Source organism: Macrosteles quadrilineatus, unplaced genomic scaffold (genome assembly GCF_028750875.1).
Source record: "Macrosteles quadrilineatus isolate MER2022 unplaced genomic scaffold, UCM_ALF_1.0 Scaffold_7__1_contigs__length_78375512, whole genome shotgun sequence".
NCBI lineage: Eukaryota > Metazoa > Arthropoda > Insecta > Hemiptera > Cicadellidae > Macrosteles > Macrosteles quadrilineatus.
The window spans coordinates 6754473-6826561 of NW_026542600.1; the positions used below are offsets into that span (position 1 = coordinate 6754473).

A 72089-nucleotide genomic window follows, 5' to 3' on the forward strand; every position below is an offset into this window, starting at 1 on the left:
TTAATCATAAAAGTTGATAAATGTCATAAATATTGAAAATCGAATATTACAAAGCCTCAGGAGTATATAATCATAACCTCTAGAATGTAATAAAACATCAATAGTTTATTTAGCTCATTGATTATTTTTTAGTGCTTTTGATGTATAAGTTACAATTAAAAACATAATAAAGCTTGTTTTGACACAATGTTTCATGTTTGGTTACTCATAAACTAGTTTATATAGACCAAGCTGTTCTTTTGTCTTTAGTCATTACACATAATAATCAGAAGTTTACAATATTATAAGATTATGTTATTTGACTGAATGAAAGAAATGTAATAATATGTTATTATTAGAGAAAATATGTCCCCGCAATAGGATGTCAAGTCAATGTTAATGGTTTCGACGCTATGGGACCCACCCAGCACACCAAAGCAAAGCGTTGCCGAACTTCAAAAATCTTACAATTAAATTTGTCTTTATCAGTTCCACTAAAATGGTGAATTAGAATGAAAGGAATGTCATATTTATAAATAATTAAAGAAATTTTCATTTACAATGTTATATCAATGCAAGTAACTAATTTCAACTGCAGAATATTTCATTCGTATTTAATCTATGATCAACTTTGCAATTTACCTCGTTACCTTTACAGCTGTGCAAAATATGCAGCTGTTGATTTTTTTAGCTAATGACACTCACACTTGACTTCATAATATTTGAATTTCAAAATAACCTCCAAACAAGATTTAATTTCAATTCAAAAATTGCATCAAAGACTGAAAAAGGACTAACACTATAGTTTTCTTACTCAATTTTACTAATTTTAGTCCCATCTAATTAGTTTGCTTGATAAAGAGAAATTTATAAGGTATATTTATGCAATTAACGATCAAGTAATCATGTCAAAGTGGTGTAATCTGTCGTCAGAAGATCATAATCCAGATGATCTCAAACATGATTCAAATCACACGTTGCATGGGAAGAGATCTTCAATAAGAAAGAATTTATTTCCTGAAAGATGTCCAGCGTTTTATTATAAAGCAAAAAGTGCCATTTCAAGCGGTGTAACTAAAATTAATAAAGCACTAATGGTTTTAAAAAACAAGTGTTCATCAGCAGCTCAGGTAACTTAGGCCTAAGATTATGATGTTTTTGTACTTGGCCTAGGTTAACATTGATTGTTTTCAAAGATTATGCAGGAGCATAATGCATGGGTACAGTGTCTTAACCCCACATAGTACAGTTTATAAGTTCTATGCTTATATCGATTGAAACTATTGAATTGAAAATATTGATTAATAATCGATATTTTAAATATAGCCTATCTATTATTATATTAAACTAACCTAACCTAACCAACCAAACTTACTGATGGTGAAAGAATCGCATGAAGGTTTACTAATCGAATCGATAGTTTCAATCGATATTAGCATAGACAGTTAAGAAACTGTGACTTAAGAAGAGTGTTAGTTAAGAAATAGCCAAACTTGCATTGATCACATGTTCATACGTTACAACGACATGAAAAATGTACAATCAGCAACATTACACACACACGTTACAGACCATTTCAGCACAGGCATGACTATTACTTTTCCAACCAATACACCGTCAGTTACTTTGGATACTTCTACACGCATTATCGATCATACACTACTGTCCTGTAATCTTGCGCAAATAGACTGGAGCAACTTTTTTATCGACCTTGACATTAACTCTTGTGCATCTCGTTTTTTACAAATCATGGATGAAACCATAGATAGTTCTAAAAAATCTGTTAAGAAATCATCGAGGTTCAAAAAATTAAAGCCATGGATCACAAATGATTTGATTAAGCTAATTAGGGAAAGAGATAAAACTAGTAAGAAAATTAAAAAACAGCCGTTTAATGCTACTTTAAATAAAGAATATCGTGATTTAAGACATCAAATTTCCAGTGGTATTAAAAGCTCTAAGCACTCGCTTCCGTAAAATGTAGGATTACATTACATGTACATTACATGTAGGATTACATGTAGGATTGAGTATATTACAGGTCAAAATTAAACCAATATCAAAACAACCCCAAACGCTTTTGGATGGTTGTGAACGAGCTGGCGGGGCGATCAAATAAAAAAGACCCCTTTTCAGTTCAGAAATATCTTCCAAACGTATCCAACATCACTCCTGATGTAAGAAAGATTGTAGCTGATGACTTTAACACATTTTTCGCTTCTGTTGGATATAACCTTGCCAGTTCAATAAATAGCAGCGGTCCGCCGATCATCAACGACGCAGATTACAGGCAGGACACTGTGTTTACACTCCAGACAGTGACTGAACTCGACGTTATCAGACATGTCTACTCGTTACGTGGTGGGTCTGCCCCCGGTTTTGATGGTGTCTCGGCTGATGTTCTCAAAGAAAATGTAAATTCACTCTCTAAACCATTATTGCATATCATAAACTTAAGTTTGGCTAGTGGAATATTTCCGGACAAGTTTAAATTGGCAAAAGTTTTTCCTTTATACAAATCAAACTCCCACAAAGACAAAAATAATTTCAGACCAATATCTTTATAACTTCTTGATCAGCATTGTACGTGTTATTAAATTTACGGAAAGTAAATAAAAGAAACGTCTTATAACACTTAAAACATATATTTACGCTTATACTGTTACTCACAAGACGGTAAATATACATTACCACCTTTTTTGTATATTTACCGTCTTGTGAGTAACAGTATAAGCGTAAATATATGTTTTAAGTGTTATAAGACGTTTCTTTTATTTACTTTCCGTAATATCTTTATTGAGTGCATTCTCTAAGGTGCTTGAAAAAATAGTTAAGGAACAAATGGTGGATTACTTGAACCAGAATCAGATCCTAGCAGACTGTCAATATGGGTTCAGAAAAGATAAAAATGTTACAGATGTTCTTTTTCATATCAACAAAGAAATTTTTAATGCTCTATCTGAAAACTTGCGCTCAGTATTAATTTTTTTAGATCTCAAAAAAGCTTTTGATAGTGTAGACAGAAAGCATCTAATTTCAAAATTATCTGCTATAGGTGTAAGGGGGAACGCTCTCTCATGGTTCGAAAGCTACCTCAGAGATAGGCGACAATTCGTATACATAGATGGAGTCAATAGCGATGAGGTGCCTGTTGACTATGGGGTGATTCAGGGGAGTACCCTTGGGCCTATTTTATTCCTAATATATATAAATAATATTTCTAAATTACCAATTTTTGGAAAAATGTTTCTTTTTGCAGATGACACATTGATTTATGTTAAGGATAAGACATGGGAAGGTGTGAAAAGTAAAGCTCAAACAGATCTCAAATTAGTAAAAAAATGGCTCGACCAAAATGTACTATCTCTTAATGTTTCCAAAACAAAATTCATGCCTATTTCTCTCGCGTCAACAGCTGACTATAACCTAACCAATTTGATCTTGCACAGTTGTCTCAACCAATTCAATAACAGTTGTTCGTGCGATACCTTAGAGAGAGTTAACTCATATAAATATTTAGGAATAATTTTTGACTCACATATGAAATGGATAGAGCATATTAATTTCTTGCAAAATAAAACTAGAAAACTTATATTTGCATTTAGACAGTTAAGTGATGTTCTCAGTTTTAAAGAAATTAAATCAACATATTTTGCATATGTACAGTCGGTTTTGTCTTATGGAATATTAGCTTGGGGAGGGGCGTACAGTTCACATCTCACAGGTCTGATTCTGGTTCAAAAGTCTATCCTAAAAGCTGGTTTCAAAAAGTGTAAAAGATACCCCTCAGATTTACTATTTCATGAAACTGGAATATTCCCCATTGCAAAATTGTTTATCAAAGATCTTCTAATTTTTATATTTAAAAACTTCAATTCAATTTTTACTTCCATAACCCACACTCATAATACAAGATATGCAAATAGAATTGGAATTTCTACTATTCAGCAGCATAAATCCTTTTCAAAAACAAATTGTTTCTACATAGCACATATTTTGTTCCGGAATTATTCCACTATGTATAAAGCAACTCAGTTATTTCATTCACCTACATTAGGTGTATTCAAAAATCTAGTTAATAGATGGTTATTGGATATCAGCGATGAAGAGGCCGAGGCTCTTATCACTACTGATAACAGGAGACCTGCCACTGTCTGACAGCACTGAACGGACAGGGCCTCTGCAAACTCTTGCAACCAACAAAATTCTTTTCCATTTTATTTATTGGCTTCTCCTTAAACAATTCTGTTCATAAAAATTTAAATTAATATTTACTCCAATTTTTTATATAATCTTTAAACTTATCTTTATCTTTACACGTTCCCATAGCACATGGTAAATTTTTATTTAATCTTAAACTTTTTCTTCTATTTCAAATTAGCTCAAAAATATATATAATTTTTAACAACTCGAGTCTACGCACAGACCACTGAGGTCCATGTAGACTCATTTCCTTTATCTATTACATTAGTTATTATTCAAGCCGGAGCAAACATTCAACTAGTATTTAAGTTTTTACTATTATAACTTTATAAATTTAATTTTACTAGAATTAATTTACGTAATCAATTTACTCTATAATGCTTCAAGACTATATATATTTGTATTTTATTTTTTTGAAAAATTGTAAATTTTTTATATATTGTGGAAATAAAATTGATTTGATTTGATTTGACTGTAGGCCTACCCTAATGCATTCTTATGCGAAATAGCTTTTACATATCTGTCATCAAACCATACGATTGATGAATTCTTACAGTGTCTAGGCTAGGCCTACATAGATTGATTATAGGCCTACCTAAGTTGCATTATAGTGGTAGCAGAACGGGAGTGCCGATGGAGACCAGTTCAAGTCCCTTCAAACGCACGCACCCCCACAGGTCTCCAATCGGCACTCCCCTTTTGCTAACACTGTAATAGTGGCTTATTTACCTTGTATTTTCATCCCAGCTCAAAAGAGCTGTATTGAAGCTTCAACCATGGTTTCAACGCCAATTGCGTCATGGTCATGTAGGACTAATATGTCCGTGTCCCAATGTGTTCGTGTTTGTGTTAAATGTGATTTTGACGACGTCCAAGCGACATACTGTGACAACGACAACAATGCTTTGATTCTCGACATGCCCTAAATTACCATGACGCAATCGGCATCGAAACCAAGGTTGTAGCTTCAATACAACTTTTTTGAGCTGGGACGAAAATACAAGGTAATTAAACCACTATTTATATTTGTCGTACCAGCTCAGGGGTAAACCACAATACAATGAATTTAAGTAGCATTAAGTTTACTCACATTTTACCAATACTTAGCCTTCCAACAAAGATTTTCTTACCTACCATATATTCAGTTGTTTCTGCTTTGCAATTAACCAAATAAGGCCGTTCACAAAAAAAAAAAAAAAAAATGAAAAGATATAAATTCTTCTATTATCGAAGCTATGCTGAATTTTGCAATTTAAGAACTGCATAACTTACCCATTAGCCTACATCATCACTCTGCACATTTTTGGAAAACTTTTATATAGGGTATCAGAATAGAATGCATCGTAATTGTCGATTGTTACAATCATCATAGAAGTTTGGTTCTTGGTTAAGATAAGTTAGGCTACCTATCAATAAGATTGAAAGTTTTCTTTTAACCCTTCCCGGACGGATGACGGATATATCCGCCTAAGTCTTTGGCGATAAAGGACGGGTGGCGGATATATCCACTTATGGTTTTTGATGTTCCGGACGGGAAGCGGATACATCCGCCTTCTCTTTAGCCAGACTGGCAGGTGCTTGAGCAGTAACCAGATTTTTTGCGGTATGAAGGCGCCACTTTCCTGCTCTCTCCGTGGCTGCGCTCTCTCCTGCACTCCCTTCTCTCTCTTTCGCGCCTACCCCTCTCCCATGCCTTCCCTTCTTCCACACACCCTTACCTCTCCTACGCTCCCCCCTCGACGTTTCGCGCTCAACACTACGTTATCTTTATTTATTATTTACATATTGTTCTTTATTTATTGCCTAACGTTGTCATGGTCATATCTTTAAAGACGGTGGCAGATATATCCGCTGCTTTTCTACTCATCCGCGGACGGGTAGCGGATATATCCGCATAGGCCTAGTTAAAAACAAGTAAAAAATTATTTTGACAGTATGAAGTGTTCCATTGTGTTTATTTTATGTATACTTGTATAACAAAACACAAATAAAGAAAATAAATTTTTATTTTTTCCTATAATTTTTTCCTGTTCCTGTCCGGTTAACCATGCTGAATTTGGCAAAACTTTGATATAAGCCTCCATTGTAATCAAAATCTGTAGGCCTACAATCAATATAGAAGTTTGGTTCTTGATTAAGATAAGTTAGGTTGAATTAACTATTGATCAAATCGGTATTTTTATATTTGATAATATGATGGAGTCGGATATCGAGTATCAGTATCACATATTTATTTGGACTTCTTTAGTTCCTTTGGACGAGCAGCATACATGACAACAGTTACCGGTAATCTTATAATTAGATTATATAAGTTACCGTATTATCAAATCAAATCAAATCAAACATCATTTATTCCATTAATCAAAATATAGAAACAGTAATTCCAACAAAAATGGATCCTCCCAGCATAGGTGAAGCCTTATTATTATGTTGTAGGCCAGTAGGCCTATGTTTTTTAGTCACTATTTATTACTCAATCCTATATATTATTTTTTCCACTAGCCGCAAACACCATTTACCTTTTTTTTACTAATAGCTAAATAATAAATGTTGAAAAGCTGTTGACTAAGTTACAGAGATAGAAAACTATCATTGAAAATTTTTTTTTCCTAGGACGCTAGGCACGAGCCCGGAATTGTTTTTCATATTACTTTAGGCTAGACATAGGGGTTGCGACATTATCACTTAAATAAAATTGGTAATTTGGTAGGATTTAAACCCGGGACCTCAGGGGCCGAAGCCCCGCCCTCTAACCACTACACCAGCTCGCTTCGCTATACAATCAAAAAGGAAAAACAATAGATATAAATACCTATTATGAGGCCTATTAAAAAAAAATACAATATGAAACAACAACAACAACAATACAAACAAAATAAATACACATAATTTATTTACTACTTTTATTAGAAGATTTATTTATTACTTGTTGATTTCATATATTGGACTTTATATTGTTATCATTATTTTTTGTCTGTCCTATTAGAATTGTTTCGTTAGATTTGGTTCAACATGCCTCTGCTGTTAGAATGTATAAAATGTTATGTTCTGCATAAATCGTTAAATATTATTGCGAAAATACGACGGAATAGTGCACCTAGTGGAGGCACTTTTTTTTTCTAGGACGCTAGGCACGAGCCTGGGATTGTTTTTCACATTACTTCAGGCTAGACCTAGGGGTTGCAGCATTATCACTTAGATAAATCCATTGGTGACTTGGCGGGGATCGAACCCGGGACCACAGGGACTGAAGTCCTGCGCTCTAACCACTACGCCAGCTCGCTCCCCACTAACAACCTAATCTTTTTAAGTAGGCCTACAGAAACTTTAATAAAAAACCAAAATACGACAGTGTGATTTAAAATGTCGTAAGCTTTGTTTAAAACTTCTGGTTTTCTTTACTCAGTGTGTTAATCCATCTATATGGCTTAGGTTACTTATTAGGTTTCCAATATCGATTCCATTTACAATATCCAAAGTGTGTGCATGAAGATTCTACTAAAAACATTGAAACACAGCATACAACTGAAATTGGTGGTTGTGACTGTTTTGATAAGCAGTGATGTTCATTTTTCAATTAGCAATAACAATAAGTATAATATATCAAGTTTAGTAAGAATACCTTTTACAGGCCTAAACAGATATTTGTACAAACGTGATATTATTTGTTGATTAACCCGAGGGCTCCCTTAGGCTAGGGCTGCTCCGTGCAGTAAGAAGAAGCTTGCAAGCTTTATCACTCACACTGAGATTACTCTTCCTAACTCATATAAGTCTGTAAGGGTTGAAATCGAATAATTAGTTTATCAACAAACTCGTTGAACAGAATCTTCATTCTACTTGCCATTTATTCCATGTTATGTTCCCTTCAAATTTCACCTCCCGTAATTTTTTACATGGTACTGTATGATTTTTACCCATTATTTTTGTGCATTGTTTATTTATTTATGCTCAATTAGTAACCAATGCTTGTGTTTAAACTCCATTGTGTTTCCTACTTGACCTTTATTTGCCTTGCCTTTTATGAAATTTATTATTTAAACTATTGCAAGAATTAGGCCTCTCTTAAACACAAAGTTGATATGAATTTGAACAAAATTTAAATGGTTGTAGTTGTGAAATGAGCTCCAGAAGTTTGCTGAATTCCATATTGCTATAGGAATTACCTGGTGGTTTTAAAATAAATCTGTTGAAAAGCTATAACAATTCTATTCAATTAATACTATTGTTTTTTCTACAGACTTTGCATCCAAACATGTACAAAAGGCATTCTCTTCAGGAATGTGGAAGTGTGACGACTGATTTTCAAACACCATCAAGGAAAACTCGAGTTATTCTTGGGCGGACGCCTATCAAACTCTACAGTCCTTTTGGAATTGAAACTCCTATCAGACCATTTTAATACAAGGTGAGACGACTTTCTCAGTTCAGTTATGTTGTATGCTTAGTTTGAGGTAGATTATGCCAAGTGAAAAGCTAACATGAAATACAGGTTCCAACAGAACGGGCTGAACAGTTTCTTTCGTATAGTTCTCCGGCTTTGAAGGCGTATGCGGACTGGTTTTTCGCATCTGTCAAAGTTACCGTTCCAGTTGCTATCATGTTTAGGTTTCACTGTGTGTGTGTATTTCAAAAACTTCAAGTCATTGATGTACGTCCCAAAAGTCTTTTCGACAGTAGATTTTAGCGAATTTCCCTATAGGGAAGTAGCTATTACCGTAGGTGGCACGGTAAGACCTAGACCCGGGACCGATTTACTTTTTCATTTTGATGTCCCCAGAGGCCAAAAACACTATTCGTTCAAATTTTTATATATGTATATATATATATATATATATATATATATATATATAGACTTATATATATATATATATATATATATATATATATATACGTCCGTGAACGCGATAACTTGAGTAATTTTTGTCCGATTTTGATGAAATTTGGTTTAAAGGTGTAAAGCAGGATAAACTTGAATGAGTTCGCGAACCAGCACGATCGGACCATGGGAACGGGGCTTTACGGGGGGTTTTATGGGGTAAAAATTGGTTTTTCTCACTTTTGACCCTTAAAACACAAAATTTCCCAATTTCTCTTTAGACCTTTTTAAAGAGCTTAAAAAAACAAATAATTTAGTATATAAAAGTATTTTTGTTCGATTATTAGTAACGGAGAAAATTTAAAAAATTGTAAATTTAAAATTCCCATGTTATTCTTATGGAGAAAATTGTCTAATGTTGTAGTTTGCTTGTTTATGAATATATTTTGATCAAACTTGGCAAATTTATTTATTTTGTACTAAGCTATCAATATTTTACTTAAAAACACACTTTTTTAGTTTCCTTGTAGCAGCAAACCTAGGTACTCGTTAAACCTAATGTTATTAAAATATATTTAACTGAAAATCAATTCAGACAAATGGAAATTCGCTTAGTCGGCAGGTTTGCTGCGGCGGGGGTATTTATCCTGAGCAATGGCACTGTTCCTGATGAAAACGCAAGATTTTCCTGCGTTCTCACTGAACTGCATCGTCCATGTTTCTGTTTTTAATAGTGATGCTAGTGATGTACTTTCTCTTTATTAACTTATTATTGCATCATGTTTCCTTCGCATAGTTTTTTAAATACACAGTATAAACTTGATATTTACCAGCCCAGACCAAGAGTGTGACTTAAACGGTATGAGTTGCCGGTGACAAAAAGACCAACAGTGTCCGGCTACACCCTTCACAGCCACTACGAAAGTGAAACTGCTTAGTCCGTTCTGTCGCACTCTGTAGAACAAAATCAAAGTCACCTTGCTCATAAAGGCTGATTTAAAGTCTGTGATTTATAAAACATGAAGAAATGTTCTGACATGATGAAGACCTTGAGGTAGGCCTACAAGCACCTGATGATCTAGCACAACTCTATCTCATCAGATACTTAAACTCAGAAGCTATATTGATTGAACTTATGTCAGCTGCATATAATTTAAAGCCTTATAAGTTTAGTAAGAATACGTTTTACAGACCTAAACTGTTATTTGTACAAATTCTCTCAAGATTAGAACGTGATATTATTTTTTGATTAATCCGAGAGCTCCCTTAGGCTAGGGCTGCTCCGTGCTGTAGGGTCCCTGCAAGCTTATCACTCCCACTGAGTATAGCCTATTCTTCTCAACTCACATAAGTCTGAAAAGTCGGGTGTTCAGCCCGTTCTGCTGGACCCTGAATTTCATGTTCGCTTTTCACTAGCTTTATAAGTATTTCTAAATTTTTCTGTAGGTAATCAAACCATAGCTATTGATTGTAAGTGGATATTTTCAGGGGGAAAACGCTCGACTTTTTGATGCAAGCTTAATTTTCATTTTTCTTGTCTATTTTACATTTGTTCTTTGTTGTTAATGGTAAATTTGGTGTGTGTTATTTTTATTTTGTTTCTTCTCACCTATACAGATAACACTTGTTCATAAATGTTCCTGTTGTTTTTTTCTTTTTTTTTAGGTCTATAGCTTTGTGTCCAATGACAATAATGGATTCTTATTCTTATGATTTTAATGGAATTAGGTATTAATTCATATTTACAATTGCTACACTGTAAAGGGTTCTAGAGAGGTTTAGAGTTCTACATGATCCAAAGTAGTGTACAAACTGGAATCTAACAGTTTGTGTTTGCAGTTGTTATAGCTGAGAAATGTTTGGCGATTCTTCATACAATTTATTACCATAGGAAATAATAATGCGAGTAAATTAAATCATTCTTATTCTACATAGGACGTTCCCATTCAACTGCATGGCTTAGACCCTAAGCTTAGGTAATGGGAGTTTGTGTGAGTTGGTGGTGCCACACTTTGGGTTGATGGCAGCGATGTAGTGGGTTCGAATCATAATACTTGCACATTACTATTTATCAACTCTTGCACTCTAACGGCTCACCGCTTGTTTTGCTGGATACGTGCTACGCATAGGGCTGAGGCCTATGCAGATGGGCAAACTCAAGGTTTAAAGAGGCCACCAACCTCTTTACAAAACGTAAGTTATATTACTTAAGAATGTTGGTGATAGATCTGTCTAAAAGTTTGTGAATACGGTAATATGTCTTGGATTAGTTTAGTATTTGTATTTTCCTTCGTCGTTGACCCTCTGGTGGAGGGAATAGACTGTCTAGTTATTACAATAAGTACATAATAAACAAAAACTACACACACACATATATTAAAACTGTACATTTATATGGCGGACAGGCAGCAGACAGTACAAAAAGTTAACTGTCCCGTTCCAGATAATCTTCAAAGAAGTCAGAAACCTTGTAGTATGGTCTTTTCATCATTAAGTCTTTCAGTTCTCTGTCTAACTCAGATTTTTGTGCTTTCAGATGCTGCAAAGCGAGCCTTCTAAAGGACTTCTATTCAGTATTAATATTGAATGAGGAACAAATAATTCTCTTCAAGATAACATTAAGCATTTAACTATGTTAGACTTAAGTATATTTTTGTACTTTTTTACATATTTTCTCATGTTTTTCATTGTGTTTGAAACCAATAAACCTCAAGTATTTTGTATAATGACTTTTTTCTACCAAGTTACAATATTTAGATACTGTAGATTATTGTTGAGGCACTTAAGTATTATGTTATTATCTTGATGGCTTGGGTTCAAACACCATCAGTCATTGAGAGATATTTGCTATCATTGTCAAATAGTCCAGTTAGTGCTAGGATTACTGAGCCTACCGCAAGCATTACTTAAAATGTTTAATTGCATAAGATCTCCTATTGCTAAGCCCCTATTGTGTTAATCTAATAAATTGAACTTGGACTTAAAAGTAATATGCCGGGACAAACTTGAAAGAGATATAGAGTAAACCGGTGGCGCTCATATTAACAACTATTATTGTCAATGGCTATAAGCTTATAGCAACCCATGTATTTCAGATCGTTTGTATGCCGCCTATTTTTGGCGTGTGCATTGATCATGTGAACTTATTGTTTTCTATATAGTTGTCAAACAAAGTGACATGTTGATCACTTTAGTTAGCTAAACAGCTGATTTCCTTGTACTGTTTATAGTACGGAAAGCTGCCAATTGCTGCATATTTATACTTTGTAATACAGTTTATACTTTGGCGCACATCAGTATTCCAACGAAACAAACATTAAACAGTGTGGTTCTATTATGCACGTAATCCGTGTACGCTTGGAAATAGGTTGGCAACACTTAAAGAAAAATAATACTATGAGCAGCTGATTGACTATTATAACTACGATTTAACGTGTCATTTCGTGTTTATAATTTATGTTCTCTTTTCGGTATTTCTGAACTTTTCTTTTTAACGTTTTTAAAACATTCCTACGATCTTAATAAACAAGAAAATAGATTTAAAGCATTTTTTTAGACGCGGAAACCACTGCAAATTACAAAAACATACGGAACTATTTTCTTAAGTCGCGGAGCACATTGCTTGCCGATGAAAAAATAGCGGAGTGATACAGACCGGTGACTACTTTCTCTAGGGCACCTATTTGTGTTGCCAGCTGAACCTTAAAACGTGTTGTACAGTGTTGAAAGACTATAATTATTTATATGCTTTATAGTGACTGAAGGAAAAATATAATGTGCAACACGAGTGCAAAAGGCCTTTGCTGCACTTGCGTAAACATTGCTCTCGTGTGCAGCAAAGTGCCACTTTGCTCACTAGTTACACATGCAACTAATTACGGTACTACAGCAATGCTACTTTCACAACCATTGTTCTTTTGCAAGTAGGCCTAATATTTTGGAAAATTTTGGTTTAAAAATCAAATCATTTATTCCCACAGTCACCCGACCAAGTGGGCTTCCTTGCACAGTTTATAGTACAGAAAGCCTTACTTTGGCGCAGACCAGTATTCCAACCAAACAACACAAACCAGTGTGCTTTTATTATGCACATAATCTGTGTACGCTTGAAAATAAGTGTGCAACACTCAAGGCTTTTTTTGCTTGGAGCGATAATCGCTCCGCGATAGTAGTAGGGCACCGCAAGAGTCGCGGACCACTGCCTGGGTACCAGTCTTGCGATAATCACTCCACGACTGATGCACAGAACCTTAATTCAGTTCACTCAGTAGGCACATTAATAATAGGGGTTAAAATAACCATAATTTACTTTTCGTTCACATTAATTATTCTATTCATGTGCTGTTATGATTGTACTGCTTTGGTTATATTTCCTTACACATTAATTTCATTTTAGCGAATTTTCCCATAGGGAAGTAGCTATATTACCGTAGATGGCACGATAAGCACTAAACCAATCGCTCTAAGCAAAACGGCTGCCACAACAGCGATAGTAGCTGAGCGTTAATCGCTGTGCGGCAATCGGTCCAAGCAAAATAAGCCTTTAAAAGATATTACGACTATGATGGAATGGTGCAGCGACCTAAAAACATGTATAGTGTTTGAAAGACTAATTATTTATATGATTTATAGTAACTGTAGGAAAAATATAATGTGTAACACAAGTGCAAACTGCCTTTGCTGCACTTGAGAAACTTTCCACACTCGCCTAGAGCTGTGCGTAAACATTCCTCAAGTGTGCAGCATAGTGCCACTTCACCCACTAGTTACAATAATAACTATTTATTATTCATTTATTCATTTATTCATGTAAATTGTCACAAATTACACCATATACAGAGGAGTTTCCTCAATGGTAGATGACATGTCAAAAATATGATACAAAAATGTTAAAAACTAAATTAATGTAACTTAAACATAATGAGAAAACAAACTCTCCACATGAACCATTTTACAAACCACTATTACTATATAAAATGAAATCCTCTACTGAATAAAACATATGGCTCTTTAGATAGTTTACAAGTTTTCTTTTAAATGCTTTAGCAGAAGATTCATTGCGAATATGAGAAGGTAGTTTATTAAATAATCGGCTGCCTGTATAGAATGGTGTCTTTTCAAAAGCTGCTGTTCGATGTATCGGCAAAGAAAGATTACAATTACGTGTAGGATAGTTATGTGTAGATTTTAAAAGAGTGAATTTGTGAAAATTTTCTTTAACAAATAGAAGGGTATGTAGAATGAAAATGCAAGGTAAAGGCAGAATATCTAGTTTCCTGAAAATTGGTTTGGATGATGCAGTATAGGGGGAATTTGTCATAGCACGGACAATGCTTTTCTGAATCTTAAATATTGCTGGAGAAGACTGTGAGTTGCCCCAAAATATCACTCCATATGTTAAGTTTGAATAGATATATGCATAGTAAACCATTTTCAAAATGTTTATCTCCAGGATTTTTGATAAGTTTAGAATTAGAAAATGACCTTTATGGAGAATTTTTGATAAAAAATTTACATGCTCATCCCACTTCAAAGAAGGATCAACGTGTAACCCTAAGAATTTATAACTATCTGCTGTCTGCAATAAGGGTTTGACATAAGAGTCATCAGAGTATTTTGAATTGGAGTAGTTGGAATGAAAATTAATAGCAAAAGTTTTATTTTTATTTAAAAGAAGGCCATTAGCTTTAAACCAAGAATTCATAGCAGATAAGTCATTTTCTAGCATTTTAAATAAATTAACCCGGATGGGGTGTTTACATAAAAGAGTAGTATCATCTGCATATGTTATTAATTTGGAGTTATGAACTGCATTTGGTAGGTCATTAGCAAAGACTAAGTAAAGGAATGGTCCCAGAATTGATCCTTGAGGGACACCAGCTTTAACAATGGAATAATTACTTTGAACAATATTATTTATTTTGACTGATTGTTTCCTATTATCCAGATAGGACTGAACCCAGAGAAGTGCATTACCACTCACCCCATAGTGATTCAATTTTTTCATGAGCAAGTCATGGTCAACACAGTCGAAGGCCTTCGACAGATCACAGAACACTCCGACTGTGTACTGCGATCTATCAACAGCCTCCGAAATGCCCGAAACAAACTCATAAATTGCCTTAGTTGTATTTCTACCCTTCCTGAAACCAAACTGGTTTTCACAAAATATGTGATTGCTCTCAAAAAAATAAGATAATCGGTTTAAAGCTACCTTCTCAAATACTTTAGAGAAAGTAGGGAGGATGGAGATAGGCCGATAATTGTCCAAAACTGAAGAATCCCCTTTTTTTAAAACAGGGTTTATAACACTATATTTAAGTAAATCTGGGAATTTATGATGGTCAAAAGATCTGTTAATAAGAATTGATAAAGGATAACAGAGTATATCAGAACAAGCTTTGACTAAAAAAGATGGAATGCCATCCCAGCCAGCCGATTTTGAAGACTTAAGACTTTTTATGACATTAAAAATTTCAGATGAAGTTGTTTCCTTAAAATGAGACATATTTACTAATGGAGTATTCACATTCGCAAGGAAGGCTCTTACGTCATCTACATCTGTACTCAAGTTCAAATTATTACATGTATTTACAAAAAAATTGTTAAAAACTATTGCAATATCATGAGGCTTCTTATATGTAATGTTTCCATGATGAATAGATGTGATTGTTTTGTCTTTACTATTGCCTTGCTCAGCTTTAATTATATCCCATGCAGCCTTTGTTCTGTTATTTGATTTTTCTATAAAACTATTGTTGTAATTAAGTTTTAATGATCTGTTACATTACATTACATTTACAGTTTTATTGTTCTGTTACAAACAATTATTATTTAATGGAATAGACGTTTTATTAAACTTTGTAACTACTTCATAACTGTAAAGTATGAAATTTTTCCTCATCACATAACAACTGTAAACGAAATATGTGTAATTTGTGGGCAAATAAGTTATTTTTTAAACTTGATGGAATTGACGCCCAAGTCTTGTTAAGACATATCTTGTATAAAAAAAGCCACCTTGCTCACTAGATCCACAAATAAATATTTTAATTGTCACTTCAAAATCTGCAGTTTTGTTAAACTAATGAGCTACCAAACCAACCATCCCAGAGACTCTGGGTCTGTTGCCTCAGTCGTACATCTTGTAGTTGGTCTGCAGTAGTGTTAAAATTAACACATTTGAAGAGAATACACTTTTAAAATGCTCCATTTTTATCAACACTAAATGGTAACCATTTGATATTTAGTTTCAGAAATAATGTTAAGTAATGTAAATAAGAAGTTCAAGCAAGGTGAGGACAAACAGATTTTTAAAATCGGTTGAACGATCAAGGGTAGTGATGGGCGATACGGGTCAATGTATCGATACACGTATCGGAACGTGGTGTATCAATACGTGTATCGTATCGTATCCTCATGTATCGATTTTTACCTGTATCGGACAAAATATCGTATCGTATTGTTTACTTATTAGAAAAATAAAAAAAATTAAAATATATCTCAAATATACAAGCTGCATAGACAAATACTATGTTACTTACAAGCTTGTAAAGAGGGTTAGTGCTTGTAATCTTACCTCAGAAAAGCCGTTTCCTTCCTGTGTCTTTTTATTTGTATCAAACTCACATACACATAACCTCCGAATTCCGGTAAACCCTCAAAATTGGAAAACATTTTGTAAAGTTATTGTTTTCCTAGTTTTTACACAGGGATAATTAATTGAACCAAAAAGTACTTATAATGATGGTGGGTATGCCACTTACATATTAAATAGTATAATATGGATAATGAGGGTCGCACTTCCATTAATGGTGGCCCTAGTTTTGAGGTTATTTGCAAAACATAGCTGAAAATACATGTTTTATCAGCGTTTTTGAGGATGGTAGGGTAAAATATAAAATTTCCACTACTACTTTTGAGGGGAGGAAGATGTTAAGACAAATTTCTTACCTTAAAAATAAGATTTATATTAATAAATAAACAATACAATATTGGCTATAGGTGTATCGATACGGGCATATCGATACACACCCACGTATCGATACAAAATATCGATATTTTGCGGTCCTTGTATTGATATCTGTATCGATACGCACATCACTATTCAAGGGTGAAGCAAATAGCAAGATAACTGCTGTAGGCCGTCCTAAAAAATCTATGAATTGTTAGCTAAAGATACGAGCGAGAGTCAATACTTAGTACTTACCAATTACTGCTTGCAATTTTCTCAACTTTTTGAATCCTAACTACAAATTTTGAATCTAGAGTCAAAACTCTGTTGCACCCCAACGCTTGTGTAAAGCAGTGAAGTAAAATAAAACACTACATAAAATGATAGTGTAAACCGGTGATATGTATCTTCAATTGTTGTGTGGAAGAAACACAATTTGCTATGATGTGATACTCTCTAATTTGATTGTAAAAAACAGTATGCAGTCCATGATATTGCTTATAATATTTGTATAGGCAAGTTGGTATTGAACTCATTTATTCTCGAATTCTGCCATTTACTTTGTACTAACAGTGATGGTTAAATAAAAAAATATTTTCTTGAAAAAATACTTCAAAACCTATGAAAAAATGTTACCAGATGAATATGTGATGATAGCTACAAGATGCTTTGCTGACAATGAGGAATCTTAAACTTTTTTTTAACAAACTGCATGGTTAACAGGTGATCTGTATATTATTGATGATAGGCCTACATATATTACAATAATTGATTGTACAAAAACTGAAAACTACAGTCAATTTGGACATACAATTAATCAGCCATGTGAAAAAAACTCACAATGTTTTGTTCTGTCTCTGTGTGAAACAAGGTTTAATTTAATCGATTGATTACCAGATTTTAAGTGTAAATTACTGGAGGAAGTTTTTGAACAATTTATTTGAATTTTTAACCAATTCTCTTTCCAGCTAATAACATTTCGGAGAATTCAGTGTACACAAGAGGGAGAAATAATAACAACTGACTGATATTTGAGACAAATCATTATTTTTAAATAGCAACAAAATAAAACATTCACATATGTTTTACATTAAATACAATATGGCCCAAATTTACATTGTAACTTTACGAGAATAAAGAATCAAATTCCTAAATACACCAACTTGGTTATTTATGCAATACATCGAGTTATGTAATACAACACCTTAAATAAGGTGAAACTATACACCAGATACCATAGTGACTTAAATATATACACTTCATTTTGATTGTTAATTTTCTAAATCTACTTCGCAACAATGAGAATTGATTAAAATCCTCATTATTGATCCTGGAGCGGTGGTAAGAAGGCATACAGCCAAGTTGCAGCAAACCCAAAAAAATATTTCAATCAAATTTTTGCAAATGGTTTTAATGATATATCTTTGCTGCTTTCAAAGAACTAACTGGGGAAAAGGCATTTTTAACTAGTTTGACAATCTAATTCTGTGCAGTTAACTGCTATGCTTGGAGTCAGGTTTGCTGCAACTAAACCTGTCACAAAAAAAAAGAATCCTTGCTTTTAACAACACATAACGAATATGAAAACACAAACCTTATACTTGTAAAGATCACTTATTATATTTAACAAGAATAATATTAAACACCATATTGTATTTCGTGTAATGGTATCATACATCAACCAACTGAGGCAGAGTAAAAGTTCAGGTTTCTTTTTGTTGAATTGGTACAGTATTTTAAGTTTTTAGAAACAAGTCTTGGCACTGGTTTCCCCAGTATGTTTAATATTCTTTTGCGTATCTATCGGCTTCTGGCCTCAAGTAAGCTACCTGAACTCTATTCCTTTCCACAAAAGAATCCTGTCACATGGTGATGTCTCTTTCCAGAGCAGACTGTAAATTTAGCTTATCAATAATAATAATGATTTTGTTCAAAGCTCATGTAATACAGAATTTTGTTAATAGTACTTTACTGATAATACTTTGGTGAGTATAGACATTACGTATTAAATAATTAATATTAGTTTAATGAAAACATGTACACATTTATGGTTAAACTGTAAGAATTAACTCAATGAAAGTCTTTTCGGATATTCATTTCAGGAAAATAAAGATAAATTATTCTAGTCCAAAAGCTTTAACAATACTATGAATGAGTGAGTTTTAAGATGAATATTACTAAGTGATTTAGAACAGAATCTAATTATACTTATACGCAAATATCACTAGGTATAGTTGATGACTGACTACTTCGCAGTTTAAGCTGTGATCTCATGAAATATTTGCAGCTTATTTACTAAATGCCTAAATCACAGAAACTAAAGCCAGAACTAAACAAGGTTTAATTACAAAGTATGTAGGTTATACTCATATTGCTAAGTAGAAATAAAAATCCATAGTAATCACATGAACGCAACTTAAGATCAGTAAGCGATTAAACTTATGAGTTAAACAGGAGATAAATCATAAACATCTTACTTCAACACCGATAATAGAACTTATATTACAACAAAAATAAATAAACTACTTCGAGAGATTTAAAATTATGTACAAATTATGTCCACTGTAATAATAAGCGGAAAGCCCTCACCTCAGGGCATTTTAAAAGGGGTTCAGTGAAACTTTATACTCTGGGTTTGTCAAATTATGTTTATGTTGTACTGAAAATGCCTTTAACAATAAAATACCTAAAAAAAAACACAAGTTCTCACATACCATTTTATTTGTTACACAGTAGAACGATTGAAACAACTTAAGACCTATACAAAAATAGAGGCAAACTCCTTAAAAGCTACAGGTATTGTGATTACAATAGAAACGAACAACAAACATCGGAATCACTAGGAGAATATGATTTGGCCGACTAAAGTGTACGATGAGCAATGTAGTGAACTTTGATAATCCACCCAACAACAGAAGAACCGCTTTGACAATAGTTAGATGGTCCCTTAAAAACATTTCAAATCGTAAGCACTAATTTATAACGTGTCGAATGAGTACTATCTAAAATCTAATTACCAAGAGCTCGAGTGTTTGTGTTAGCAATACAAATTTGGGCATATTTCATAGTAACAGTATAATAGTTATCAATTAGATATCTTCATCGATTCTAAACACAAAACAAATAAACTTATGTAACAGCCTTGTATGCTACCCGGAGGGCGATTTGAAAAAAGATAAACCCTCGATCACATTAAAAATCCATCGCATCATTCTGTATCAAAGATGTTGCACATCTCTTTTAGAAATATTAATGAAACGCTCCTCATTTGCGGCGTGGATTCTGTTACAAAAAAGTTAAAAAATTAAATTAAAAATACGTTCCAATCGATAGCAGATGACAGAGGAAGATAACATTAAACACTTTGCGACATGTTACACTTAACAATGTGACGAGGGTTTCCGTTGAGGCGTTTAACCGCTCTTGAAGAGCAGAATGGCAACTTGACCTAGGTAAAAATATATGAAGTGTCTTGTCTCGTGTGTGACGTAGCTGCCGAAGTTGCGGCCGACGATACAATGCCATGTTGGGTTGTATTTCTTGTCAAACTCCTTCTTTATGTATGCCGCTATGTCCTAGAAAAAATTAAAATAATTACCACTTAGCTGTAAATATTTAAGATTTGAACAAAAGTATGTTCACTGAATAAAATACAAAGATCCATAACCATAAAGCTTTGACCAATTGACAATGTAAACTTTGATGTAAGGCCAATAATTAATATCATTAATAATAATATTAATTATTGTTCATTAATATTTAAAAAATATTTAGTAAAAAAAAATTTCGGAGACTATCCTGGTAATTAAATAATCCAGTCAAAAGAGATACATTAGAACCATGTTGATTTTAAATAGGCATAAACGATTTTCTTTTCTTTTTTTGGATTGGAGACATTAAGGATTCTCTATTTTTATTTATACTTGTTTTATTTTTACACATGACCTTAGAAATAAAAAGCACACAGTATTGTAAACATCATTACAATACCAGATTAAAATATAAATTCCAATACCAGTACCCAAATCATTCTTAGACTTTATTTTGAATGTCCCCCAAATATGAGGACCAAGTTTTACAAGCATCAGTTTAAACCGTTAAAAATGCACGGTTTAAATAAATCAGTAATAAGTTTGCTTATTAACAAAGCATATTACAGTGTACTTGAATTCCTACTAGATAATCTGCGATCGACTCACATGTAGGCTACAGATATTTATAAGAAAATTTTCACTTTTTGGTTAGTTATGATTAAATGTATTTTGTTTTGACATTATTGACGAGCAACCTGTTAACACCTAAAAAAATTCTGTAGGCCCATCATTGATGAGTTTTGGCGCAAAGAATTAGGATAAGGATTTTCTAGGGAATTTGTATATTCTGTGTAGACCTTAAGCATTGTAGGCCTAACTTAATTAAGTAGGCTATTCCTTAATATATGTGATTTTTCAGTCAACGGAAAACCCTCAATTTAAGCATCCCTACTGAGCAGATTGTACACAAGTTAACAGGTAAGTTTATTAGGACCTCCTTAATTTATTCTCTACCACTATATATAGTTTGTATGTTACAATACAAATACAAGTGTTCAAGTTATGTCTTGGTTACATAACATAGAATAGGTAACATATCCTAAACAGGATTGAAGATAATTATGACATTTCAAACTTAAAAAAACATAGTGGTAGTGAATTAGCATATAAGATTTGTTTATTGTAGGCTATTCACAATCACAATTAGTCTCTTTTTTACAAAACATCATAATTTTCAAGATTAGCATAAGTGAGCTTGTTTTGATTTTTTAAACTATATTTAGTTTAAGAAAGTCTGGTTGGGTCAAGTTTTGTTTGAGAAAGTTTGGTTAGGGCAAGTTTTCTTCCATCAAGATACTGTAGATTACCTAGCTGAACTCAACCTTCTATCTTACCATGACGGAGAGACGACTTTTACTTATTGGGGAGAGTGCAAACAATCACTTCTTAAAATGGCTTTAACATTTTGTTAGAGGCCTATTTATCAATTATGATTTGAGATTTTACTGTTTTCCCTCTCCAATTAAATGGTAGCCCATTTCTATAGAAGGCCTACAATTATACCACAATATTATAGGCCTATAAGCTTAATATATACTATTACCAGTTATTTTTAAACGTGTGAGAAAAATGCCAGGGACCTGTGTAGTCGGCTAACTAAGGTAACAGATGACTGAAAAGACTTTATGCAAAATAATAAAATGCAAAGAGAATTGAATTTTGTATGATAAATTATGAGGAAAAGATTTGTACTGGGTACATTCAACGCATTAGGATATGATTCAAGCTTAACAGAATTTACCTTTTCAATGTTGTATTTTTCCAAAGCTTGAGTTGCGCAGTCAACAGAGTCCTGCTGCATTTCTTCTGACATGTCAGCATTCTTAATAACAGCTTTGCGGTCAGACATATTGAACGTGCTGAAAAAAAGGATGAGGTTAGAACAAATACATATATGTTTCCGTAAATAAATAAATATGAGTAAAAACTTTAAAAAATAATATGATAATCAATATGAGTTAAATTTACTTATTTTCAGACAACAACATCACAGAATAAAATATGTGCTTAAAATAATGAATAAAGATTTGCTCTGAAAAGACAAAGAGTATTGTAAGGACTTGGGTTTAAAAAGCTGGCCCAGGGCATGTAAAAAAGGGAAAGCAATGATTCTGCTAGTATAACTGCCAGTTTCTGGGGACCGTAAGAAAATTATCTCTAAGAATTACTAGGCTTACTTCCCCCTTTCATTTTCTCTGGTTGATTTTGTTAGGGGCTGTTTTCATAAACATAAAAATCCAAATTATTCAAACCAGTTTTAAGTGGACACAAGCACACACACATAGGTAAGAAAAAAATTACAGAACACCTGATTTAATAAACCTATTGTATGATCAGACACATCTCTTAACTCCCACCAAGCTCAGCCAACTTTAACCTTCTTCATGAGTGTCACCACAGCCACCTCTAATACAAGGCCGCGGCGAGTGAAAAGCGGCAACGTCGCATCAGTGTCTTGGCGTTCGGTCGTTTTACCATTACAGTGAATGGAGGAGTCGCGTACTCTACGTACATAATCGCGTTTCTACTACCTTTAATCATTAGTAATGACATTAAACTTCTTACTACAGCATGCCAGATAGATGTGATGTTCCTGGATGCAAGAATTATTACGATAGCTCAATTAAAAAATGAATAATACATACAGTGTTCTAAGATTCTACTTGATCCACCGCGTAAGCAACAATTGCTTTCTGCTATTCTTCGATCAAATTAGACATCTTAAAAATATTCTCGTTTTTGTGTGAAACATTTTTCACGAACATGAGCTTAGATTAAATTTGTAAAAAATGTAAGAATAAGACAATGACGCGTATAAATATAGACGCGAGAAGCAAGTTTTAGGTAGTAATACCGTACTATTTCCTTATTTATTTGTCTATCTTATTGATAAATGCTGTTGTTAAGTGATTGAAATAACTTAAATAAATGCAACTTCAAAGAAATAAGCCGGTGTTTCTGTTAAGTAGGCCTACTAGTAAAAAAATATGTAACCTACTGCACCTAACAATAAAAGCATCATAGTCTCCGTATCCAGTCTGAATGTTGATGTGATAAAAAATTCTATTAATATTGTGGAAAGCCATATGGAGGCCTAGCTTCTGAAATCGTTTACAAAATGGCAAACGTTTTTCTTAGTAATTATTCAAAGAAAATAAATTATTTAGTCAGTATGCCTTCAAAATGAAAACTTCAAATTTTGTTGTCGCTAACTTATGTTTTCCTCAGGTAGACTAAAACATAATATTCCTATTAAAAATTTAAAATTAATTTTATCTGAACAAATTGTTAGATGTTAGTCTCTACAAATCCCAAAGTCTCTACAAATATTGAAGTGGCAATAAGTTGGTCCTACTGTATAACCATTCTTGGTATAGTAGCTTTATTTTGTAAAATTTAAGCACAGTCTGTCTAGTAGTTTTTACTATGTTGAATAACACACATATATACAGACACCATGAGATTGTTATATAATAGTGTAGATTATCAAATTAACAAAGGAAATATTTAAAGTTCATCTATTTCCACATTCATACGATAAATGCAACCAAAAACATTATGTTTGTATATTTTTAGTTTTAGACGTATTGCGGTATGTTGAAATTTTTCACTAAATAAACAACCTAGATTACAATTTTGTATATTTTACCATACCTTAAAATCTACTAAAATATGTTATTACGTATTTAAATACTTTCATTCATTGATACAGAGCAGCAATACTCTCATTGATGTTCATAGCCTAGCGCGTGTGAAGACGGACGCAGAGGGGGTGTGATTGCGGCGTTGCCAGTTCGAACGTCGCGGCCTTGTATTAGAGGTGGCTGTGGTGTCACGCAAGACCTGACCTGACGGAGATGGGGTTTGAACACTGGGCATGGAGACAGCGACTTAGACCGCTCGGCCACTGATCAAAGTAAACAATCTACTGCAAGAACCACATGTGGCATAGCTCACAGCTATTTTTGCGAATTTCCTATAGTAAAGAAGCTGATGGTAGTCTTATGGAATACCCTGATCCGAGACCAATTAAATTTTTCATTGAATGAGTTCGCGAACCAGCAAGATCGGGTCATGGGGATGGGGTAATATGGGGTTTTTAAATGTTCAAAGACTTTTACACCAGCCATCATGTAACAATAAAAAAACAAATAATTTTGTAGGCCCTATATTGAAGTGTTGTAAAATTAAACGTTACGGATAAAATATTCAAAAACTGCACATTTAAGACTTTTATGTTATTCATATGGCGAAAAATAAATACTAGTAGTTTGCTTGTTTAAGGATGTATGTTGATCAAAATTGGCTAATTTATTGATTTAATCTTTTAAAAACTGTTTACCTTTCCCTGTAGCAGCCAACCTAGGTAACTACTCGTTAGATCTAATGTTATTTAAATAGGGAATAAAAATATCAATTTTTCTGGAAAATATTAGTAAAAAAACCAACCAGACAAGTTAAAATAAGTCTGCATAATTGCTGCATTGGGGGTATTGTTAAATTATACAAGCCTAGATAATTAATTGTAAGTGGAAGTTTGTTCATGTTAGTCTCGCATTAGAACGCAAACATGTAGTAACTCCCTATTATACGGTGTGTAAATTAATTATTGAAACAAATCTGTATTTTTTAAACCGAAATAGGTAGAAATACAGTAGAACTCCAATTATCCGAACTCTAATTAACCGAATCGCTTATTTTAACAATTTTAATAACGTAAAGCTACAGTAATAATAAGTTTCGCAAAATATCAAAGAATTGTTATTAAACAAATTTAGCCAGTGTGTAATTTTGGACTTTGATGGAACACTATTAACTTAAGAACATGTATAGAACACTTGTGCTATGAGCATTCTAAACTGTAAAAATGTTCAGATTTAATTTATTATTAATTAAAAGTTCATTTAGTACCGAAAATGAGGATTTTCTTGGAAATTCCCAGAATTCCTGTAAAACTCTGATTATCCGAATTTTGGATTATCCGAATGGGGTCTGGTCCCAATTGATTCGGATAGTCGGAGTTCTACTGTATTCTGTTTGTGGCGTTGATTGTTAGCAAAAGTTCCGTAATTTTTTACATCAAAAATATTTTTTTACCCCCCTAACAGGGTAGGGGGTGACTTATTTTTTTTCAAATCGAGGGCACCTGTTGTCTCTATTTTCTTCAAACTGGGGAACACGGTTTTGAATGTTTTGATAATTTTGGGGTGTGTTTTTCAGTCTTTCATTGTACTGAGACCTGTAATTATTATTAGGCATAGCCCTGTAATCATGAGACTGCTGTCTATAATTATCATTAGGATGTCTAAAAACCATCATTTCTGTATTTGTATGGATATCTGTAGTTGTTGTGGGATTCTTGGTCAGATTGGTGTCGTTGTCCACGACCGTACTCCAGAGGCTGTTGGGGGTTCCGGTGTAATCCGCCTCTGTTATTGTTGGGTCTTTCCTGCTTCTAGTGGGCAGTGTTGCTTGCTGATGGATCCTCACCCTCTCTGGTCCAGAGTTGTCAGGGCCTCTTTATTCCACTCTTCCACTCCATCTGGCTTAGCTTTTTCAGCCTGCGTTGCTTCTTTTTCCTGGTCCATTTCGTCACTCCAGTTTTCACTTTTTTGATTGGGCTTATTTTTGTCCAACAATTTTGAATGCTTAGTCTCGGTTTCGGGTACACTTGATGTCTCCTCAAAAATATCCTCTTCCACCTGAGTGTAAGTTTCAACCTTAGTCACTTTGGCTGGAGTTTCAGTATCTTCCACAAAAAACCCCCTACGGCGAGACCGCGGGGACCTCATTTGCTGCCATTGCAGTAGAAGCAGGGTTAAATTCTACTGCGTTGGGGGACAGCTTCTTTGGAGAAGATTTGAAGCCTTCGTCACTCTCAGGTAGCCTACTGATACTTCAGGTGTATTTTCTTTTTCCTCTGTTGGTGGTTGCAGCAATATATTTACATTTTCCTGAGTCTCTGTTGATCTGAGTGTCTGTCAGTTCCACTGTAGCTTCAAGCCGGGATTTCAAGGTGTCAATTTATCCGATTAAATGAGTGGTTTTTAATTTTAGACACTGGTTCTCTTTAGTAAGCATCTGAAATTGGTCGTCAGCACAATAAGGCACATTAATATGCAATATCAAGACTGGTTCAAACGCCCATCAACCATCCCAGGCCAGCGCAACTCACCCCCAGCTATGAGTCCCCAAAATTGGGCCCATATGGCTTCAGAGGATATGAATTAATGAAATGAAATGAAAAAGTGCTTTATTAAACGATAAGGTAATATGTACATCCAAAAAATATAACACTTTGAAACGATGATTGATAACAACCGTCTGTTTGGTTGACACAATCTTTGCCTTCTAAAATGAATACGAGTCTTTAAAAACATTTAGCACAAAAAGAAATTAACATTTTTTATACAATAAATATAATAGTAATAAAACACAATTATAGTACTCAATAGATAACAAAACATGATACAGAATTATTAAGGATATCAGATATAAGTAACCGAGTTTCAAGGTTTTTTGTTTTATTTACCTAAAATTTAGAAGTTAAACTCACTTATAAGTTCCCATCTATACTTCCAAGCTTCTCTAAGGTATTTGGTAAAGACACGCCAATCCTTCCCGTTAAGATACTGATAATATTCTACTTCACTCAAAATATTGCTTCCTAACCAAGACCTTCTAATATTACCCAAAATTGGACAGACGGCAATGAAATGAAATGTAGTTTTGTACTCTTCAAGATTACATAATGATCAAATAAAATTGTGTTTGGTCCAGGGTTTATAATTTAAATTTCTCAGCTCTGCCCTAGCTTTAATCGCCCAGGAAATTAGGATATGAATTAAACCCAGCCAGCTTACACACCTGATGGGACTGTTTACAACAACTATCCTAAGTACATACCGATTACCGTCCCTTCACCTGATGTGATGAGTGTCACCCCTCAACAGACGGGCATATCCCGAATCAGCAGATGTTTATCCCTCGTCCAGTGCCGCAACCTTCCCTGAAATTCCAATATAACGGTAAACTAAGCATTCGGAGTTGTTGGACCAGAATAAGCCTAATCAAAAAAGTAAAAACTGGAGTGATGAAATGGACAGGGAAAAAGAAAAAGGCTGAAGAAGCCAAGTCAGATGTGGTTGAAGAGTGGAATGAAGAGGCCCTGACAACTCCGGATCAGCCTCAAACATGGAGGAATGAGGAACCTTCAGCAATGAACACTGACCACTGAAACAAACAAAGATATAATAAACAAAGGTCAAACAACAACAGAGGCAGATTACACCGCAACCCCCAACAGCCTCTGGGATACGGTCGTGGTCAACGACAACAATCTGACCAAGAAACCCACAATAACTACAGATATCCATACAACTATAGAAATGAAGGTTTTTAGACATCCTAATGATAATTATAGACAGCAGTCTCATGATTACAGGGCTATGCCTAATAATAATTACATGCCTCGGTCAATGAGAGAATGAATAACATGACCCAAAAATATTAAAACATTCAAAACCGTGGTCTCTGGCTTGAAGAAAATAAAGACAACAAGGGTCCTTCATTTGAAGAAAATAAAGACAACAAGGGTCCTTGATTTGAAGAAAATAGAAGCAATAGGTGGGATAACCACAGTAACAGGTTTAGGGAATAAAACTGATTGTCATGAACAAGACAACTGTTCTGAAACTTATCCTCCGAGGCATAACAACGGCCCAAACATATAAAGATCATATCTAAAGGTTGTTGGACGCTGTGCTCATCTTGAAGTGAATGGCCCTGTTTATCTTTTATCTGGTAACCAAGGAATTCAGATTTGGTAAACCACGATATGAAGACCTTGTGTCTCCAATTTAAAGTGAAGAAGTTAGCAATGTCAAAAACACGCTGTGGGCTGGACAGGTTGGACTGGTCTACCAGGTGTTTTACAGTACTGACATTGAAATTCAGATCTACGACTTCAACGTGGGGAGAGTTCCAGAAGGAGAGGGCAACAAAGATGGTAATCCCTTTTTGCGTGTCAAGTACAGATAGTCAATGAATCTTGATGACATAGATAAAGAAACTGCTTTCCTAGTTCTCAGAATTGTTAACATTTTCATGAATGAAGGCTAAAAGCCTCAACGCAAAACATCATTTTTAAATATAATTCAGAAATGCTGAGAAAACTGTTGAAAATGTGTGTTTAAGGAACAAATATCCTAATTATGACTATGTGTACATCCTTATTGTGACCAAAACTGAAAAAGACACAGTCAAATTCTTAAATTTGGCTGTCGAGGATGCTGTTTATACCTTTACAGGTGTTTTTGAAAATTCAGCTGCATTGGGGGACAGCTTCTTTGGAGAGGATTTTAAGCCTTCGTCACTCTCAGGTACTATCTATTCCAGGTACTTTACTATTTCCTCTGTTGGTGGTTGCAGCAATATATTTACATTTTCCTGTGTCTCTGTTGTCTTGAGTTCCTCTGTAGCTTCACACCGGGATTTCAAGGTGTCACTTACTATGATTAAATATCAACTATGATTTTTTTAACTATAATTTTTATTTTCATACATGATTTCATCACATCAGGTGAAGGGACGGTAAGGTGAGGATAGTTGTTGTAAACCTGTTGCTGTGGTTATCTCACCTATTGCTTTTATTTTCATCAAATCGGGGCCCCTTGTTGTCTCTGTTTTCTTCAAATGAAGGACCCTTGTTGTCTTTATTTTCTTCAAGCCAGAGACCACGGTTTTGAATGTTTTAATATTTTTGGGTCATGTTATTCATTCTCTCATTGTACCGAGGCATGTAATTATTATTAGGCATAGCCCTGTAATCATGAGACTGCTGTCTATAATTATCATTAGGATGTCTAAAAACCATCATTTCTATAGTTGTATGGATATCTGTAGTTATTGTGGGTTTCTTGGTCAGATTGTTGTCGTTGACCACGACCGTATCCCAGAGGCTGTTGGGGGTTGCGGTGTAATCTGCCTCTGTTGTTGTTTGGCCTTTGTTTATTATATCTTTGTTTGTTTCAGTGGTCAGTGTTCATTGCTGAAGGTTCCTCATTCCTCCATGTTTGAGGCTGATCCGGAGTTGTCAGGGCATCTTCATTCCACTCTTCAACCACATCTGACTTGGCTTCTTCAGCCTTTTTCTTTTTCCCTGTCAATTTCATCAGTCCAGTTTTTACTTTTTTAATTAGGCTTACTTTGGTCCAACAACTCCGAATGCTTAGTTTACCTTTATATTAGAATTTCAGGGAAGGTTGCGGCACTGGACGAGGGATAAACATCTGCTGATTCGGGACATGCCCGTCTGTTGAGGGGTGACACTCATCACATCAGGTGAAGGGATGGTAATCGGTAGTACTTAGGATAGTTGTTGTAAACAGTCCCATCAGATGTGTAAGCTGACTAAGTTTAATTCATATCCTCTGAAGCCATATGGGCCCAATGTTGGTGACTCATGGCTGGGGGTCCAAACCTCTGCATGGGCTGGGAGGAGTTGCTCTGTCCCGGGATGGTTGATGGGCATTTGAACTGGTCTAAGGCATTCCTTTGATTGCATTCCAAATGCATCTTGTGTCTCGTCTTTTGCATGTTACCTGTATATCCTCTTGACTTCTTCCAGTTAAATAGCTCTTGAACCATTATGCAGTTTTCCCACCAATTCCAATTTTTCTCAACTTATTACACAGTTGCGTATGATCTAAGCAGTCAAATGCTTTGCTGAAATCAAGTAAAATTGTGGTTGGTATGTTTCCTTCTTCTAGATTATCTATTACATATTCAGTTAGCGCTATTATGGCAGATGTGGTTGATTTTCCCTGTACAAATCCATGTTGATGTGGTGTGAGCAGTTCATTGGATGATAGGTGTTGAAGTCTGTTTAGTACTATTTTTTTTCAAATACTTTGGAGAATGTGGAAATTAATGAAATTGGGCGGTAGTTCTTTGAGTCCAGATGGTTTCCTTTCTTGAATTTTGGGAATAACTCTGCAATTTTAAGCCCACTTGGGAAGATTCCTTCTTGGAAAGAACGGTTGATGATGTATGTTAACGGTCCAGCAAGTTCTTCTTTACATTTTTTTTAGTAGACTGGCGGATATATCATCTACTCCAGCAGATGTTTTATTTTTTAGGGTGTTGATCACTTGAGTCAGTTCCTGCTCGTTTGTTAACTGAAGAGACATCTCAGGTGTCTGACAGTGTACCTCTGTGATTTCAGCTGGCTGATTTTGGTTTTTGAAGCCATTTATTTCTACTGTGATTGATTGTTCTGATGTGTCTCGAGTCGGCTTTCTTTCTCTGTTGATGACCCTCCAGAGTGCTTTGGTTTTATCATCAGCTTGATGAATTTGGACTGCTGTGGCCTGTCGTTTTACTGTCTTCAGTTTCAGGTCATAATCTTTTTTCTTGTTTGACATTGTAATTTTGTCCTCTTCTGTTCCACTCAGTAGGTATTTGTTCAGAACCTGTAAAAATTCTTGCTTTAGTACCCACCATGGTTTGCTATAGGACGATTTCTGGTTTTTTTCTTTGACTTTACCATTGGGCAGGTTTGGTTAATAGCTCCTGCAATAATCTTGCTGAAGTTACGATAGGCGTCCTCTGGTTGATGTTCATTGAAGACACTTTCCCAGGTTTCTTGGGCAAGAATAGTTTTTAAGTTCATGACATTCCTTTGGTTGAATTTCCTAGAATAGAAGGTTTGATTCTGAGCTTCTGGGGCAGAGGTATTTATTTTGCAGAGCTGTGCTGTGTGGTCTGAGAGTCTGGCATTGAGAACGTCAACCTGAATATCATCATTGCCTAGGTTTGTGCAGACACAGTCAATTGAGCTTATTGTAGTAGGTGTTATTCTTGTAGGAGGCAGGAGGAGCCGTATCATATTGTGGCTAAGAAGAACTTCGTTAAGTTTTGTCATTTCAAGGTTTGGCTCCAAGCAATCTATATTGATATCAACTATGAGAATAACTTGATTTTTCCATGTTTGTGTTTTTTCTAGGGTTTCTGAGATGATATCCAAGGATGAGTATAGGTTTCCTTGGGTTCTGTAGATGCCAACAACCTTTAAGTTTTACCGGCCCTGTTTTATTTTCACAGATATTAGCTCACACTGTAGTTTGATGCTGAGGTTTGTTATATCTGTAGGTACAATGGTGTAATTAGCATTGTCAGTATTATAAACAACTACACCACCTTTTTGATAGTTGGCTCTGCTATATTCTGCAGTGAGTGTGTATCCTGGAATATGGGTATTCTGAATTTCTGCCTGCTTTAGGCCATGCTCAGTCACTACAAGGAGGTCAGGTTTAAGGTCCTCCAGCAGGTGTGTTAATCTTTCAATTTTATTTGAGAGTCTGTCCATGTTTTGGTGAAGTATTGTGAGTTGTTTTATCTGGTGTGGAGTTTTTATTACTTTATTTGGTTTTTGGCTTAATTTGTTACTATGCGTTGAAATATTCTGGGTTTGTAGCGCTGCTTTGTGTGCTGGGTCTGTTCTAAAAAATAACAACTGCCGGAAAAGGTAGAGGTAGAATGTTGTATTTTTCCCTTGTTGTCAATTTTTTTTAATTTAATTTGGTTTTTGAAGTTTCCTGTAGTGTATGGGACAGGGGGCTTGTAGGAACTTTGTTGTCTTCTGTATTTTTGTTGACATTCTTGAAAAAGTTATTGAAAAATTCTTCAATGGTTTCCCCTTCTTCTAGTCTGTGGGCAGTGGTTGGGGGTTGTTTACTGAAGATTGCCTTTGGCAGCATTGTCACTCCGCTCTTAGCTTCCATTTGTCTCTTCGCACCTGGTCCTGCCATCTTAGCTGAGGTCATCCTAGTGGTCATCTTCCCCAAGGGAGTTTTTCAGACACCATTCTTAGCGTAGAATATTCTTCTCTTATTTGTTTATTTGTACATTACAAATCTGATAATATCAAGAAATGGATTCATGTCGAAACTGCATTTTTTCATTGTAGTAGGTCCAGGAACTCATCTAAGGTGTATCCTGTAGATAATTTTGAAGTTCTTTCTTGAGGATTTTTCCAGTCAGAGTTTGGAAATTATTTGGTAACAGATTTTTCAGTTTGTGTCTGATGTATGAAGGAGTTTTCTCGAAGAGAGCTGTTCAATGTCGGAGAAGGATGCATCTTGCCGCATGTCTTGTATTGTAGTTGTGAACGTCTTGGTTTGTTTCGAGATTATAATTGTCAGCAGGAAGGGTTACTTGAAGGATGTAGAGTTAGGATGCCCAGCGTTTTGAATGCTTGCCTGCAACTCTCTCCTTGGTTCAGGTCAGCTAGAGCCCTTATTTTCGGGTAACAAGTACTCTGCTGAGATTACCAGCTGATGATGTGGGAGTCCACTAGTGCTTAGTATGTGATCTTGGCAGCCACTAGGTTGCTGGTCCATTTTAGTCTTCCTACCACACATACCTCAGTATTAATCTTTTTGCAGATATTATTGATATGTTCATTCCACGTGAGGTTTTTGTCTACAGTAACTCCTAGAAACTTTGTACTTGTTTGTTCCAAGATGTTTGGGATGTCGGGAATAGGATCATGTTTTGTGCTGAAGTTAATTTTGGTGGTTTTATTTGGGTTCAATACGAGGTCATTTGTTTTGCAGTAGTTCAGGGCCGTAGTTAGGGATGTAGTTACGATGGCATAAATGGCATCTGCTGTGGTGTTGTTTAGAACCAATGTAGTGTCATCATCATACATAATGCAAGTGGTTAATGGGTTTTGGATGTAGTCTGGAAAGCCTTGTTGCATGGACTGAGGGTTAGACCTGAATGTGGTGGTGCACTTGTCAACTGTGTTAGTTTATTGTGTCCCCACTACTTGTTGTTGTCCTTACAGGTAGCTTACAAACCACTTGTTTGTTACTTCTCTGACTCCTAGTTGTTGAAGCTTTTTTGTGACCCAGACAGAGACAGTCGAACTCCTTGCTGTAATCCAAGAAAAGGCCAACAATGTACTGTTAGTTGTCAATTTGTTCTACAGTATTATGTGTTCTATGGGGCTAATGATTGCTGGTTGATCTTCCCTTCAGGAATCCAATTTGATTGGGAGTGATTAAGTTATTTTGTCTATGAAAGTTTAGTAATCTATGAAGTGCAATTTTTTCAATTAGTTAGAGAATGTTGAGATAAGTGATGTTGGCCGGTAGTTTTACTGCATTTGAGCTGTACTCATCCACGCCGCTTTAAGTTTTGGTTTTGAGAGATTTAATAGTGTCAACAACTTTGTGAAAGTTGTGGGGCTTAGTGTCAAGGAATGATGGCAGGTCCATTTGTCTATGGGGTTTTGTTGGAGGTTTTGGAATGTTCCGTTTCGGTTTTAAGGTCTTTTTGGCTATTTGTGCGAAGGTGTTAAAAGTTTCAACAATGTCTTGTGGGTTTGTAATGATGCTGTTGTTGATTTCAAGTTTGCATTGACTTCCTCAACAGGATTTGGCTTTGCACTCCTTATTTATGACGTTCCATATGGTCTTTGTTTTGTTGTCAGCGTCAGTGATGTAGCTGGCATTGAGGTTTTGACGTAGCAGTCTTAGCTTTTTGTCATATGACTTCTTTTGAGCTATCATTGTTTCTCTGTCTTCATTGTTTTCAGTTATCTCAAATCTGTTGAGTGCTCTTATGTAGTCGTCCTTTAGTGATCGTACTTCAGGGTCATAGCTTAAGATGGGTCCCTGTTTCTTTCCCGTTTTTAAGTCTTTTTTTGGGCACGTAGCATTCAGAGCTGAGTTGATTATGTCGTGAAAAATGTTGTTGGCTGTTCCAGAGTCGGGCGCAAGAGATTTCTAGTGCCCATTTGTCTTTTGTCTGAAACTGGGCAGATCTGTGCCGTGTGGTCAGACAGTTCAATCTGGATAATGATGGCATTTGTGTCATTCTCTGTAATATTAGTGCAGATGCAGTTGATGGATGAGGCTGTTTCAAAGGTTAACCGAGTTGCTGGTAGTTTCAGTCGTCTGATGTGAGAAGTTAGTTTTTCTTCTAGAAGGACATTGTGGGGACTACAACATTGTCTTCTCTACACATGACCAGCCCATCTTAGTCTCCTACTTTTTATTTGTGCTACTATGTCTGGGTCTGTATAGATTTCCCTTAATTCATTGTTTGGTCTGATCCTCTACACCCCATTTTTGTTGATGGGACTGTAGATAGTTCTTAATATTTTGTTTTCAGAATCAATTATTTTCTTTTAGTTGTTCTTCGTCAGTAAGAATGAATTTTACCCGGTATGTACTGTGGATAATTGCTGTAAACAGTCAGGTGTGTAAGCTGGCTGGGTATAATTCATATCCTTTGGAGGGTGGCTATTGCTCTCTTTTCGTGATTTGAATCAATTGATGGGAATTTGTAACTAGTTTTTACTGATTGAGACTGGTGGGGTGTGACTGTGGAATAATGGAAAAGTGGTAGGTACAGGCGAGGGTTGGGACAGGGAAATATATAATGAAATAACTATAAGGTTGAGTCATTCAAAAGGACTGTAACTGTCTTTTTTAAAGGAAAAGTTTTACCCATTGGTTGATCGTGCCCATTGCCGTAAACACCCTAAGCCAGCTTTGATGAGCTTTGATAAACTAATTTATAACATGAAAACCTTATAACTAAAACCACAATCTGAAAATGTAAAAATTGCGTTGAAGAAACCAACATTTAAATTCCAAAACTAAATCCTGAAACCCCTGGTATTTCCCCAAAATCCCTAACTAAGGTTAAACTACATCATAATTACTATTTGGTCACCTAATAATTAAATAGCTTATCAACTTAAATAACTGAAGGATAGCCGAAAGGCTGTGCTGACTACTCGTTGGTTGAGGTGGACAAGAGTAAGACGAGTAGGTTAGCGCTTTTTGGACATTTCGTTCTACTGCACTTGACAGTTGTTGTTTGGTTGTAGCCAGACCGAAAGTGACTTCGGCTAGTACATTCTGCTTGCGCGCCGGACATTAACATATAACGGTGACACGAACAGCACAACCCCTTCGGCCAAAAAGAATGCGCTTGGGCTAGGTGGGGTGAATAGGTTACCAGGGTTCCAGATTCTAGTGCAGGTGAATTTCCCTAAAACAACAAAACTTTAACTGCAAAGTTGCAGCGCCTACCCACATTTGACACCAGGAGTTTTGTTTCGCGCATTTGAAAAATCGGAACGCGGCGGTGCTGGAGTTGCAAAAACCGATTGGTATCATTTGGGTTACGGCTCATATCCGCTCAGAATAAGTGAAACCTTAGGGCTCCCAACGCGCTGGCACCTCCGCTTGAGTTTTTAATTGTCCTTCCGTTGGAGGTCAAGACCTGTTTTATTTGTCAGCGATCGGGCTCCTCCCCCCTTAGAAAAAAAATAATGATTTGAGGCCTTAAGGACTCTCACTTGGTTTCTGCCCTAAAAAAAAAATGACTGGGTTGATGACCCAACAAAAGAGGGGGAAACTGCACACACAATTTGTTTTTAATTTAATTTTTTTTATTTTTTATTTTTTTATTTTTTTTATTTTTTTTTATTTATTTTTTTTTTTTACTGTGCAGTAATTTTATGTTGTTTTGAATTACATAAAGGGACTAATTTTACAACAAATACATACAATAAATAAAAAATACAATAATAAATATTGATTTGTCCTCAAATATTGTTTTACCCAAAAATAAAATACAATAATATATTTATTTATTTATTGCAAACGGCGATAAACCAATACAAACATATTACAAATATGATGGCGTTGAAAACTTGTCCAGTTTCAAAGTTTGATTTATCCATACTGTATTAATTTATCAATTCGAAAATAACTACATCCAACAAACAATCAGATTTTCAAATTAAGTTCAGTGAAGGCAACATTGTGGTTGTAACATTTTATTTTTCAAAAAGCAATAACAGATGAAAAATAACAGACTTTGAAAAAAGAATAATAATAACTTATAAACTTTGACAAAAAAGATAACAATAATAGACTTCAACAAATACAGTGAAACCTTGATAAGAAGACCCTTAATAACAAGTCACTCTTGATAACAAGTGTATTTTTCAAATCCCCTTGAATTTATTTTACCTTTTAAACGCATTTTAATGCAAAACTTAATTAAAAGTCTACCTTAATAACCAGAATTATTTTATAATCCCCATGTTATTCTTGTTATCAAGGTTGTACAGTAGTAACAAGAACAAGATGACAACAAAGCCTATAATGACATCATTCAATAATAAGATACAGTAACAATTACTTTCAACAAGAATAAAACCATAGAAATAATGAAAATACTGTAACAACAATATAATCAAATCAAAATCTCCTTTATTCATGAATGTACAAGTACAAAGAATAGAGTCAGTGAGTACTTATTGTCTATTCACAATATTTTAAATTGTAAAATTCCTCAAAGGAATAAATTGCTTTTTCTACTAGGTAATTTTTTATTTTAAAGTAAAATTTCCTACTATTACATTCATTTTTTATATCTTTTGGTAAAACAATTATATATCTAAGGCCTCTATACATTGTGTTTTTTTTATAAAATTCTAAATTATGTCTGTTTTGTATAACATATTGTGCATTTCTGGTATTATATCTATTACTGGTAGGCCTACTTAGTTCTAATAACAGGTATAACAGCTTAATAACAGTATACAGCAATATATTAACAATTACAATGACCATGAATTAACAACAGATTAAATTTACTGCTTTTTTCTTAAAAGTTTCGATGGTGCAACCAAAAAAGTCCAAGTCAGCGCAAACCTCATTCCCAACTCTCATAATCCTTGGTATTGTGCTCTGGTAAGTATAGTTTGTTGATATGAACAGCTGCTGTCGGCGAGCATTATGGGGGACGTTGAAATCCAATTGATGAAGGATCTCAAGACAGACGATCTGGTTGTTTACTATCTTTAAAAGGAATAGCAGGTCAAGTAGCACTCTTCGGGCAGATAATGATGGAAGGTTCAGACGGTGTGCCATTTCATTCAAGTCCACATCCCAATAACGTTGCTCCTGTTTAGCCCAACCAGCTGCAAGAATCTTTTCTCATTATCAGATTCAAACCTTGTCTTAACATCAGAACTTTTTCTCTCAGGAACATAATGAACCAAGACGTTACAAGCTCGTTTGGAGCAATCATTAAACTCTTCAAGAATTTCTTCTGACCCAATCGTAGTTCTATTACCCTCAAATTTATCCAACCTCTCTTCGATGACATCGAGTCTATCTTCCTTAGCCTTTAACCAAAGTTCCATTTCACTAAGCTTTTCATTTAAACTGGCTAGGTTATTATTTATGAGGGCAATTCCATCAGTAACGGCCAATATCTCATCCTTAGAGACCAAGTTCAAAATTATTTCCAACATTACACCCAGATGAGATGATAACATATTAAATAGGTTGTTGTCAACATATTAATGTAGATTGTGGCTACTTAATTCACCACTACAAGAAAACTTGATGTAGGTAGTACGATATGAGAAAGGTGAAGATCTCTAGAAGGCTGTGTCAGATATTCGTGCGTAGATTCCTCTATGGACGTGGTTGTATGTTCCGTCTGCATGCATCCAATTTCCAAATGATACCGGAATTTTGAGGTTATGTATCAGCAGATCGTAGCCTATTAGTCACAGTAGGTAAATAAGTTTGTGTTAATTTATTAGGGCGGTGGCAGGGTTACATACAGTTTACATAGACCTTCTTATAAGTTCAAAATTTTTTCAAACCTTACACCCAGTTGAGATAATAACATATTAAATGGATTGTTGTCTCCCGACTCGCAGTCTGCGCGGAAACACTGCCAAACTTTATTGGTGTCATTTGGAAGTTTACTATATTCCGCTTCGGACATTCTAATACATTTTTTATGGAACCACCTCGTACATTTGCTTTTGCATTGAATTCCCTTTTCATCGTCCAGCACCTTCTTAATGCAGCACGGAAAAGCCATTTGTCTCAGAATGTCTAAGAACGCTTCAACAGTGGCTACTCAATTCACCACTAAAAGACCACTTGATATAGTAGGATATGAGAAAGGTGTGATATAGTAGGATATGAGAAAGGTGAAGATCTGTAGAAGGCTGTGTCAGATATTCGTGCGTAGATTCCTCTATGGTCTGTGTATGTTTCGTCTGCACGCATCCAATCTCCGAATGATTGCCGGAATTTTGAGGTTATGTGTCAGCAGATTGCGGCCTATTAGTCACAGTAGGTGAATAAGATTGGTCTGGTGTTAATTTTCTTACTGTGCAAACTAAACATTCATTTCCGCTATCACTAATAATAACAATAATTCTAATAAATACATATTTATAAAATTTTACAAAATTTAGTTATTTGTTGAAGTCTATTATTGAGCTGTTTTCATTGCTTGTTAGTACAGTGAAACCTTGATAAGAAGACCCTTAATAACAAGTCACTCTTGATAACAAGTGTATTTTTCATATCACCTTGAATTTATTTTACCTCTAAACACATGTTAATGCAAACCTCAATAAGAAGTCAACCTTAATAACCAGACTTATTTTATAATTCCCATTATGTCTTGTTATCAAGGTTCAACTGTAATACTATTTATTTATTAATTGTTATTTACATGGGATTTGGATTTAACTATCAGTGGTTTTTGACAATTTAACTATGCATGTTAACTCTCAATGGAACATTAGGACACTCAAAGAACCGTGGTGTAAAAAATACAATAATAACAAATAATAATAATTATTATTATAATAATAAATACAATAATTTTACAATAGAATAAATTTTAGTGGTGAAACCAAGTGATTGTCATTAAAAATATTAATTTTACCCCAAAAGATAAAAAATACAATACATTTTACAATACAATAAATTTTGATTTTACCCCAAAAATACTGTAGGCTGACCGATCGCTGACGATGTGGTCTTTTTGGGTGATCAGTCCGGCGAGACTGACCAATGTGGACTCGGACGTACCACACCAGGTGCCATGGAACCCTACTTAAATCTGAAGTGGAGGAAAACGGTCTGCAGCAATTCCCTACTAATAACTGATATTACTGATAGACTGAAAGAGTAAAAAAAAAAATAAAATAAAAGTAAAGTCAAACAGTAAGGTTACATTACTTTTACATTTAATACTGTACATTTAAAATTGTTCAAAAGGTGAAAACCCAAACGTACTCGTATCTCTTGTGCAACGAGGTGACGAAGAAGCTTTACCTGATTATAAGCGGAGAGGAATAGTGTAGGCTAGCCTATCCAAAGGAAGGTGAAACCTTAGACTCACATCCCTCCGTTCACACCAGGCAAGAGAAGGAAAAGAGTAAAGAAAAGCTTAACCTAATATCACTAGGTGCATAGGTACAATGGGCAACGATCACTTTCAGGGTGTTACCTTTGGCATTGAAAAGGCATGATGACTGTTTACAGTAGGCCTAATTAAAATATCCCCGATATAAAGAAATAACTTGAGGGCAAAAAGTTTGTCTCCAATCTTAAGAGTAAGAGCCTCATGAATGAAAAGCCCTACTATAGTTTGTGTGGGTTTTTCAAAGAAAATTATGATAGCTCGAGACCATTAGCCATGCCATTTGAGAGACACTGCTAACTTAATCTCAGAAGTTGTGTAAATATGTAAACATTAATTATTTCCAGACAAAGCTTATCAAGCGCAAACTGGTCTCGAGCAAAGGAGGAGGTAATAATGTGTCTCAAGCAAAGGAGGAGGTAATAATGTGTCTCAAGCAAAGGAGGAGGTAATAAGGTAACCACTCATGTTGGTTTAGTGGATTCAATATTTCAAATATTTCAGTTGCACATTCTGTCAAATTTATGAAGAAAATGGTAGGCCTAATTGTGTCACTTTTACACCATAAACTGGAGAACAATCGGAGGGCAGGGAAACTTATTAGTGTGATTTTTCATCAAGAGAGATGTTCTCCAATAGCTGCTCCACTTTATCAGCAAAACTGGGAACTACTTAGAACAGCCAATGCACTCTGTATTAGGTATGTATATTTGTCTACAGTGCGGTATGGTTTAAAGGGATCAGATGAAATTCGTGTGACAGGCTCCATGATATATATAAATTATTTGTACGCAGCTTATTCAGTACAAAAAGCTAAGGAAAGGGCAATTGGTAACCACTCATTTTGGTTTGGTGGATCCAAATATTTCAGTTACACAGTCTGTCGAATTTATGGAGAAAATGGTGGTTGGGTCACTTTCTTCAATCGCTTTTCTTCGTGGTATTTCCATCCGACGTGGTCGTAGAGAAATTAATATTATACCCTAGAGGGATCAGATGAAATTCCTGGGACAAGCACCATGATAGGACGGATAAAGGTGGATTAGATCTCTTCCACTCTCATCATAATGAAGAAACTGATGCTTACTATTGCAAAGAAAATCAAAGCTTATTATTCTGTTCCAAATCAGATCATTTATTATCATGGACATTTTCATGCATTGACTTTGTCAGTGGAGCAGAACATGAAATTTCTGTTGTACAAATTCCTTTCAACTACAGAGGTAAGTATGAATCTGTTGTAAAATTCCTTTCAACTACAGTGTTAAGTACCTATGAGTCTGTTGTACGAATTCCTTTAAACAAGCCTACAGTGTTAACAAACACAGTATAATAAAAACACAAATAGACTTTATAGAAGTAAATCCAAAAGTGTGTACACTTTTAATTTTTCATTCGACCATCAAGTGTTGTTTTGGGAGAAATCGATAGAAAGGAAGTACTGCTCGAACAAAGCCAGGGATTGCTCGAAGATGTTTCCAAGTCAGTTCGACACTAATATGTTCGATACCACAACTCTTTCTCCAATGCCCAACGGTTAACAGTGTTTCAATGAGACTCATCATTGACAAAGAGGTTCCAGTTACTTAGAGTAGATTCCAAAATCTTTTGAATATTCTGATGATGACAAATACATCCAAAGAAGAAACATTCAAGCATGGAACAATTCAGTGTAAATATACACATTTCTGTGTCAGCAAAGTCCTATATGAACAGGGAACTCACAAGTGAAGAACTATTTAACAGAAGATGAAATACCACCTCAGGAGGAGTCAAGAGATGAGATTGTGCCACCTTCAACTAAGTACCGTTCTCAATAGGCCGTCTCAATTTACCAAAATCAATTCTTAACGTATAATAACAAAATTTAATTGAAATTATATGATGGACGCATTAATCAGGAAACGAGTTAGATGTTTAAAAACATAACATTGTTTTTAATTTTAATTTTCAGTAGAATTCACCATTTTTTAGACCTTTATAAAAGTGACCTGATGGTGTATTTGTAGTTGATAAGGCAAATATTTGTAAAAAAATATAAAAACTTACATTTAAGCAGCTATGTCAAGGTTAGCAATGTATAATTTAACACTTTGTTTATTATTGGGTCAATTAAGTATGTATTTTAACAAAATAATATTTTTTATTTTTCAATTTCTCTCTCAATTTGATATTTACAGTGGACTCCCTCTAATCCGGACTCCTCGGGACCGAGGCCAGTACGGATAACGGTTTTTCCGGTTAAACCGACTTCCCCAAAATCTCATTAAAACGGACCGTTTAAATACATACTCTATACAGTATTTGACTTAAAATTAGGATTGTATTTGACACATAATCACTGGTCTCAAATCTTTTCTACGAGAACAGTCATTCCAGTAGGCCTACTTCCTGCCGATCTAGTTCGGTTAAACCGATGTGCTGATAAAAATTATCTGGATAAAGAGATATCACTTCTACCAAGTGTGGTCCAGTTAAACCAATGTCCGGTTAAAAGGTGTCCAGAGGGAGTATAAGAGGGAGTCTACTGTACCCATGAATAAACAAATAAATATAAATTAGGCCTAATAAAAATAAATTTGGAAAAACCTGTGAATACAGTGATGTTTCAGATGAAATTACCAAAGCAGCTCCTGCTCACTACTTCATCACAAGGTACGCTGCAAGCTACTAGAATGCCAACAGCACTTGAGTTTCTTGTAACAGGCTGATCATGGCATTGCTGAAAAACTCATGGGAAAGTGGCGACTTTGAAGGGTGTTTTTGAACCGTCCAAAGAAGGAAAGGTGTTTCAAGGAGAACATTTTTAATAGGCCTTGGTACTAAATCAGGGTTTTCCCTGACCGTACCAACCCTGTAGATCCTCAAACTGGCGGGGTGAAACTATAATAGTCGCTGTAGGTGGTTTTTGTCGGGCAGTGACCATAATGGTCGTGTTTTGCAAAGGTTTTGGTTAACTCCAAATAAATGGTTAAAAACGATTGTAAAATGGAATGATTCTTATAGGTACTGTTAGAAAGATAAGATTTTAAAATTGCACTTTGTTACATAGAATATTATTTACCTACGACCGTTTTTTAAAGTAGCCATTTCAGTTCAGTTCTTAGAATTGAAAAGTTTCACTTTACAGCTGTTTACTTTCATATCCGCATAGTTTCATTTCAAATCCGCATAGTTTGCTCATATCCACACAGGTAATGGACCAATGAGGTTCAAGTATTGAGAGAAAAGAATTAAAATTGTAATGCTTCGAACGTCAACTAATCAGCTGATCAGCTGATCAGTTGACCAATTTAATTGTTCATCCGACTTGTTCATGTTGATACTCGAGTATTCTTAATTAAGTTGGTGGAAGTCCGAAAATAAATTAAATATTTGCCGAATTGTACCTGATACAGTATTATTTATGGTAAGAATGCTGCTAGCAATGTAATATTTAACGAAGTTTAACAAACACGTAATTACAGGAAATCTGCTGATTATACAACAAGTCGTTGCATCACTTTCAGTGGCAATGACAATACACGAAAACACAACCTCTCTAAAAAGTTATCATTAGTGATTGTTAGTAATTAAATCCAGATTGATAGTACCGGTAATTAAAAAACGGTCCTAGGTAAAGTAGAGTACGCAACTCGCGTTAATAGTCTTTACGACACTCGTAGAAGTTTTTAAGGCACTCGCCAAGGCTCGTGCCTTAAATTTTCTACTCGTGTCGTAAAGACTCACTTAACGCAATCGTTGCGTAAACTACTATTCCTTTACAGAAATTTGAACATTTAACTTACATTTCTTGAGAAAAAATATTTAGCTTTTGTTTAAAATTGTATTGCAAAAGTGTGGTATTTGCCATTTATTTGTTTTCAGGTCATTTAACTTACTAAAACCAAATGGCAATTGAAATATTTTTGCATGTCTATGTAGGGAAATACATTTTGTATAGGTTATCTTGAATTTAAAATGAAGAATTTTTTGTTTATGCCGCAAAGTTTTACTTTCAAACTTTAAAATGTAAAAAACCAACTAGGTTTAAAAAATTAAATAATTTTTAATCATTTAAACCTAATGCCAAAACATAATGTTCTAAATATTTCAATTCTGTTGGTCTTGCAAACCCCCAAAACTGCCTTGCCACTACAGAGTTCGCCCATTGCCAGTTGGAGGGTTTGGAGGGTTTAAGTCAGGCAACAGTTATCAATGATACGGTTTGAGTTACAATATGTAGGCCTAGCCTACAAATTTAAATAACTTATACCCTAGGCCATGTAGTCTTAATTACACCTCCCTTATACAGCGTGTTGTGGCGGTTGTGTTATCATAAATATGCAGGACTTTCCTCGTTTCGTTATGAATCGAGCTATGTTACCACATGAGTTATACTTTCGCACGCCAAATCGCCTACAAGTAGGTCAGGTTGTTGACCGGAGCGTGCGCATCACCCGTACACCTAACCTGGGGTATTTGGCCTGATGAATATCTCATATGGCATAGTTCGATTCATAACAAAACGAGGAAATTGCTAAGTCAAAGATACCTATTTATGATAACCCAACCTAACATAACCGCCACAGCGCACTGTATAAGTACCTACTTGGCAGATTATAGCGGCAGCGACACATTCAACTAAATTATTGCTGCCTTCTGGGAAGCATAACTCAAAAGCCACTAATCGTAACCATGTCAAATTTAAACAGTAAGTCAATTAAACATATCTTTAAATGTTCCTCCCAATTAACTGATGAAGGCCTAAGTTTAGGCCTAGTTATTTTTGGTCTCCAGTAAAACAATATCTTTATAATACGTGACCACTGGATGATACCAAAGTACTATGCTCCTCGTGTAGGAGTTTTAAAGACTGAACTAAGTTTAGGCCTAGGCTCAGGCCTGAACCAAATAGGCCTAACTTAAGTTACCCTAGTTCCTAGGTATATTTTCCTACACCTTTCATTTCCTAGACCTACATTTTACTACCCTACACCTACAAGCACCTCAAATTATTTCATATTTCCAAGAAACAATCTAGGCCTAGGTCTATGTAGGCCTATCCTACAGGCCATGATATTAATTTATAGACCTACAAGGCCTAAATTAAGTTAGCCGGTTGTAAAACATTATTGCAGATTAAATCAAGCGACCACTAACTTCACATCACAATTGTATAAATTTGCAAATTTAAATAATGCAGCCTAGGCTAGGTAAAGTTCAAGTCAAACCTCAGATTTCTGCTGATTTTAATTGATGCCAAAATATCCATCCCTGCCGTCATACTGATGAATGTAATGTTAGGACATCCATAACTGAAGCCAAATTCTTTAGAATGAAGCAGCAATCGATTATGACATATCATATTACCCTACTGGGACATAAGATTATTGAACATCAGGCTTAACCCCTACGCAGGTACAGAATGGTACGAGGGGACCACGCTAGTATTGACAGTTAGTTGTCTTTCCACTAAGTAAAAATGTATATTAATTAATTTCGTTAGTATTCTCTAGGGTGAATATAACAGCGATATCTTATAATACTTACAATTTGTTTAATAATTTCAGGTTTGATGCCGGCCTCGAACTGTTTCACGGGATCTCTCCTCTTGTCTTGTTAGAAGAACGAACAGCGAACAGCGAACGGGCGAGGAAGGAGCAAGAGTTCTAAAAGCTACCGATTCAAGTAACGCTATTGGCTAACGGACAGGGTTTTCTATCAGGGTCTTTTATCAACCCACAATGCACCGCAAAATCCGTTCTCTAGATTCAAAAAACAGCTTTCACACATAGTGTAACGTATTTATCTCTAAATGATATCATGATATTTATATACTGTAAATGGTATATTTATAATTATAATTGGTTAAAAAATATACATTAGTAGTCACATATTAATCAACAAACTATAAACTTATTTAACAGTTGAATAGCTTATATGAAATTAAATGTCTTCATTTTTTTAACATGTAAATAAATATGCATTGCAATCGTCAACGTATGATATGAAATACCGGTAAGTAGTATATATCAAACAGTGCAAACCATGCAAAAACGCCGTATTAAGTTAGAATAAACAAAACCATGCTTTCTACTTTACAATGAAAGAATTCTGTTGAGACAAACAAACAATATACTTACAAAATAGTCATACCGTCAACTTAATTACAATTTTGAAGGCTGTTTGGGCATTTATTAATAAGCCTAAGCCAAGATTTTAGTTCCATTTCGAAGTTTTTACCTTCTAGTCTCTTGATGTACTTCGGTAATTACGGTAATGATATATATATATATCTTTTTGTTTGTACATAGTATAAAAAAATTAAAAAAATTCATTTATTTTCGTGCGTCTCTCAGTACAATTTAACTGTTTTACAGAGTAACTCAGGCCAAATACTAACTTAAAATGCCATAATAATATAATAAAAGACATCGTGTGATAAAATACAAACATTAAATATATATACAACTATTCAAAAATATTAATACATTTGTTTAAGTTTCTTTTCAAATTCAGGACCCCCAGCTGTTTCAGGTCCAAGGGAAGATCATTGTAGATCTTCGGGCCAAAGTGGGAAACCCTCTCCTACCCACTTCCAGGCACACTTTTTGAATGTGGAGTAAGGTGTTGTGCCGGATCTCGCGTTGGGTCACATCCCCACGTGCCACAACCCTTTCCACCAAGTACTTAGGCGGTTGATGAACAAAGACTCGGTGGATGAGGCTACAAGTTTGCGCCCTGCACACGGCTTCCATTGACAGCAACCCCACAGCATCCCAGAATGGGGATACGCGTTCTCGCTTACATACACCATAAACTCTCCTGGAGCTTGTCTTTATCATCCGATTTTAGTAGGCCTTCCTCCTCCATCTGGGTCAGATCTTCTGCGTTCACACTAGCAATAGGAGTGTTTTCGACCTGTCGGTCACACTCTCCTTGCTCATCAACATTGGTTTAATTTCTTGGATTTTCATTTCGTTCCCACGAGTTCCGGGTATCGAAAGGTCCACCTCCCCAGTGACCCGATTAGAGAGGTAAGGGGTTCATACGACTGGGTTCCCCCTGGTTACCAGAAGGCTCCGTTACAGACACTGAGTATTAGTCCCCCAGTGCCGCAAGACTCTCAGCACGGGGCGCATATATACCACCTTAGTCCAGGGCCCGCAGTGCTCAGACATAGATCTTTCTATAACTGAACGTCTGGGTGAGCGTCCTGATCTCAGAGAAGCAAGCCTCGGCCTCGTCTCAGACCATACGAAATACCAAGTACTGGTACTGCTGCTGCCCCCCACCACCATTCATAAAACATTAAACTCCACATTAACATTAAACTAGGACTCCAGCCTAGATCCGCCGAGATCAGCGTGACAGGGGCCACGACTAGCAGTCATTGGACTACACAGGCCTGCGCTTCATTTTGTACTGACCTTTGGCCTTCTCGGACGGTCTAGAGCACCATTTCTGATGCCCCTGGGAGTGAATTAGTTCCTTAGTTCCATATCTATGTAGCCTTTGGCTGTCCGAGGAACTACCGCACCCCTTTAGCCCCCTTAGCACCCCCTTAAGTAGTATAAATACTTACTGAATATGTTTTATGGATCAAAATAAAAAAATATTAAACAACTTTCCAAAAACACCTCGTTGTCGAGACATCTGTTATTATTTTTTATTTAAAATGTACAACATTAAATTTAATAACAGATAATTATCATTCCAAAAGGTGGTACTGTATACGACTTCAGGAAGCAATGAGATAATTACAAAAAAATAGTTATGAATATTTATTTAATTTCCAAATGGTGACCATTTAAAATTTAATAACTTGAATTTAACAAAAAATGGAAGATTGTAGGAAACACTTTTCTTTAGCATTTGAAATTTCCTGCCGATGGCATTCAATTCAGCAAGATCAAAATTATGGTAACAGCTTTCCACAAGCAGCTAAGAAAGGAGTGTTCCTGAAAATCCTTGAATTTATGTGTACTATGGATTGTTACGTAACATACCGTATAGTTACTAACTCAAAAATATGATATTTCCAACACCTTTCTCCTAATTCTAATTAAATTCATAATTATTTATAAGAAAGGGTATATGTCTGCTTGGTTTGAAAAGATACCTTTATGTCGTCAGTTTCAAAATCTAACTCATTTAAAAAAATCCCCAACTTTTCAAAAATGATTGGATGGTGGCTCCCTCTTACCAACTCTTGAGTGACGCTCTTGACAGCAGGGGTAGATCTGAGAGATTTTCTTCATTACGCCAGGCCCTGAAAACATCTCTCAGATCAACCCCCGCTGTATAAAGTGTCACCGCGAGGCCTGTTGAACAAAACATTTGTCAATTCCAGTGATATTTTTTACCTTTCTGAATAAAATGTTACACCAATAGTTTCATAGGAAATTTTAAATGTTAAACAGTGTGCTCGACATTTGTTTCATAAAATCAACCAGTGTTCGTAATTGAATACATACAAATTAAAATGGACTCCTTTGAAATAAGAAATATTTTAAATGATTTATTGTTTGCAATTAGTTACATTCCTGAAATCACTATCTTATTGATAAACATTACAGATATATAATCAATGGTATGGGGGTAAGCACTTGAGTGTTTGATATTTTTATGGGGGGAGGGGGGTAGTGAACATTGTTTTTTGTAAAATTGTTTTCGCATGGACAATTTTTAAATTTCTCTTTGTAATAATGTTTACAAACGGACGTATTAGGTATCTTTGATTGAAAACAGGACTTTTAATTGTGATATTTTTATTCACCTGTACAATGACTGTTTTATACATACAGTAAACCTTTCCTCCAGAATCTCTAGGACTTCATGTTAAAATGTTTACTGAACATATTTCGCTTATGAAGGTAGAAAAACACAGTTTTGTTGGATAAACATGACCTTAAGGAAAATAAAATGTTCATGTTGAGATTTTGGAGTTAACTGAGACAAGAACATCGATAACGTATTACGTGTATTATTTGTTAAATGTTTAGGAATTCTCTTGCCGAGAGATTGTGTGACAATAATACATACTACAACTATGTTTAAAGTGTTCATTATGCTGTGTAAAAATTTTAGTAGCCACATTCCTGTGGCTTATTTAAAGTAAAGAAATGCCAGTTAACCTTAAAACTTACCACACCCTCTTGAGTGATAACATTACTGTTATTTCTAGGACTACTTTGCAATGATTGATATGTAATCTCCAATGTAAAATTATTTCTTTCCGTGTGTATACCTTTTACGCCTATGTTTATACTAATATGTCCTACAGGTGTTGTAAAATGTGCGTTGGCATTGAGATTTGCCGTTAAACATGGCTAGTGCTAATGATGAACATGATCACCTAAGTTGGATAGAATTTTGTGATAGACATGCAAAAGCTGCAGCAGCTGACTTCGCTAAGGCGTTGGTTGGCTATGTAGGAGCAAATCTACCAGAGAATGTTAGACCTACTGTGGCCTATAAGGACTTTGTGTCAAAGTTTGTCGAATTTTTTGTTGACCATTTTGAAAACGAATACTCAATGAAGAACCATTGTAAGAAAGTGCCAAATGGTAACATATTACCTCCAGGATCGTCAAATCACAACACACATAGTCATGAAGAGTTCAGTGATTATTCAGAACATGAAGCGGATTCCCCATCTCCTAAAGTTCCGTACAAACCATTTTTTCGGAGACTGTCATTTAAAGGCCTTCGGAAAGGCAAAGGATTCTTTCATAAACAAAATTCTGATGAAGTAGAACTTTCACTTGATAAACATTTAAAGAATGACAAACATTTCAAGACCAAACTGGCTAAAATAGTTGTCGAGTGTCGAAAAGAAGGCATTGTGAACTATCTTATGGGGGAAAACATAGACGGTTGTAGTAACCAAAAGTGGGAAAAGTGTAGGCTAGCGCTAGTTAAAACTGTGGGTGGATACATGCTGGAGTTTTATTCGCCACCAAAGGTAAGGGAAACACATCTTAAGATTTAGGCCTAAGCAGTGTTGGGAAGTAGTGCGCTACAAGAAGCGACACTACAGTAGCGTGCTACTTATTTTTTGTAGCGTTAGCTGTAGCAACGCTACTTTTAAGATTTTGTAGCTTTAGCTGTAACTAGCTACATTTTTAAAGTAGTTGTAGCAGAATTTTAGCTACTTTTCTCGCTACATTAACGTTGATTGAGATAGTGATTTTTATCACAACCTTACGTTACATTAAATAAAAAACAACCTCTTTCAAACTGAGATTTTCAAGAAAATTAGGCCTACCGGTACTTTCTTGGCTTCATACAGCTGGTCGCAGCCGTTTCATTATCTATTATAACGTTGTGTTGTCATGGAGGCCATTATCTGAGTGTTATCCACATTTATGGCACTCATTTCCTTCATTTGTTACTCTATGATTACTGTCAGATAAAATTAAATCGCTAGATGCATACGACGTTTAAACATTACCATTGACAATTGAAGCTAGCCTATGTAATGCTTGCAAGTGATTGACAGGAAAATTAGTAATCAATTTATGTTCTTTATTTTATGGATAGCTTCAACTTGGGCTGGAAACCAACACAAAATCTTAAAATAATGAGAAAGCTGGTTTATCAAACTTTGCTTCAGCTGTTGAATGTGGTTAATTACCACAAGCCCTTTCTTGATTGGATTACAAAGATATTTCAAAGGCTAGGCTACTAAATTAACGATAGAAGTTATTGAAATTACTGAAATTATTAAGGAAATTACCTGATGAGATTTAAGATAGGCCTATGCCTAGACTATAGTAGGCCTACATAATAATTGTAACGAAAAAATCTCCATTTAGGCCCTAACATGAAACTTAGATTGAAAAAATAGCATAGTTTGCTCCTGCTAACAGCTCTCGTCAATGACTGACTATTCCTAGGCTATGCTATTGGATTAATTTGAATGCCAAGTTCAATTTATAGGAATATCTTTGTGTCATTTATTTAATATGTCTACAATGGGATATGATGTTATTTTTACTTCACAATTTTTCCAACATGTTTAAATTAAAAAGCCGATTTCAGGATAAGTTGCTGAATAAGTTACTGTTTTCTGCACCAACGTTTGTTGAAGCACAATTTGCCCTAATGAAAAGGACAATTTCTTGACATTGAAAAGTGTTATTCATAGAACAAGTAGGCCTAACTTATCCACTATAAATAGCAATGCCGTTTTTAACTTTAAAAATAAAGAAAGGCAATCAACTATAATTTTATTAGGCTAGGCTCTGTGACACAAAAAAGTATTTTTTTAAATACGGTAATCGTTTTACAGTTTTATTGTTTTTAATAGTTGATATAGGCTAAGACATCTTAAATGAATGTACATTTAAGAAATAAAATGAGCTTTTTAGTTTGGTTGTATGTCCTTTGAACTGAAAAACAATGCAATATTTAAAAATAAGTAGGCCTACTTAATATGATGGAACTCCCAACTATTTTGGTTGTGTTGTTGTAATGTTAGGTTTATGATGCCATAAAATTAAATACAATCTCGAAATAAATAGTTTTTCAAGTATTGTTAGATACAATACGCATTTTATGTTTTGAGTGTTTGTTCAATAAAAATGTAGTTGCAATTAATTTTACATTTATACCTAATGTGCTTGGAATAAAATTAACGTCTTTGGAAAAGTAGCTAAAATTGTAGCTAGAGCTACATTTCATTGTAGCTGTAGTACAGCTAGCTACTTTTTCGGAACTGTAGCAGCTGTAGCTAAGCTACTTTTTTGGAGATGTAGCAGTAGTTGTAGCTAGCTACATTTTAAAAGTAGCTTCCCCAACACTGGGCCAAAGTCATAAGGTCTTGCCTTGTTAGGCGCTATAGCCCGTTTTTTATAAAAATACAAGCAAAGATGGATGTGATAGGCCTACCATAAATAAGTTTCTGGAACATACTAAGACTACCAGGCCTGAACCTGCTCAGTTCATTAGACTGAACATTAAAACAATTAATTAGCCTAGGGCCTATCTGTTGACATTTATTTCTATCTTTAATTATGAATTGGTAACCTTAGCGCCAGGGCTGACAACCAAACAAAGATTTAATTATTCAAACGGGTAGTCTCCAGTTTACCTAGATACACTTAAGTTGTTTATATACCTGCATTGTGTTGGTAATCCAAATGGTTGCGTCGCAACTAGTTTCAGCTCACAATGGAGCCGTCATAAGGTTCCATGATTTAGTCTAGACGTAAACTCCCACCGGTTACGTCGTTAAAGCTAGGCCTAGTCATCCGTGTTGTGTGTTTTTAAAGTGTTGATGTTTTGTAAATATGTATAAACTTTGACGACCTTCAGAAGAAGCGACAATGTCCTGGTAAAACCTGATGATGGCTCCATTGTGAGCCAAAAGTAGTCGCCACGCAACCATTTTGATTACCAACAATACAGGTACCCATTTAAACCACTTAGTACAAACAAATAATGATGTAAGTTGGTATTGTAGACCATTAAATATGAGTAGACTTAAAAGCGAGGTGAGTAAAAGATTCAGATACAGTAGACTCCCTCTTATCCGGACTCTTTGGGACCAAGGCCAGTCCAGATAATGGTTTTTCCGGTTAAACCGACGTCCCCTAAAACTCGTTTAAACGGACCGTTTACGGTGTTATTCGACTTAAATTTAGGAGAGCATTTTATTTAAACATTTGATCACTGGTCTCAAATCTTTCCTACGAGAACAGTCATTTCAGTACCGCCCACTTCCTGCCGAATTAGTCCAGTTAAACCAATGCGGTGATAAAAATTGACCGGTTAAAGAGATGTCATTTCCGTGGAGTGTAGTCCACTTAAACTGATGTCCGGTTTAAAGGTGTCCGGATAAGAGGGAGTCTACTGTACCGTATTTTAAAATGTGATTTTTGGTACAATCATACAATTTTTGTATTTGTATTTTTCTTCGTCGTTGACCCTCTGGCAGAGGGAATAGGGTCTAGTTAATTATGATAAGTATACAGAATACGAAAAACTACACGCACACATTAAATCTGTACATTTACATGGCAGGTGATACAAAAAGTTAACTATCCCGCTCCAGATTATCTTCAAAGAAGTCAGCAACCTTGTAGTATGGTATTTTCATCATTAACTCTTTCCCAATTTAATTTAATTACATACAAGACTTCAACTTCTTGTAGGCTATATGCTAAAACAATCTTACTGAGGATCTCGGTTAAGAATAGTAGGCTATATAATTTGAATATGGTAAGAGGTTAAAATACCTTTTCCATCTTCAGTGTTATGAATTCTTAGGCCTAGTCATTGGATTAGTGGTTTTGGGTCAATGGCCTCAATCTGACATCAAATTGAAGTTAGTTTATATCCAATAAACATCTTTGAAATAAAAGGTTTTAATTACCTGTATCCGTCAAGTGATCCTAGATTGTAGTTAGTTGACTACAGATGTTTTGTGTTCATCATAAACACATCTTCAGGTTAAATGTTACATTGATTTATTCCATAAAATGGAAGGCAGTCATGACCTACCTTCTACCAGCGCCTCACGTGTCCGATGTCTTTAAACTTTGTGTTTTTCGTATTTGTGTTTTGGCCAATTATTGTTTAATGTTTTGTGTACAAATACAGTAAGTATTTGTGAACTTACAACCGTCATGACAACCATTTTATGGAATAAATCAATGTAACATTTGACCTGAAGATGTGTTTATGATTAAAACGAAACAGAGTCAACTAACTACAATCTAGGACCACTTGACGGATACAGGTAATTTAAACCTTTTATTGTTAAAATCAGTGATCCAGAGGCTATACCATAAAACTGCAACATCTTTGTCATTTGAACGTTAAAAACAATTTTAAAACACTGGCCTGGCCTTACTTAAATTCAAAACAGATCAACGCAGGTTGTATGTCCGACATAACACAACTAACCGTTGTTTATTCTTGGTTACTTTGACTTGGGGCTTGTGTGCATCGATCTGGCCTGGGGTGTGTTTGTTACTCATTTCCAACAACATCTGGTCCACACGGCTCTGGGGTTGTTCACCTGTCTTCATGGCTAGGCGTGGTTGGATGGAGTGTGGGGGGGGGGGGTTGTAGGGCGCAAGTTACTGTAATTCAATTACTAAAACATAGGCCTATACTCGGAAATAGGGCAGTTAAATAATCTTAGGGGCCGTACAATGCCATACTGTCTTCTTTTATAACTTATCAATGTTATTATCATAATTCATTCAAGCTAAAACTAAAGAAACACATGCTTATAAGTTTGGCTAGATTTAGTGGTCTCATTTATCACAATATACCTGAAAATCTTCTGTGATCACCAGCAACCCTTGTGATCTCCTACAGTGACTTTATTGTTTACAAACGACTAAAAACACAGTTAATGGTCACTTGGCCATAGGCAACTATCCCAAATTTCCTTTTTCCTTAGAAAATGCACAGACTATTCTTCTGGTCTTCATAATTTATATAGACCTTGGCAGGCCTACGTACTAGTCGCTGACTTTTCACCGGTCATCATAATTCCCATTCAATGCCAGTTTCAGTTTCAATATCAGACCAGTCCCATGAATGGAAAGAAAACTATCTAGGCCTAGGCCTAAATCTGCATGCTTGAAATTATTGGATGAATTGAATTTGCACTATAGGACTCTCTTCTGTTTTTTTTCTTTAAGTGTAAAAATTCTCTCCTCAAATGAAGAATCAGTCATAAAACAATTGTAAATTGTAATGACATGCTATGCTAGTAGGCCTAATTGTTTTTAAAAATATTTTATTTTTCTGATTAGGCTATTCCCTTTTGATTTTATATGTAAAATAGGCTTATTTTTAGAATTTCTGCCAGCATTGACAGTTTTTTTCAACAATTCTAACTTAGTTATTATTTTCTATTACAAAATTAGTTTTTTGTGTATTGTAATTATTATTGGTGTAATTTTTAACATTATACAACCCATCTCGTACAAGTTAAGCCATAAATGGGGAAAATTTTTAAATGTGTTAAATTCTGTTTGGCTTAGTTATCGTTGATTGTTTTTAATATAGGCCTAGTTTTGATGGTGCATTTAAAAAATGTTTTCTAGAAACTTTTTTAATGTTGCTCCATATAGCCTACACTACACAGACCATGAGCTAAATGGGGTATCCAACCAGGCCATCTATCAATAGATGATCATACCTCACTCTATCAGGATAGAACGCGGGACTTTGGTCCCGATGTCCCTGGTTCAAATATCGCCAATCAAGAATGAAAATGTCTGTTGAAATAAATAAGTAAATCACCGATGGTTTTTTGAATAAGTGCTAATGCTACAGCCCTCTAGACTTATGTGATGTTTTAAAGTTTCACGCTAGAGCCTAACATAGAGGATGAAGAAAGGATGTACACAAAAAACTACAGACATAATAAACTGACAGCAGTCAAGCTTTCTTTAATTGTCTAGTAAAGGTGTGACGGCTATTGTTGGCCTAATATCTCAGAATACTCACTTGCTTTAACTCTCAACCCATTAAACCTTCTTTGAAATTTCTGCATGAGTTACAATTTTGTGAGCCTTTATCCTGGAAATATTATGGGCTAGATATTGACTTTTGGGAAAAACAGGGTAAATACGTATAATACCGAACACACCGATAAATCAACTTCCAATTATAAGATTTTAGTTGGTTTAAATAACACAATCTTCCTAACCTAACCAAACGTAGGTTAGGTTGTTATTATTATGTGTGGTAGTGGTTGGTATAATAGGTAAGCTCTATTTACCAGTTTTAGCAATCTATAAAGAGAATGTTTCTATTATTTATGTTTTCAGGCGATAAAACCCAAAAGTGGAGTATTCTGCTTTTTGATATCGGAAGCCCGAGAGACCACAGCTCTTGAGATGCCAGACCATGAGAATACTTTTGTCCTCAAGGTAAGTTGACCCTCAGTATATCTAAGTTTGTGTCATATGGGATGTGGAAAGCGAATAGGGACCTCTTGGCGGGAATTTTAGATTTTGCGTTATATATTTATTTGAATTCCTTATTAAATTCTGAATCACTTGGTGCAAGTCCCAAGCATCTACGATTTTTTTGTTATTGTTAAAGTTATAGGTCTTTGAAATTTTGATATGAAAAAGGTTCATTTTGGGAAAAACTATTTTGAAAATTTAAAATACGCATAAAACAGATATTTCATATTTAAAAAACGGTTAGGGTATCAAAAGAAAGGTTATAATGCCCTCTTTGGAAGCAATACCAATTTTTGTCTTAACTCACAGTAGTTTTCATTTGAATAATTGTTTTATCGAAGCATGTCGTAAAAATCACATTTCAGAAAAGGCCGACCTCTTGTTGGGACCACAATATTTGTGAAATATTTTGTTCTCCCTAAACTGAACTTCGTTGTAGTTCTCAAAATTTCCACTAGAATGCAGAACAATTCATTTTTTGGACTAAAGTCTGTTTATAATGTGAATATTAGAAATGGAAACTCTTGTCGTTATGGCAAAATAACATTGAGCGACAAGAGGTACCTTTTCTCAGACCGTGCAGAGGCTAACAAAATGATTTATTTTCGACCTTTAACATCGTCAATTCGATATTTAACCCATACTGTCCTGTTCTATGTTGAATGAGGTATAACAATCATTAAAAACACGAATTTTGATATTTTCAACCTTAATTACTTATATTGGCCGTACTGAAAACTTTGCATCGCCAACAAGAGGTCCCTTTTCGCTTTCCACATCACAATTATTAAAACATTAGCCTGTAGTTGCTTACGGCATTAGCCATGTACGCTGGACGTTATTAAGCTTCTTGATATCCACTTCTACAATGTAGTTTTTTCTTTCTACACAATACATCTAAAACATTGTAAGCTTTTTAAACAAACTTCTATAATTTTTTTCTCGTTTATTATAGGGGGGGGGGTAGGGGGGGGGTAAGTGGAACCAGGGGGCAAGTGTAACCTCAGCTTATCAATCAACTGATAAGAGAAGTTTCGGCTTAATTGCTATCATATTGTGTTCTCTGGACCTTTTTTAAGGTTCTGAACCTTAAAAAGCTAAATATCATATGAAAAACTGTCCCTTTTAGTTTTGAAAAAAAGCTTACATGCGACACTGCAATGTAAATTCAAACATTTTTAAATTAAATTTTTATAGTAAATGTAACACTATTTTGTATACTAACTATTGTTTGCATGTAGATTCAGAATATCACTTCAAATTTATTAAATTTCTTACAACTTAGATTTTACAACCGTGGTTACGCTTGCTCCCTAAAATTGTGCTGGTGGGGTGAGTGGAATATTAGTAACAGTTCTAGTAGCTGAGAAGACGGGGGTTTTCACTAACTGACCATAAACAATATGAGATAGATAAAAAAAAAAATATATATAAAAAACCATATTTTTTCAAGAGAATCATGTGTCCAGAGAGTTATACTACAACCACACTCAATGCAACTATTTTTTGTTATAATTTCCTATTTTTTCAAGATTTTCCAATTTTACGTTTCTCTGCATTTTACTATGTTTTCCGCAAAGGTCTACGAAAATGTTCCTAACTTAAAAACGGAGAGATATTTTTATAATTCAAAAAGTCCCAGAATTACAGAAAATTTCCCTATTGACCCTCTTGCCCCTCATTCCTCTCAATGCAATATATTTTAATTCAGATGTGGGTGGTTCCACTTGCCCCCATGGTGGGGCAACTGGAACCACAAAACAAAATGTTTTTATTTAATTTATTTTTAAGAAAAAAATCATTTTTTTAAAGTTATTGTCTTTAAAAAAGCTAATTAGTTGTAGTTATGGTACCAAAATTTCACAATTACAAGTATAATATTACCTGAGCAATTTAAGGTCAAAGTTGAACTATGCTAAAACCTTGGTCCCCTACTCAGTATTTTCAAATTGTTCAACAAATATAAGGATTTGACAGTGAACTGTATACCTTTTAATCTTTTACTTATCATTTTCGATCAGTGATATAATATTCACCTACCACTTATACAACCTGAATACATTGTTTTAGTAATTACATTGCTATAGGTTTGCATTGACAAAATAGGTGGGATGTTTTAGTTACTGTATGAATGGATAAAGAGAATTAAACATACTACATACAGTATTATCGCCAGAATTAGTACTATTTTTTTGACCTGGGATATTGACTTGCAGGCAGAAAACAACATGGAGTATGTAATAGAAGCACACGACACAGACGACATGCGTTCTTGGCTAGCGACTGTCAAATACTGCATGCGATCCGTGCCAACATCCACTGACAATGTGGATACAAGGTATGTGTTATTTCTACTTGTAATCCAACGTTTGCCATTCTGACTTGTTTGGTAATCTGACAAGCTCACAAAGGTTATAGCTTACAGGGTGTTCCATGTTTTCTTTATTTCATGTTGTATAGCATCGTTGCATAGTTATCTTTGAGGTTTAGGGAAATAATTCTTTATTTTTATATCAATTACTTACCCTCTAGTCCTATTTCCTATGGATAAATTTGCTATTGGCTTTACATGTGGCTTACATGTGTATGTAAAAAGAAATCTCAAAAGAGATCTAAAACACTATATTTGACCATAGTTATTGATTACTCATCATTACTTGTGTATCTATAGTTTTTATAATGGGTTGGTTAATCCTTGTTCTGCAAGGGACTTGGTCCCGTGCTGGCCGGATATGAGGGGTTCTACTGTAGCTGACCACAAATCACTACATCATGTTGTAGAAGTCTGCTGGGAGTGGTGAATGAGAACGAGAGGCTGCGGTCTCCAGTAGCCAAGCCTACTGCTCCACCCGAGTCAGTGGAGGATCCACCGGAGCTACCCCCACGGCTGCAAACCTCCACCCCCGTCCTGCGTCTGTCCAGCAACAGCAACTTTGAGCTTTGCACTTCACGCACTGACATAGAGCATGGTCAGTGTAGTAGTAGGATGGGAGAAACACTCATATATTAGGTCATTTGAGACAGCAAACAAGCAAGAAGGCATTTTGATATACCACTAAAAGCAAGTAAAATATCCTTCCCGAAGGAATGATTTTGTTTCAGAGCAAATGCTTTAAGGGTAAAGGGTAGATGGTTTTGCAGCTATAGGTTTGAAGTAAAAGAATATAAGAGTTGAAACCCCTACTGGTCTCCGAAGACATTTCTGTAATGCCATGATAAGTGATCCTGAGTATTAGGTTAGGTCAATTAAGTACCTAATACAATCAACTTAAGTCCACCAAATTAGGTAAAAATTTCAAAATTATTAACATTTGAATGACAGGGTGTCTAGTAGTCGGGAAAATCGGGAAAGTCGGGAATTAGTATTGAATTTCAAAATGGTCTTAAAAAGTCGGGATTTAGTCTTAAATTTGATTTCAAAGTCGGGAATTTTCATGATTTTGCCGCAATCGTCGTCTTGCGTTTACGTAACCGCAAAAGCCAATGATGATGTCTACACGGCCTCGGGAAATGTTCACGATTTTGCCGCGATAGTGGACGACGACAATGACGTTTCCGAAACCACGAGAGACGACGATGACGTTTCTGTGACAGCGGGAGACTACGATGACGTTTCCGTGACCGCGGGAGACGACGATGACGTTTCCGTGACCGCGGGAGACGACAATGATGCCTACACGGCCGCGGGAAAGGTTCATGATTTTGCCGTGATCGCGGACGACGACGATAACGTTTACGTGACCGCGGGAGATGACGGTGATGTCTAAACAGCCGTGGGAAATGTTCATGATTTTGCCGCGATCGCGGGCGACGACGATGGCGTTTCCGTGACTGGGGGAGACGACGATGACGTTTCCGTGACCGCGGGAGACGACGATGATATTTGCTCGGCCGCGGGAAATGTTCATGATTTTGTCACGATCGCGGACGACGACGATGACGTTTCCGTGACCGCGGGAGACGACAATGATGCCTACACGGCCGCGGGAAAGGTTCATGATTTTGCCGTGATCGCGGACGACGACGATAACGTTTACGTGACCGCGGGAGATGACGGTGATGTCTAAACAGCCGTGGGAAATGTTCATGATTTTGCCGCGATCGCGGGCGACGACGATGGCGTTTCCGTGACTGGGGGAGACGACGATGACGTTTCCGTGACCGCGGGAGACGACGATGATATTTGCTCGGCCGCGGGAAATGTTCATGATTTTGTCACGATCGCGGACGACGACGATGACGTTTCCGTGACCGCGGGAGATGACGATGACGTTTCCGTGACCGCGGGAGACGACGATGATATCTGCTCAGCCGCGGGAAATGTTTATGATTTTGTCACGATCGCGGACGACGACGATGATGTTTCCGTGACCGCGGGAGATTACGATAACTTGTCTGTGACCGCGGGAGACGACGATGATGTCTACACGGCCGCGGGAAATGCCCTTGATTTTGCCGTGATCGCGGACGATGACGGTGATATCTGCTCGGCCGCGGGAAATGTTCATGATTTTGCCGCGATCGAGGGAGATGACGATGACGTTTCCGTGACCGCAGGAGACGATGATGACGTTTCCGTGACCACGGGAGACGACGATGATATCTGCTCGGCCACGGGAAATGTTCATGATTTTGTCGCGATCGTGGACGACGACGATGACGTTTCCGTGACCGCGGGAGACGACGATGATGTCTACACGGCCGCGGGAAATGTTCATGCTTTTGCCGTGATCGCGGATGACGACGATCACGTTTCTGTAACCGCTGCAGTAGTCAATGATGATGTTAATGATGATGATGTGTACGGTACGTGGAAGATTTCATGATAAAAAAAACCAAATTTGCTAGTTAGATTTTTTTATTGCTGCATTATTTCTTTACTTGAAAACACCACATTATCATAATACTACTTTGTGACAAAGACAGGGGTTGGTGTAGTATTATTCAGAAAATTTGGTTAAGCTATAAAAATTGGTATCGGTATCAAGAATCGAGAATCGATACATTTTGGTATCAACACCCACTAATTGTTGAAAAAACTAGTCTTGAAAAATCTGGAATTAGTCTTGAAAAGTCTGGAATTAGTCTTGAATTTTATAATGGAAATAAACTAGACACCCTGGAATGAAGTGATGGCAGCTGGCTTACCTTAGAAGTACCTTAGTTAGGCCATAGAACACATAAAATACACACAATATCTAGTTCCCTAACTCTCTTTGGCTACACTTGAAAAAATCCCCCAGGGGACAAAATAAAAAAGCCAAGCCTTTCGTTGAACAAGACAAAATTATCAAAAGCCTAACTCATAAAAGTTAAAACTTTACAAACTGTAAATTGATTTCAGCAGTGTGTGAGTCGGACGTAGACCTATCTCTCACACTGAGAGAATACCCATGGTTCCACGGGACCTTACCCCGCTCTGACGCTGCCTCTCTAGTCCTTCACGGCGGGTCCGGTGCACACGGAGTCTTTCTAGTCCGTCAGAGTGAAACCAGGAAAGGGGAGTTCGTACTGACCTTCAATTTCCAAGGACGAGCAAAGGTAAATCCATTGTCAAGAATTAAACGGTAGAAATAGGAAATACCATTACTTTGCAATAATAGTTAGGAATGCTAATCGGAATTTGAGTATTGTGAAGTAATACTATTAATTCCGTCACCAATTACTTTTTCATCTGGTATTTTATAGTCGGTCACTGTTAATAGGACACGATCAGCGTTATTTCATTTGCTCATTCCAACAGATCATACAACGTTACAAAAATAATGTTACACTCCCAGTAATTTATTACCAAGGTACTATATTATTTTGTGATCGTGATGCTCGCTGTTAATCGGAAGACGTGGCGGGAATTTCTTTTTTCGCTCATTCAAACAGTTTAGACGACATTACAAAAAGTAATATGGTATTCATAGTAATCTATAGCTAAGGTAATCTATACCTTATATCTATAATATATCTATATAAGGTAATAGTAATATATACCTATTAGGGGACAGTTCAATTGTTTGATCATATTACATTAAATAAAGCCCCGTTCACACAGGGTGAGTTTACAAGCTACACGCCGGCTTTTTTACACGCAGTTAGTAAAATAGCTCAGTGTGAACAAAGTACTCGCTCAAAAGCTGCTTGTAAAAAAGCTCTGGAAAAAGTTGACGCTGCCGCTACTTTACATGCCACTTCGCCAGCTTTTGAGCGAGTAGGCGTGTAAAGTAGCCCAGTGTGAACACAGTTGCTTGTGCTTGTGCGCATGTTATTCAAAGATGTCAGAGGATTTGGTTCAAGCTAGCTACTGAGCAAGTGGAAAAAGCATCGTGTGAACGACTACAATCGCACTCTCCGGCGTCTTTCTACACGTTTACGAGTTGGCGAGTGGACAATCTCCGTGTTAACGAATACAAGCACACTCGCCAACTCGCTGGCTTCTTACATGCTGGCGAGTAGCTTGTAAACTCGCACCGTGTGAACGAGGCTTAATGCACACCTCTATCAAGCGGGCTGCCGATAGTAAGAATTAAGGAAAAGGCCAGACGGACAAGAGACCATTTAAATTAGTAAATTAGCGGGAGGTTACAGATTATTTCTAGGTTTATTTACTATTCGAATGTTCGAATATACTCATTCATATCGAGCCGGGCTCGAATATTAAAGTATTCTTTTAACTATTCAAACTTTCAAATATTTGCACACCCTACTTCTTATCATAAATGATTTTCACTTCAGATCTCTATTTTTCAGCACCTTCGAATGACACTAAACGACCAGGCACAATGTCGAGTACAACATTTGTGGTTCTCAACCATATTTGACATGCTAGAACATTTCCGTCAACATCCCATCCCTCTAGAGTCTGGAGGCACAGAAGACGTTACTCTGACAGAGTATGTAGTGGCGCCGCTGGTGACGGCGCAGGCAGCACCTGTCAGGTCGACAACTACACCTAGCACCAGCACACCTGCGCCAGACCGCCGACCTCCGCCTACGCCGGACACACGAGAGGTAATAGACTGACAAAGTTAAAAACCCTATTTTACCAAATATAGTGCAGTGAACCTCAATTACAAGACCTTTGATAATAAGTGTCATTTTCAAATACCCTTGATTTCATTAGGTGTTATTTAAAACATTACTTCACCCTTCGACACGGGAGTAAAAAAAAATATCTTTATTAAAGTAATTTTAAATTATTTTATTTAATGCTCAAACTATCATACCATTGGCAGCCGACACAAGTGCTACTGTAACAGGGTTCCCTCAGATCTGGAAAGTCACGGAAGGTAAGTGAAAGTCAGGGAAACAGGTATAGGGTCGGGAAGGTCAGGGAAAGGAAGGTAGCAAGTTAAGGGAAATTGATTGAAAACTGTTATAGAATGCAATAATTTTCAGTTTCTGAATTATTTAATGTTTCATACCATAATCTTAACTCCAATTGTTATTACAAATAAATTTCTTTTTATTTAGAACTGTATTTAGAATTTGATTTCTTATTTGTTGTTGTATTAATAAAAAGGAGGTGTTATGGCGCTTATGGAGATGGTGGAGGCCAAATTAAAAAATTAAAAGTTGTTTTTTAACTCAGGATACTAAAATATATGCCGTGGTCAGAGAAATTAACATAAAAAGTTTTTTTCAATACACGTTTACAAACTTAAATTCATGTGTGTAAACTGACAATAATTTAACAAATTGTATTACAACCGATTTAGATTGGAATATAGAATACGAGAATACAAATTTTAAGTTGCCTATAACTAGTTTTTAACTTAATTACAACAAAATAAAACAAACTATAAAGTTGTATAGATATTTTAACCGGTTGGTTTTAATCATAATAACTTTAATTAATCTACAGAGTAAAACACTTTCCTCTAGATATTGCAATAGCTGTTTTTGAAAAGAATTGGGATTTTTGATTGTTTTTAATAGACTTAAGTAGTTTGTTTTACAAAATCGGACCAGGAGAGGAATATTTAAATTTATAAAATAACATCTCTTCATAAATATATTGACTCGGCAGAGTCAATAGCTTGAACAGTTCAAATAAATCTATGCCATCTTGCTGTATTTCAAACCAATTATTTATCGAAGAGCCCTTTTTTTAAATTTAAAAACAGGATATTAGCAAATTTCAAAACAATTCCTTTACAGAGCATCAAGCAATCTTTTTTTACCTTGTCACGTAATCAGAACTATTTTATGCTTGTTGAATGTAGGATGCCGACTCTCAACTGAATACTGAAGAACTTAAAAACATAGGGAAATGATACCTTTAAATAAAAATGTATAAATTAACAATATACATTATAAACACTTTTAGTTATTTAAAATCCTTTGCACAATTCAAGGATATTTTGACTGGTTTAAATCTAATACTTCTTGTCCGTCCTGATGTGAACAAAAATGAACGTAAACCAACCACACAAACAACTAAATGAACATACACTATACACTAACACAGATTGGGCTTATTGCGCAACACAGACGATCCCGGCGCAGTTAGTAGAGCAAACCGAGTTGACTAGGTCTAGGTCGGAAATTGTATATTGTGCTTCAATAACTTTTAACAGATAAAGATCTAAAGGCTCAAAAGACCTCCTATTTTTCTTCCAAAGCAGCGTAGTTTGATCTTTTAGGACTTTCACTACTATCAGGAGATATAACTGTATTTCTCTGATCATTTAACTAATCTTTTACAATCTAATATAATAGCCATATAGAAGCATTGTTACCCATATTTAAATATCAAAGTATTGATGAAACTGCCCTGCTCTTTGAAGAGAATTAGGATGGGTCCCCCACAAGATTAGAAAGGCTAAAATTGTCCCGGCCACAGAACTAGACAAACAGAATTATTTTGTCCCTGAGTCTTCTAAAATTGCCTTGACGTTGACTGCTTTTTCCGTCAAATCACAATTGAATTAATTAGCTTAACTGAGAAATAATGAAATGAAATGAAATGAAATTAAATGTGTTTATTGTCTTGTGAATTTATACAAATTATTGACAATGTCCGAAAAACTGCTAAAACTAGCATAGTCAATATACTAACTAAACTATAAACTAGCATGAATACAATATACAATATTTACAAGAGTACTACACACAAGGAGACATGTTACAATACATACTTTAATATTACAACCAAATAATCTTATTGTTCAGAAAAATGCAAGGCATTTAGAATAATGAAAGTTATTAAACCCCATAACCAACTAAATCCAACAGTAATTTGATAAATTTGCTAGCTCCTACTTAAAAATTAATAAAAGGCATTTCAAAAAAATCTTTTAGAGAATAAAAAGGGTTGTTCAAAAGCCATTTGTAGAATTTAGATTTAAAAGTTTTATTAGGATATTTTGTTATTAAATGTATTAGCTTGTTGTATATTTTTAGTGAGATTACAATATGACTTTTAAGAGTTTTAGACAGTCTAAAAAAATCTATGGTAGCAACGTTTTTATTCCTTGTATTATGAACATGAGAATTTTGTTTGATAAGGTTGGGATTTTTTAGAATATATGATACAGAGTCAAATATATAAATGTTAATTACTGTTGGAATTTGTAGCTGAATGAACAGGGGTTTACAGTGTTCCTGTTGGGGTTCACAAGATATGATTCTAACTAACTTCTTTTGTAAGACTAAAATTTCCTCTATCCTACTGCAATTTCCGTAAAAGATAATATTGTATCTGAAAATGGATTGGAAATAAGCAAAGTAGGCTGTTTTAATATAATTTTGATCTATACAATGTTTTAGTTTAGTTATAAGACAAATTACCCTTGAAAGCTTAGAACTTATGTAATCTATATGATCTCCCCAAGAAAGGGTCTTATCCAGATAAATACCAAGAAATTTAACATTGTCTACATAACCATCCAACATATTTGATTCACAGGGTCTAAGGCTAAAAACAATTTTTTGAGTTTTATCTTTGTTTAAGAGGAAGCCGTTTGATTCAAACCAAATAGAAGCTTCATTGATTGAGTTTTGAGCTAACTCTTGAAGTTGTTTAAGATCGGGATTAATATTTAAAAATGTTGTATCATCTGCATACAAATAAGTTTTACTGGTTATACATTCTGGGAGGTCGTTAATACAAATTAAAAATAATAGAGGACCTAGAACAGATCCCTGAGGCACGCCATATTTCATTTTTAATTCTTGGGACCATTCTCCATCAATATTGACTTTTTGTATTCTATTGTTTAAGTATGATTTGAAAAAAGAAAGTGGAGATCCGTTGATACCATAAAAACTTAATTTCATTATTAGGTCATCATGGTCAACACAATCGAAAGCCCTACTCAGGTCGCAAAAAGTGGCCTGAGCAAGTGACTTCCTCTCAAAGACCATTAGTACCTCATTAATCAATTTATCTATTGCGTCTGATGTACACTTGCCCTTTCTAAATCCAAATTGTGATACACTTAAAAAGTTGTTTCTTTCAAAAAAAGAATTCAGCTGGTCAAAAACCATGATTTCAAACAATTTTGATACTACAGGAATGATTGATATTGGGCGATAACTTTCTGGAATATCTTTTTTACCTTTTTTAAAAATAGGACAGACTCTGGTGACCTTTAATTCATCTGGAAAGACACCCTCAAGGAGACAGAGATTAAAGCAGTAAGATAGAGGTTCAGCTAGATTACCAATAATCTGTTTAAGCAAACTATTAGACATGAGATAAACATCATTACTGCTAGAGTTTTTTAGTTTTTTTGTGGCTTTTATTAGATCATTAGGTGTGATAAAATTCCAGAAAAAAGGTACAGGAGTAATGGAAGAATTATTAACTAAATCTTTTGAACTGTAAGCATTACTAACAATTTTCATTTTTATGTTTTCAATTGATTCAATGAAAAATTTATTGAAAACATCAGGAGATATTTTGGGGTTTTTTGTATTGATTAAAGAATTGCTACTGGTTTTAATGATTTGCCAGGCAGTTTTACATTTGTTATTACTTTTTTCTATGAGATTTGTGTTATATTCTATTTTGGCCTTCTTAATTGAATGCTTATATTGATTTTTTAACCCATTATATGCTTGTTTTGTTTCATTTGAAACGCTTTGACTATTTTTTACTATTTTATCTAGAAAAATTAATCTTTCTTTCATAACTCTTAACTCACTATTATACCAAGCATTACAATTATTTTTTTTTTGAATTTTCAGTTTGAATTTTTATTACTTTAGAAAAATAAGAAATGTTATCTTTTAAAACTTTGAAAAAAACTCTGAACGTATCTTCTGCTGTTGAATTTATACAATTAAACACTTGTATCCAATCATAAGTGCCAAGCTTTTCTACTAATAAACCAACCGAATCTTTTGGCAAAATTACTTTAGAAAAAGAGTTTAAAGCAGCATATTGATTAACACAATCCTTATCCAAATTCAAAGTCAAATTAATTAGAAGACCATTATGGTCAGAGAAGGGGAAATCAAATACTTTACAGCTTATATTTGCGTTTTTACTACAATTTGTTAATACATTGTCCAGGCAATTGTTGCCTCGAGTGGGGGAGTGATTTAAGAAGTGAAAATTGTGCTGGCGTAGTATATTAAGAAATTGTTTAGAGAGGTAGTTGTTCTGAGTCAAGTCAAAACTTTTATTAAAGTCTCCTCCGATGATTGAAACATAATTAGTCCAACGAGAGAGATGAGTTAATAATTTATCAAAATTTTCAAGAAAAACCACAGGGTTGCCCGAAGGTGAGTGGTAGACAGAGACGAAAATTAATTTAAAATCCTCGATAAAGACCGCTGCTGCTTCTAAACTCATTTCAGAACAAAACTGATCCAAATCACACATTTTAACCTGCAAAGAATTTTTAGTGAAAACTAAAGAGCCCCCCCTTATATGATCAGTTCTGCAGTAAGCACTACCACAACAAAAACCATCAGGATAAGCTAAAGCAACCTCTTCTGTTTTTAACCAATGTTCAGTTAGACCAATAGCGGAGATATTATTCCTAAGTACAAATGACTCTAAAATCGATGTTTTATTTTTTAAGCCTTGGATATTTAGAAACAAGAGTGAAGGTTTTACATTTAAAATTGATGGTTCTTTTTGTGGTTCTTGCTTGGCAGTCTTATTAAGGCTAAACATTATTCTTAGGCCTATTTGGATCCACGGGAGCAAATGACACACTGGCAGCGCGGTCAACACTACACTTCTGGGGAATAACTTCACTCTCACTTAGATTGGACACTTCAATGGCTGACTGGCTTAGAGATTCATTAGAGGAGGTGTCAACATCAACCTCTCGTAGGGTAGGGGTGCTGACCTCAACCTCAGGTGGTGTAGTGGGCGTGGTGACCTCAACCTCGGGTGGTGTAGTGGGTGTGGTGACCTCAACCTCGGGTGGTGTAGTGGGCGTGGTGACCTCAACCTCGGGTGGTGTAGTGGGCGTGGTGACCTCAACCTCAGGTGGTGTGGTGGGCGTGTTGACGTCAACCTCGTGAGTCCCACAAGGAGTGTAGATGTTAGCATCAGTTCCCGATTGTGGAGTGGGGGTGATGGTAACTGTATCATCAGCTGAGTTCTTCAAACTGTATTCCTTTATCAGAACATCTAGTTTCAATTGGAATTCGCCATGTGATAGTCCCCGCCTTAGCTCTCTTTGTGATCTTTGATTGTAGCTCACGATGAACACTGCAGCCCCTGTTTCTTGACGAAAATCCATAATTTTTTTGATAAAGTGTTCTGGTGCAATAAGATCCCTCACACAACCCATGGGGGAGCAGATTAATGTTTTTAGTCCTTTTGCTTTAAAATCCCGTGTGAGTTGAGAAAAGGCTTCATTGTAGTCGTCTTTTTTTGGTTTCCCACTATACATCGGTTTGGTAACCAGGCTGTAAACAAAAGCGCCTTGATTTACATTCTGACAGGTGAGTTTGTCTGCAATAAAATCGCAGGGACGTGGTCTACCAAACTTGTTTTTGAAGACAACAGCAACACCAGCTGTCATATTTCTGGCATGGTCAAGGTCGCTCGATATAGTGTGAGCAAAACCTACAGAAGAGTCATGTTTGTAGCGGTCTATAACTTGGCTCATGTGTTCTTCAACTAACTCGATACCTTGATCTACAACCACTGCTTTAGAGTTAAAAGAGTGCTTTGAGGGTTCATTTTGCTTCTTCCTAATTAGCAGTTTTGCAACCATGTCTGCAACTTTAGCTTTACCTTTCCTATTGAAGTGCATCCCATGAGTGGTGTATAAATGTCGGGGAAGTAAGTGGAGGGGAAGAATTTGTATTTTGTTTTCATTGGCTGTGTTTTCTATTTCAGAGTTAAAATGTGAAATTTTCAAGTCCAACTGCGGCTGGTCATGTCTCATAGGCAGTGTTGCAAGAATCAAATTGGTGTGGGTAGAGTTGTGGATTAATCTATTTACATCCTCCATAAGTTGCATTTCTCCAGCACTGTCAACATTATTTGTACCAGCTATTACCAGTAGATAGTCATCTTTAGACAAGTCTCCAGAAAGTTGTTTGACCTCTTCAGTAACTCTGTCAAACTTTGCCCCAGATCTGACATATGAACAAACATTAGCAGTTGTCCGTTGGTGTACTAAATTACTTAAATTCTTTCCATGACTGTCAGCAAGTATGACAAGTTTTAATGGATGAATTACAACAGACGGTAATTTTACTGAGGTGTGTCTATTTGAACTAGGCCTAGGCTTCTGTTTCTTATTGGTGATGTTACTTGTGTAATTTTTTTTCTTACTAGGTAGAAGATCCCCATTGGATTGTTCATCATTGAAAGTGTCAGAAGATAAAACTTCAAAAGAATTTTCACAAGGTATAATAAAATTGTGAGCTGGTGAAGATGATATTAAGTTATTACCGTTGACAAAAATACTCTCTTGAGGCTCAGACGGATTGTTGGTTAGTAAGTTTTTTGTTGATCTAGTTGGAGTTACTCGCTGTCGTGTTTTAGCAGAAGGTGATGTTTGTAGGAACGTAGGAGTGCCAAGAGGTGGAAAACAACATAAACATGGAGATTTTTGTGATTCTATTTGACTTAACTTATCAGTTTTAGCTTTATTTTCTTTTTCAAGACATTTAATTATAGTTTCTAATGTCCTCATGGATTCCAGCATTTTTTTAGTCTCTTCTTTATATATTGTGCATGCTTTGCATGGTTTTGGTTGCATGTGATTTACTATAGTTTTAGCTTTGATATCTTCTTCCATCTGTGACAAAAGATTTATGTTAGCTAACTTTTCTTTCTCCAATTTACTTTCTAAAAATTTTAATTGCTGAGTAAAATTATCCTCTGTATCACTAAGCAGCTTCTTTTGCGACTCAAGATTCTCCTCCATTTCTTTTATTTTGTCTTCAAGTTCTAAAACATATAGAGAGTTTTCATTTTTGGCCTTAAAAAGCTCTTCACGCAATTCATCATTTTCATTTATTATTGATTTATTAATTTCTTCAGCCAGAGATGAACAGTCTAATTGATTAGGAGATTCTTCCATTATTGCAGTGTGACTAAGATCAACGTTTGCTGTGTTTCCTTGTGTAGTTTCATTGGAACAGATTGGGCATTTCCATAATTTTTTTTCAGCTAATGGTATATTTTTTACTTTATTATAAGACATGTTTACACATCTGAAATGATGCCATTTCCCACATTGACCATTACATAAAATTGCCCCAAAATTAGCATTTTTTCCACACACTCCACATGGATATTTAAAAGTCTTTAGAGTACATTTACTCATTATAAAATAAAATAAGTTCAAACTACAGTTCAAATAACAGTCCAAATACAGTTCAATTAAAAATTAAAATATTGAATAGAATAAATATTTCATAAATAAGTTAATGCATTCACTATCACAGTTCTCAACAAATAAGTCAGACAGATAAGTCATGTAAACAAACCATTGTTGTGGTGGAAGGCAGGACAGAGAGAGATGGTTGACAGGTCACTGATAAGAAGCTCAGGGTCCAAGTTGGCTAGCAACAGGTGGAGAGGTAGCCTGATTCCTGTTTCCAAACAGGAAATGGTCTTGTTCTGATCAAGTGCACAACCTTTCTTCCTGTTTTAATTATTAATCCACTTTCGAATGTTCAAAAATCTAACTGTCAGAACAGTGAAATCACATACTGTGGTGTTCAATTTGAAATATCCAACCAGAGAAGAATGATATTAAAAAGTAGTGATTTACTAGAGAGGTTATTTTGAATGCTTGAAAAACATGTGACTTTCAGCAAGAAAAACGTAAGTTTTTTATTTTACTAATGACAAGTTAACTGATTGAGATATTTTAAAGTTTATTTATTATTAATATTTACTCATGTTTCCAGTGGAGTTTGACGTGCAACTTTCACTTTAAAATCTTGAAAAACCACTTAAATTACAAAATTAAAACTGTCCAAATTTAACATTAAACTATAGGCATACAACCATAGCAGACAATGAGCATAATGACCAAGGGCTGATAGATCACAAAACACAACATTAGATATCAGTCTTTCTGGTTTGACTAAATGACCTTTCCTCAGCTAGTTTATTTAGCGGAAAAGTTTCTTAATTTGAAAAGTACCGTAAGTCAAGGCAGTTTTAATACAGCCAAAAAAATGTCTATTGAAGTTCTAGCGTAGAATTTGAATCTGATGGAACCTATCTAAAGACGCAACATAACTGCAAGTATTTACTTTCTAATTTGTTGAATTGTGAAACTTATGGTTCGTCCATCTTTTGTTTTATGTTTGGATTATCTTACGATCTTACCCTTGTTTAAAACACCTGCAAGAGCTTCCTCAGGGACGAGTTTTTACTCCCTGTAGTTTTTTAGTCTGTCTTGTTCTCTAGAAGTGTTTACATTTTTTAATTATAAAAAAAGTCTGACCTTTGCTTTTACTTATTTTAGTTTAATATGTTGATCTACTTAGAGCTCACCAATTAAATAAAATTTTAATCCTTTAAGATCAAAAGTCCGATAGATCAGTGCAATTTAACTTGATGAAACATTCACTTATAACTGCAGTCCGCTCATAATAATCTGACATTCGTCAGTTGAACACATTTAGTAGTTCATCAAGCCGGTCAAGGTTAGATATAACGTAGAAATTTGACTTGTATGACATGCACATGTTTAGGCCTACCGTACAGTATAATAGCAAAAAACCCCACATGGCCGTTTAACGTGTACTGTTTAACTTTTTATATCTCATGAGTTTTGTATTTGTTTATTATCAAGCCTACGTGCAATTCTGTACATATTAAAACAGTATTCTACGTTCACGGTGAAATAATGAACATCTTGCGCTACGCGAGGACATCATCTTGATCTTCGTCTCCCAAAAACGCGGCG

The 72089-nt window shown here is 35.3% G+C and overlaps 2 protein-coding genes and 1 long non-coding RNA gene across 5 annotated transcripts; 2 read left to right on the forward strand and 1 right to left on the reverse strand.

Moving 5' to 3' along the window:
- The first annotated feature begins 740 nt into the window (after positions 1–740).
- On the forward strand, positions 741–11727 carry LOC128998454 (uncharacterized). The gene is made up of 3 exons (XR_008491206.1): positions 741–1109; positions 8423–8590; positions 11538–11727. It is a non-coding gene; the product is annotated as an uncharacterized LOC128998454 (long non-coding RNA).
- Positions 11728–17980: 6253 nt separating this feature from the next.
- On the reverse strand, positions 17981–45497 carry LOC128998504 (dynein light chain 1, cytoplasmic). Of its 3 annotated transcripts, none has more exons than XM_054424666.1 (4): positions 45356–45497; positions 27473–27557; positions 22290–22407; positions 17981–20530 (listed from the first exon to the last, which is right to left on the reverse strand). In XM_054424666.1, exons 3-4 carry the CDS (start codon positions 22395–22397, stop codon positions 20369–20371), a joined length of 270 nt encoding a protein of 89 aa, XP_054280641.1. In that variant the 5' UTR covers positions 22398–22407; positions 27473–27557; positions 45356–45497; the 3' UTR covers positions 17981–20368. The 3 variants fall into 3 exon arrangements, with proteins under 3 accessions (XP_054280641.1, XP_054280640.1, XP_054280643.1); XM_054424665.1 differs by having other exon boundaries at positions 27455–27557; positions 45356–45496; XM_054424668.1 differs by lacking the exon at positions 27473–27557 and having other exon boundaries at positions 45356–45487.
- A 3260-nt stretch (positions 45498–48757) lies between these two features.
- On the forward strand, positions 48758–62760 carry LOC128998161 (SH2B adapter protein 2). The gene is made up of 6 exons (XM_054424173.1): positions 48758–49772; positions 55606–55707; positions 57963–58084; positions 58528–58715; positions 61091–61287; positions 62488–62760. Exons 1-6 carry the CDS (start codon positions 49134–49136, stop codon positions 62758–62760), a joined length of 1521 nt encoding a protein of 506 aa, XP_054280148.1. The 5' UTR covers positions 48758–49133.
- Positions 62761–72089: the final 9329 nt, after the last annotated feature.

Coding starts and splice junctions, on each gene's coding strand:
- LOC128998504 (XM_054424666.1), bottom strand. CDS start 22,397: ATGTCTGACCGCAAAGCTGTTATTAAGAATGCTGACATGTCAGAAGAA. Junction 20,531..22,289: donor AAAAATACAACATTGAAAAG/GTAAATTCTGTT, acceptor AATTTTTTCTAG/GACATAGCGGCATACATAAA.
- LOC128998161 (XM_054424173.1), top strand. CDS start 49,134: ATGGCTAGTGCTAATGATGAACATGATCACCTAAGTTGGATAGAATTT. Junction 49,773..55,605: donor AGTTTTATTCGCCACCAAAG/GTAAGGGAAACA, acceptor TTATGTTTTCAG/GCGATAAAACCCAAAAGTGG. Junction 55,708..57,962: donor AGAATACTTTTGTCCTCAAG/GTAAGTTGACCC, acceptor ATTGACTTGCAG/GCAGAAAACAACATGGAGTA.